General features: G+C 36.5%; 5 protein-coding genes and 2 long non-coding RNA genes across 10 annotated transcripts; 2 read left to right on the forward strand and 5 right to left on the reverse strand.

The window, feature by feature from the left end:
• The first annotated feature begins 14,743 nt into the window (after positions 1-14,743).
• On the forward strand, positions 14,744-15,682 carry LOC146898719 (uncharacterized). Its single transcript, XM_085736606.1, has 2 exons — positions 14,744-14,806; positions 15,305-15,682. The coding sequence occupies exons 1-2, from the start codon at positions 14,744-14,746 to the stop codon at positions 15,680-15,682; spliced, it is 441 nt and encodes a 146-aa protein (XP_085592732.1).
• Positions 15,683-19,381: 3,699 nt separating this feature from the next.
• Positions 19,382-22,034, reverse strand: LOC146898720 (unknown seed protein USP-like). 4 transcript variants are annotated; one of them, XM_085735753.1, is made up of 3 exons: positions 21,790-22,034; positions 21,115-21,220; positions 19,382-20,605 (listed from the first exon to the last, which is right to left on the reverse strand). In XM_085735753.1, exons 1-3 carry the CDS (start codon positions 21,820-21,822, stop codon positions 19,563-19,565), a joined length of 1,182 nt encoding a protein of 393 aa, XP_085591879.1. In that variant the 5' UTR covers positions 21,823-22,034; the 3' UTR covers positions 19,382-19,562. The 4 variants fall into 4 exon arrangements, with proteins under 4 accessions (XP_085591879.1, XP_085591881.1, XP_085591877.1 ...); XM_085735755.1 differs by having other exon boundaries at positions 19,382-20,930; positions 21,790-21,864; XM_085735751.1 differs by lacking the exon at positions 21,790-22,034 and adding an exon at positions 21,700-21,772.
• A 1,468-nt stretch (positions 22,035-23,502) lies between these two features.
• Positions 23,503-27,900, forward strand: LOC146898721 (uncharacterized). Its single transcript, XM_085736607.1, has 4 exons — positions 23,503-24,864; positions 24,922-25,054; positions 25,655-25,824; positions 25,924-27,900. The coding sequence occupies exons 1-4, from the start codon at positions 23,503-23,505 to the stop codon at positions 27,898-27,900; spliced, it is 3,642 nt and encodes a 1,213-aa protein (XP_085592733.1).
• Positions 27,901-28,106: 206 nt separating this feature from the next.
• LOC146898722 (unknown seed protein USP-like) lies at positions 28,107-30,190 on the reverse strand. Its single transcript, XM_085735756.1, has 3 exons — positions 30,102-30,190; positions 29,275-29,380; positions 28,107-29,010 (listed from the first exon to the last, which is right to left on the reverse strand). Exons 1-3 carry the CDS (start codon positions 30,141-30,143, stop codon positions 28,358-28,360), a joined length of 801 nt encoding a protein of 266 aa, XP_085591882.1. The 5' UTR covers positions 30,144-30,190; the 3' UTR covers positions 28,107-28,357.
• Positions 30,191-33,015: 2,825 nt separating this feature from the next.
• On the reverse strand, positions 33,016-36,747 carry LOC146898723 (unknown seed protein USP-like). Its single transcript, XM_085735757.1, has 3 exons — positions 36,670-36,747; positions 35,362-35,395; positions 33,016-33,958 (listed from the first exon to the last, which is right to left on the reverse strand). Exons 1-3 carry the CDS (start codon positions 36,706-36,708, stop codon positions 33,321-33,323), a joined length of 711 nt encoding a protein of 236 aa, XP_085591883.1. The 5' UTR covers positions 36,709-36,747; the 3' UTR covers positions 33,016-33,320.
• A 9,322-nt stretch (positions 36,748-46,069) lies between these two features.
• On the reverse strand, positions 46,070-46,700 carry LOC146898724 (uncharacterized). The gene is made up of 2 exons (XR_015023946.1): positions 46,584-46,700; positions 46,070-46,348 (listed from the first exon to the last, which is right to left on the reverse strand). It is a non-coding gene; the product is annotated as an uncharacterized LOC146898724 (long non-coding RNA).
• A 7,973-nt stretch (positions 46,701-54,673) lies between these two features.
• On the reverse strand, positions 54,674-55,743 carry LOC146898725 (uncharacterized). Its single transcript, XR_015023390.1, has 2 exons — positions 55,210-55,743; positions 54,674-55,123 (listed from the first exon to the last, which is right to left on the reverse strand). It is a non-coding gene; the product is annotated as an uncharacterized LOC146898725 (long non-coding RNA).
• Positions 55,744-72,089: the final 16,346 nt, after the last annotated feature.

Raw genomic sequence — 72,089 nt, forward strand, 5'->3', positions numbered from 1 at the left:
CTCAGAGCCTTTAAATACTTGTCACATATACTCCCCCTTTTGTCATTATCAAAAAAATAAAATAAATCTAAGCACAAAAGACAAAAAGATATGAGAAAAACTCAAACGTGAGAGAGTATACTAAGCAATGAACTAAATAAATCAGAGCAAAAAACATGTATATTCAATTGTCAGAAGCAGCTAAACAGTCAGAATCAGTAAGCATTCAGAAGCAAAGAGAATTAAAACAGAATGGTTTCAGAAGCAAGGACTAGGAATTCAAAACAAACAACAAACAAAAAGAAAAACACAAGGGTGTGCAACTAAGTGTTGGTTTGATGTTGTTTCTTCATCTCCTCCATTTCTTCAATCTTCTTCTGCAACAGTTCTTCAAGCTGTTGTTGCCTCTGGAGAAGAGCCTGTTCCCTTTCCTTAGCTTCTTGCTGCTGCTGTGCCATCTGTTTCTTCAGAAGCTTACACAACCTTGCTTCTCTGGTCAAGTAATCCGTTTCTAAGAAGAAAGGCTGGTTTGCCAGGAGCAGTGTAGAACTTCTTACTCTGAGACTCTGATTCAGATGCTCCATTAACTTCCTGACAGAAGCTTCCTTGCTTCTGATGCACTTAGCCCTTAAGCTTTCAATTAGCTCAGTTGCCCGGTTCTGAAGTGATGCCCAGGAGTCTTCATATGCACTTGTGAGATCAATTGTCCTTCGTTGATCCACAAGATTAAGCAATTGACTAAGGATTGTCTGAAGCTCAGAATTGATATATCCAGATTCCAGGATGTTTGTGGGTGGATGTTCAAGAATTTCAAGATCAGAATCACTGATTTCTAAGTCTTGAATAGGGTTAGGAACTGGAATGGTAAGGTGTGTTTGTGTGTTAGAAGATGAGGGCTGGTCAGGATCAATGTGTGTGGTGGAGGTTGAGGCTTGAACATTGACTAGAGAGATGTCAACATCCATGGGAGTTGGTTCAGGAGAGTGTTCAGGTAAAGGTTGAAATTCAGTTTTAGATGGTGGTTGTTGTGGTGAAGTTGATGTTTGAGTGTTGAGTTGGGGGTCAATGATGGCTATTGGTGATTGTGGGGGTGTTGTGGGTTTTTGTGGTTTAGGTGTTTGTTGATGGGGGTTTTCTGAAACAACGTTTTCAGAAGCAGCTGCTTCTGGAGTTGCTTCAGAGGCTTTTTCTGAGGTGGACTCAACATTTTCAGGAGGAATCATGTTGAGAGGTTGAATGCAAAGGGGTTGAGGGTTAAGGCGAAAGATAGAATCAATGACTCTTTCTCTTTGCACAGCCAGTTCAGCTAACTTCTCATTAACTATGTGGCCAACTGGTTCATAAGAAGTTGACGAAGAGGGCTTATCGTTGGTTTTGGTTGATGTTGATTGGCTTTTTACTGGTTTTTGAAAAAGTTGAGCTAAGGGTACATCATCATCAGAATCATCAGAATCTGATAATGATGCGGATGCGGAATCTGAAGATATATTAATTACCTTTTCTGGTTCAGGATCAGAATCCTCTTTAGCAGATTCACTGGACACCTGCAACAGTTGCTTGGCTTCTGAAACTACAGACTCTCGTAGCTCAGCAGCAATTTCCAGAACCTTTTCAGCGGCTGCTTTCTTCTCTTGTAACTCTTTTAACTTCAAATCAGAAGCAGCTTGAGCTCTTAAGGTGATATGAGGAAAATCCTTGGTTCTCCTCAAGGCTGGCTTTCTCTTCCTCTTTGGTATAGCAGGTTGATCAAGAGGAATGTCAACACCCATGATCATCCTGGAGTCCATGTCTTCAATGGCTTCTTCAATAGAAGGTGCTGATGAACTACCAATCTTGAGCTTGTCAGCAGCAACTTTTGCCTTTTTAGTAGTTTGTTCAACCTCTAGATATTGCTCTGCAGTCATCTTCCTTTTTGACTTTCTGCCTCTGGCTCGTGGCAGAGCACCACCATACATTTCCTCTGGAATATCTTCCAATCTGATTTTCTCATTGGTTGCCTTAAAATGTTCCTTGATATAGTACAATTGCACTTCAATGGGATCCTTCTTGCAGATGGGTGGAAAGTCCTTCATAAGATCAGACATAACAAGTGATTCACTTAAATCAGTTTGAAGTTTGGTGACTTCACTGATTAGCTTCATATTCAATAGAGTATGAGCATTAATGAATTTTCCAGTTTTTGTGTCAAGTAGCTGATCTGTGAAGCCTTGAGATTGACTGAGACTGTTCAAGATACCTCCTTGATAGAATATCTCTGAGAGGAGTCTTCCATAAGGAACCCAGGGTTTATCCAGTAGCTGACTCTGCTTCAAACACTCTACCAAGTACTTGAACACGTATTTGGGCACATTCACCTTTTCCTTCTTGATGAAGTGCTGGAGAAGGACCTTCTGAGCTAGATTTGGTTTCACACAGTCACCACTTGGAAACAGGGTCTCATTCTGAATCTTCAGAAGCATCTTGGTTTCCATGCTCAATTCAGCATATTTCTTCTCCTTCTCAGAATTGTAAATCACCAAGTTGGCTTGCTTTTTCCAAATGCGTTTTTCAGCAGCATCTGAAAGATCAATTCCAGAGTAGTATCCAGAGACTGCAGCCTTGAGAACATACTCTATGTGCCATTGTGCAATTCTTATTGGAATACCACAGATGCTGGATCTGATTTCATCTTCAACAAATGGCGCAAGACCCATTTCTTCTCTTGTTTTCCCTTCTAATTCAGGATACATTAGCACCATTTGACTTTCCTCAGATAAGGATGCCGCTTTGTTGTAAAATTTTGCTCTTACCCAGAAGTGTCTAACCAGAGCTTCATATGTTGGTCCATTCAACATTCTGAAATAATCCATGAGTCCTTGCTCTTCATAGTAGCTTCTGATAGAACACCTATGAAAATTCAGAGAATCAAAGTCCACTGGATTCTCTATCTGAACTTGCAAATCCCATTCTTCCAATTTCATGCTTCTTCCTCTGTAGTCATATTCAGGGACCATTCTTGAAGTAGATACTGAATCTTTTCGTTGCGAGCTTGATGATGCCATTTGATGATTGACGAAGATTTGAAGAAGATGAAGATTTTAGGGTTCTAAGGTTGAGAGAATGCGCTTACTTCGCAAACGGTTTGAGAGCAAATGTGTTTGTTGTGAGTGAGTAGTGTGTGAATTGACAAAGTGTTAAAAGTAAAACGATTGCAATTCAAAAGAGACAAACAAACATAACATTAATGACAAAATTGGGGGCGCGTGAAAAGTACTTTCAAAGCTTTTAAATCATCATTGCCCTTTTAGTTATACACCAACACATACAGGCCACGTAAGAAGTTCACAGAGTAACTACCAGGTTAGTGGGCCAGAAGTTACTTTAAAAAGTAACTCCCAACGTTTCCACTTATTCAACTATTCAGAAGCAACAAATCCAGCTTCTGGACTTCAGATGCTGATGTCATCATCAGAAGCGAGTTTTCCTCAGAACCTCAATAAAGAGCTTCTGATGGACTACTGCTTCTGAACTAACTTCAGAACCTAAAATCCTATTCAGGAGCAAGCAAACATTTAATCAGACACGAAGTGCATGTTCAAAATTTTTTTTTATAAAATCAAATCTTTGAACAGTTAAAGGCTTAGTAAATATATCAGCCCATTGATTTTCAGTATCAATGAATTGTATATCTAAAATTCCTTTTTGAACATAATCTCTGATAAAATGGTGTTTGATTTCAATGTGCTTAGCTCTTGAATGCAAAATTGGATTTTTAGACAAACAAATAGCAGCAGTATTATCACAATAAATGGGAATACTGTTAGCAGTTATCTGATAATCTTCCAACTGATGTTTCATCCAAAGTAGTTGTGTACAACAACTTGCAGCTGAAATGTATTCTGCTTCTGCTGTAGACATAGCAATAGTTGTTTGTCTTTTGCTAGCCCAGGATATAAGATTATCACCCAGAAATTGACAATTGCCACTGGTTGATTTTCTTTCAATCCTATCACCAGCATAATCAGCATCACAGAATCCAATTAGCTTATAATCTAAGGATTTCCTATAAAGGAGTCCAAGATTAGTTGTTCCCTTCAAATACCTGAAGATTCTCTTGACAGCAGTCATATGAGATTCTCTAGGATCTGATTGGAATCTTGCACACAAGCATACACTGAATAAAATATCTGGCCTAGATGCAGTGAGGTATAACAAAGAACCAATCATACCTCTATACAGCTTCTGATCTACTTTAGCTCCTTCATCTTCTTTGCTCAGGTTGCACGTAGGATGCATTGGAGTGTTCATCACTTTACAATCTTCAAGTTTGAACTTCTTCAGAAGCTCCTTTGTGTACTTTGATTGATGAACATAGACTCCATCTTTGCATTGATTGATTTGAATGCCAAGGAAGAACTTCAGCTCTCCCATCATGCTCATTTCAAATTCATCCTGCATTAACTCAGAAAATTCCTTGCAAAGAGATGCATTAGTAGAACCAAATATTATATCATCAACATATATTTGCACAACAAGAATATCTTTCCCAAGGGTCCTTCTGAAGAGTGTAGTGTCAACCTGTCCTCTCTTAAAATCATTTTTGATTAAGAAATTACTTAGTCTATCATACCAAGCTCTGGGAGCTTGTTTCAAGCCATATAGTGATTTCTTCAGTTTAAAAACATGGTCAGGATATTTAATATCCTCAAATCCAGGAGGTTGCTTAACATACACTTCTTCTTCTATGACACCATTGAGAAATGCACTCTTGACATCCATCTGATATAATATTATGCCATGATTAACTGCATAGGAAAGAAGTAACCTGATTGCTTCCAATCTTGCAACTGGAGCAAACGTTTCAGTGTAATCAATGCCTTCTTGTTGACTATACCCTTGTGCAACAAGTCTGGCTTTGTTTCTTGTTACTTCACCTTGCTCATTCAGCTTGTTTCTGAATACCCATTTTGTTCCAATAATGTTCTTGTGCTGAGGTTTGGGTACCAGATCCCACACATCATTTCTTTGAAATTGATTCAACTCTTCTTGCATAGCTAGGATCCATCCATCATCTGAAAGTGCTTCATCAACTGTTGTAGGTTCAATCATTGAGATTAGTCCAATCATTGACTCTTCTTGTCTGAAATGTGATCTTGTTCTTCTTGGACTATCTTTGTTTCCAATGATTAGCTCCTCAGGATGTGAAGACTTGTGTTTGAATGTGTTTCTGGGAGGATCTTCTTGATGTGAGCCATCTTGTGCTTCATCAGAAGCAGTTTCATCTTGCGCTTCTGATGTGGGTTCAGCTTCTGGACTATCTTCAGACTCAGCTATCTGATCAGGTTCTGGAGTAGCTTCAGGAACCTGTATCTCTGCAAAACTTTCACCCTGCTTTGAAGTTTTATCTTCAAGCTCCTTGTCATCAAATTTAACGTGCATAGATTCTTCAACACAGAGTGTTTCTGAATTATACACTCTGTATGCCTTTGACCTTTCAGAGTAACCTAAAAAGATTCCTCTTTGGGCCTTGGCATCAAATTTCTTTAGGTAGAGCTTGTTGTTCAGAATGTAACAAGTACATCCAAATTGATGAAAGTAAGAGATACTGGGTTTTCTTCCTTTAAAGAGTTCATATGCCGTTTTCTCCAAAATAGGTCTAATATAGATCCTGTTTTGAACATAGCATGCTGTATTCACTGCTTCTGCCCAAAAATGTTTTGGTAAATTGTTTTCATGAATCATGGTTCTGGCCATTTCTTGTAAAGTTCTATTCTTTCTCTCTACAACTCCATTTTGTTGTGGTGTTCTAGGAGAAGAGAATTCATGGAAAATTCCATGTTTTTCACAAAAAGCTTCAAATGGCTCATTTTCAAATTCTCCACCATGATCACTTCTGACTTTCAAAATTTTTGATTCTTTTTCAGATTGAATTTGAGTGCAGAAGCTACTGAATACATCACACGCAACATCTTTACTCTTTATGAATTTCACCCAAGTCCATCTGCTGTAATCATCAACAATGACTAATCCATATCTACTTCCATATAAGGATGCAGTACTCACTGGTCCAAATAAATCAATATGGAGTAATTCTAAAGGTCTTGAGGTTGAGACAATGTCTTTGGTTTTAAAAGATGATTTCACAATTTTCCCTCTCTGACATGCACCACAAAGTGCATCTGAATGATAGTCAATGTCTGGTAGCCCTTTCACAAGTTGTAACTTACTAAGCTTAGAGATTAACCTCCAGTTAGCATGTCCCAACCTTCTGTGCCACATCCATTTCTTATCATTCACTGATAGTAGGCAGATCACCTTCTGATCAGCCAGTTCAGAAAAATTGATTTTATAGACATTGTCAACTCTCTTTCCCTTGAACACAATGGATTTGTCTTTCTTGTTGATTACTGTACAGTTGGGTTTTTCAAAAAGCACATCATAACCATTATCACAAAATTGACTTATGCTCAAAAGGTTATGTTCAAGACCATCTACCAACCATACATTATTAATTGAGGTAGAGGAATTACCAATAGTTCCTGTACCTATGATCCTGCCTGACTGGTTGCCTCCAAATTTCACATTTCCTCCCTCTTTCATTGTTAGGCTGAGGAACATGGACTTGTCTCCTGTCATGTGTCTTGAGCAACCGCTGTCTAGGTACCATGATCTTTGCTTTGGCACTGCTCTTAGACATACCTGCATTATTGACATTTTTAGATTTAGGTACCCATTGTTCTATGGGTCCTGGAAGGTTAGTACTTAAGGCTTTACTCTTCACTTCTTGTACCTTGTGCTGTGAGTTGGGTTGCTTCTGATTAGCCATCACCTTAGGTTTTGGTACTTCAGAAGCAGTAACTGTCTTCTTCTGAAACTTAGACTTCAGAACCCCAGATTTTGGTTTCACCAGACTCTGAGGAATAGGTTCTGATCTTTTCAGGATCCTAACCTTTGAAGTTTTGGAATCAGATTTGATCATAGCCTTTGACTTAGAGTTCTTTGGCTTTGAAGTAATCTTAGCCTTAGAACTAGAAGCTTCAGGTTCTGATTGAACAACAGTTTCCAACTCAGCCCCTTCTGGTACAAAGAATGTTTTCAGACCTTCCTTGATGCATTCACAACAAGACTTTAGATTGGTTTTCTCCAGTTTCACTTCTGGAAAGCCAATTCCTCTGCCATTGTTCTTGTAAATGCTATAAATCATAGAAGCCACTCTGCTTCTGTCAATGCCAGATATAATGAAGTCTTCAAGAGCAATTTCATGATTACTTAAAGGTTTTTCATTACACTTTTCTTGTAGCTTCTGACATAAGAACCTGAGCTGATCTTCATATGTTTTACACATGAAGTCAAAGCCCCTAAGTCCCAGTTCAGAAGCTTTCAGATCCAATAGAGTTGATTTTTGCTGTTGTACCAAATCAGCATATTTTTCTTTTAAATCCTTCAACTCATTGGTTCTTACTTCAAAATGTGTAAGAAGTTCTTTAAGTGACTCAACAAGTTCATCTCTGGGAATTTTGGAATATACCTCATTTTCATCTTCTGAGTCTGAATCTGATCCAGCTTCTGAAGTTGCTGTTGCTACCAACCCAACAGCTACCTTTGCATCTTCATCAGCTTCCTCTTTATCAGATCCAGATTCACTACCCAAATCATCCCAGGTTGCCATTAAACTCTGCTTAATCTGCTTCTTGAGTTTGCTTGGTTTGAAGGTAGACCTCTTTGACTTGTCCTTTGACTTTTCTCTTTGAAGATCAGGGCATTCAGCAATGAAGTGACCTGGCTTCTTACAGTTGAAGCATCCCTTCTGATCTTCTTTCCTTGAGCTTCTGGAGTTACCCCTTCTGGAGAGAAACTTTCTGTTCTTCTTGGCCAGATATTGAAGTCTGTTTGAGAGCATGGCCATTTCAGCAGCATCTGGTTCAGAGTCTGAACTTGACTGTTCTTCCTCTTCAGATTCAACCACTTTGAGAGCTTTTGACGACTTGCCTTTGGATGGAAGAGCTATTGATTTACTCTTCTTAGTAGACTCATGTTCATTAAGACTTAACTCATGAACTTTGAGAGAACTAACAAGATCTTCGACACTTAAAGTGTTTAAATCTTTAGCTTCCTCAATGGCAGTCACTTTTGGTCTCCATCTGGAAGGTAAGCTTCTGAGTATCTTGCTTACATGATCAGAAGCAACATAGCTCTTCTTTAGAATCTGTAGACCAGAAACTAAGGTTTGAAACCTTGAGTACATCTCCTCAATAGTTTCATCATCCTTCATTTTGAATAACTCATACTGATGTACAAGCAGGAGAGCCTTTGCTTCTTTGACCTTCTTGCTCCCTTCATAATTTGAACAGAGAGAAGCAAACATAGCTTTAGCAGTGGATTTGTCACTCATCTTCATGTATTCTGCTTTGGGTATGGCAGTGACAAGAGCTCCTCTGATAATATGATGCTTCTTGTAAAGTTTCCTCAGTTCTGGAGTATGTTTCTTTCTATCCACAGCAGCTCCTTCTTCATCAAGGACTAAACCACCAACGCCGTCTTCCAGAATATCCCACAATTCTTCATCTAGGCTCATGATGTAACTGTAAAAATTGGTCTTCCACCAAGAGAACTCTTCAGCATCTCCATTGAACTTTGGAACTTTTCCAACACTGGTTTTCTTACTATCACTATAATCATGTGAGACATTTTTATAGCTAGTATCACCATCAGGAGGAGGAGTAGTCATGTTTTTCTCAGATCTTTGACTGTTGCACGGTTAAGTGATACACAACAGACCAAGGCTCTAGATACCAATTGAAGGTAAGAAAAACACAAGAAGGGGGGTTGAATTGTGTTTTGAAAAATTCTTCGTTTCTCTAAATAACTGAATACACTGATCAGAAGCTAAGTGAGACAGCTTCTGAAGTGATGATCAGAATCTAAATGCAGCGGAATAAAACAGAGAGAGAGAAGAAGAACGACACAAAGCAATTATACTGGTTCCTTCCACAATCCGGAAGTAGTCCAGTCCCCCTTGCACTTCCAAGGAGATTTCACTATGAGTAATATCTGATTACAAATGCTCAAGCACACAAGCAAGAGACTTCCAATGCTCAAGCACACAAGCAAGAGACTTCCTTTGCTCAAGAACACAATCAAGAGACTTCCTGCTCAAGCACAACTGCAAGAGACTTCCTAACTAAACAAAATTACACAGAAAATTGTTTAAGGTTGAACACTTGATATACAATCAGAGGTGCTCACAATACAAATCAGATACAGACTCAATGGACTTAAGAATTTCTAAGATATGACTTTGAGACACAGAAATTCTAAGTGAATGCAGAACAATTTCAGCAGAGGTTTGGTACTTGTGAGAATCTTGTGAGTCTTTCGTTCAGCGTTCTTGCATTACCAATTCTCTAGGTCTTCACTCCTTTATATAGAGGTGTGAAAGAGACGTTGTGAAATTGCCAGCACACCAAAGAGTCGTTGTTGAAGCTTGATCTTTCACCAATGATCTTTTGCCTGATTTGGTTGTTGTCCTATGAAGAACAAATTTGAAATCCATTCCTTATCCAAAGGAACATCTATGCAGGCGAGACCGTATTCTGGAGCTGTTTTCTTGTCTTGAAGTGCAGACACAAAACAGAGTAGTGGAGAACGTGGTTGTACAATTCGTACAAAGTACAATGTCAACGCTTTCGTCCAAATTGCAAACACACACCTTCAAACACCTTTGAAATGACCGTTGCAAGCTCCACTAATCCTTTGTTTGTGTTTTCGAATCCAATAGACAGCTTTTGTATTGATGATTCTTCAATTCTTGATTCTTTGCAAATCCAGTTGATATTCAGCTTCTGGTGAAATGGCTTCTGATGAGGCAGCTTCTGATGATGCAGCTTCTGATGATGCAGCTTCTGATGATGTGACTTCTGGACCTCTTGTCTTCAGGAGCACTATTCTTCAGGAGCGCTATTTCTTCAGGAGCAGCTTGACTTCAGGAGCGCTTTTTCTTCAGGAGCAAGTTGCCTTCAGGAGCGTCCAAGCTTCAAATTTTTGTTGTTTCCATAGCTCTTTATTTGCTCATTCAGAACCAATGATGATGTAACTTTATAATTATGGTCCTGTACACTTGAACAAATATTAGCTAATCCAATTTACAATTTTTAATACCTTGTTATCATCAAAACTCTTTAAGGTTTATTGTTAAACACATTTTGTTCCAACAGTTTATGTTGCTCTTGCTTGGCTGGACCATTTTTCCCGCCAAGAACAGCAAAAACATTAATCTTCTTTGGCTGCTTGCGCTGCAAGATATGGGCGAGTTGGATAGCTGGTCATGGGGTGGGATGGGACTTGCTTTCCTATATGAGCTGCTATCTCTTACCTCCGACTCATCTGTGGCCTCCATTGGTGGTTATATGACATTGCTTGTGGTAATATTTGTTTTTCTTTTTTTTTACTTATTGGATCGTAAATGTTTAGTTGTTTGTATAATTCTTGCGGTGATATAAATATTTGTTTCTTTGTGTTTGCAGGGATGGACTTTGGCGCACTTCTCGAACATCATTCCGAGGATTGATGATGATGCCTACGACCCTACTGTTTCCCCGCTTATGAGTAAATGGTAACTGTTGAAACAAAATGTGTTTAACAATGAACCTGAAAGAGTTTTGATGATAACAAGGTATTAAAAATTGACAATTGGACTAGATAATATTTGTTCAAGTGTACAGGACCATAGTTAAAAATTTACATCACTTAAAGGTTCTGAAGGACAAATGAGAGCTAAGGAATCAAGGAAAGGAAGCTTTAAAGCATCTGAAGAAAAGTGCTCCTGAAGACCAAAAGTGCTCCTGAAAAATGATGACGTCATCAGAAGCTGAAAGTCATCAGAAGCTGAAGTTCATCAGAAACAAGTAGTTCAGAAGCAACTTCATCAGTTGAAGCTCATCAGAAGCTGATAATCACCACAAGCTGAAGATTCAAGAATTAACACTTTAAAAGCTGTCTATTGGATTCGAAAGAAATGCAGAAGACTAGTGGAACGTTGCAACGGTCATTTTGGTGAAGATTTGAAGGCATTGGAAGCTTATCTTCAAAGAGCGTTGACATTGTACTTTGTACGAACTGTACAACCACCTTCTCCACTACTCTGTTTTGTGTCCACGCTACAAGACAAGAAAACAGCTCCAGAATAACAACTACGCCTGCAAAGATGTTCCTTCACAATGGGAATGGATTTCAAATTGGTTCTTCATAGGACAACAACCAAATTAGGCAAAAGATCATTGGTGATTGATCAAACTTCAACAACAACTCTTTTGATGTGCTGGCAATTTCACAACGTCTCTTTCACACCTCTATATAAAGGAGTGAAGACTTAGAGATTTGGTAATGCTGAACGAAAGACTCTCAACATTTTTACAAGTGTCAAACCTCTGCTGAAATTGTTCTGCATTCACTTAGAATTTCTGTTTCTCAAAGTCATATCTTAGAAATTCTTAAGTCTTAGAGTCTTATCTGTTTTGTATTGTGAGCACCTCTGATTGTATATCAAGTGTTCAACTTCAAACAAATTTCTGTGTAATTTTGTTTGTTTAGAACTCTCTTGCAGTTGTGCTTGAGCATAGAAGTCTCTTGATTGTGTTCTTGAGCATAGAAAGATTCTTGCAAAGTGTGCTTGAGCAAAGGAAGTCTCTTGTTGTGTGCTTGAGCAATTGTAATCAGATATTACATTCTAGTGAAATCTCCTTGGAAGTGCAAGGGGGACTGGACTACTTCCGGATTATGGATGGAACCAGTATAATTGCTTTGTGTCTTTCTTCTTCTCTCTCTTTGTTTTTTATCCGCTGTGTTCAGACTCTGATTATCACTTCAGAAGCTGTTTCACTTAGCTTCTAACCAGTGTGTTCAGTTTAGGAGAAACGAAGAATTTTTCAAAACACAATTCAACCCCCCTTCTTGTGTTTTTCTTACCTTCAGAAACCTCCCAGGGGCTTTACTGATCCGGGACACTACCGAGCTGCCATCGATTTGATGGACCTTTCTCATGTCACCTGGAGGCCGTACGAGAGACGACGACACATCACGCCCTTTCAGGATATATGCTGGTACTCCGGATGGATCATGGCCGGCAGCGACAGGATGGTCCATCACTTGCCAGAGCGGGTTCTTAGGCAGTACGGGTATGTCCAGAGAATTCCCAGGCCTCCTACAGACATTGAGCTTCTTGCGGCGGATGACGTGGCCCAGGCCTTCACGGAGTTTGCTCTACATGTCCTCAGCCATCAGCAGATGGGTCATCCGGTTCCAGATAACGAGCCGTAGTTTCATACTAGGGGGTACATGAAATGGTTCGTTAGAGTATCATATCCTATTGTGAACCCCTATGCGGCCATTCCTGACTACGCAGCTGATGCCCCTCCTCGTCCTGTCCCTCCTTATGAAGAGGTTCTTGTTGAGCATCAGTGGGCCATACATTCTCCCGAACCATACCAGATCATCAGCAACATCAGAGCTAGAGTGGACAGTGCAATTGGGCATCCAGATGTGTTTGGTAATCCAGAGGTTCTTCGCATCATGCAGGGCATACAGTCTGAGTGGAGCATGTTGGAGCAGGTGCCGATTCCGCGGAGGAGGAGTAGGAGTCCACGGGATGGACCATCATGACTTGTGTAGCTTTTATGACTTGTGTAGTTTTTTTTTGTTTGACATTTTGTTGGATTTGGGTGTAATCCTATCACACTTGCGCTTTTTAGCGTTTTTATGACATTATGCGTTATTTTATTCCGTTGTTTTATTATGTTATTTTTTCGTAATATAATTATGAGTTAATGCTTGATTGAATGAATGCTTGAATGAATGATGAAAAATGTATGCTTGAATGAATGTATGAAAGAAGGATTGAAAAAATAGGGAAAATAGAGGTTTCTGTCTCTTTTGGTTGTATGCACAGAGTGTGCGTGAGTTAACTCACGCACGTGCTACTTGCTGCGTGAGTTAACCCACGCAATATTCACGCATGTGCTACTGGCTGCGCGTGTTAACTCACGCAGTGTTTAACACATGCGTTACTTAAGTTGCGCATTGCTTGTTAACTAACGCATACATTTACACTTGTGTTAGTTAACATGCGCAAGGGTAAATATGGAAGGGCTGCAGGGTGCGAACAAAATGTGCTGGGTGGAGAGCAAAATTCCAATAACTTTGTAGTATTTTAACCATAATAACTTGGATTGCGAAAGTCCGATTGAGGTATTCTTGGTGGAGTTGGAAAATTCAGACAATATATACTACTAAGTTTTAGTAAACTCTTAAACTCAAGCTCTAACATGGTGGAATATCAATTCAGATGTTATAACCTTTGTACTTTCTCATATGTCAACTGAATTTGTACTTAATTGATGCAAACATTTTCACCAAATATTTTTGTACACTTTTTTTTTTTGTCAAGTAGCTTAGTGACTAGAGAAATTCACCTTAACGATGAATAAATAGGGTATCCGGGGTTCGAACCTCGGGTCTTGCATATATCATGCATTATCCCTTACTCTTACTCTGATATGTCATAAAATCTTTTTTTTTACCAAGTATATACGTTAGTTAATAAAAAATTTGTATTATTGGAAAAATATAGATAGCGTGAGCTAACGATTCACATATTTCAAAAAGTCTAAAATCTTATTTTACATGCGAAATCGTTTAACCACTTCAGTGATGATGTAATAACCTTTTTTTTAATGGGAAAGATAACAACAGTTATAAAAAAAATACTAGATTATTTCATATTGTTGCATAAAGAATCCAAAACACAATAGACTTAATTATCAAAATCTGAAACACAAATTGAAGACAATAAGTAACAAGCTACACATTTAAATCTTCTTGAATGGAAAAACATATCCTCTTAAATACAACATTCATGGATATAAGAGACAAGATATCCGTTTAAGATTATTTTTTCAATGTTATTTGAAAAAAAGATTGAGTAAACCATCAAATAGATTCATGTCTCTCAAACCCACTCTAAATATATATTTCAAAGAAGTCACCGTCTTCGTGAAACATTTCCTAGTTAAGTACATCAGTTACTATATGTCGCGTGAGAAAAATGTAGAGACGAAGACCTAATTGAGAAACTTTTGATAAAAACTTTTTGAAATATTAATAGAGTCGGAGACTAATTTGATAGTGGTTTACTGTGACAAAGACCAATTTGATAGTTTACTCGAAAAAATTATTCGATTGCAAGCTATTTCCGTCCTTGGAAAATTTCAAAGCTTCTTGATAACAATTAGGATGAAATATATTTTTTTGAGAGGATTTGGGATAAAATTTTGCGTGCTTTTTTTTTTTTTGACTAGAAAAAAAACACACACACATAAAATTTTATCCCAAAATTTTGTGTGCTTATTTTGTAACTTTTTTTTTATCAGCCTCATTTATATAAGTTATGTTTAATAGAATTTTGAAGTATCTTTAGGACGAAGACTGTTCAGATATAAGTAAGATTTCTGTACCCGAAAAAAGTGTTAAGACTTTTATTTATATCAAGGAAATTGGTTGTAAGTTGTAACAATATTTCTTAGATTTTTTTTGTAAAAATAAAATAAAATTGAGATGAAACATAATTCAATCTTACAAAATTGACTTATAAGATAAGGTCTCCAACTTCTCTAGAGAGGAGTCATTTACTTCCATCTAATGAAGCAAATGTTAGCACACAATGGAATGAGTTAGATGATCAGTATGATATGGTTTATTTATGTCCTTTGACTATAATAATAATTATACGAACATGTGCTCAACTGATGGGTACCACTCAGCTGAAACTACTCAGGGTCATGATATTAACCATTCTGCATTTAATCAGATCCCAGATTACCAATTATAGGTTAGGGATATGTTTTTTATGTGGTTTAGTTTTTTGTGTGTTTAAATTGGCTTGTATGCTTCTATTGTATAATTGCGATGAAGCTGTGTTTTAGTTTTTCTTATTTTGTTTCAGAATAAGAAAAACACTTGAATGTAATTTTCCCTAGTTTGTTTGATGCTTCTGGGAACTGATATAGGCAAGCAGTGAACACAGTATAAGTTTTTAGGACAACATACCGGCTAAAAATTAACAACATTGTTTTTAGATAAGGTTTTAGGCCAACATTTCATATAGTTATCAGGTGACAAAGTTGACAAAGTACTCTGTTTAAGACCAGGGGACAATAGTTATCAAAATATTTTATATACTTACTTGGAATTATTCATGTATTCAATATTTTTTTTTTAAAAAAAAAAAGTTGTTTATGTTGACTGAATGAAGTATGAAATTATTACTTGTTAGTAAAATATTATTATTTTGCAGGATGAGTTTCAAAAAAGGATTATTGAGAGGGATTCACATGAGGAGGCACTAGGGGATGATGTTTCTAGACATGAAAGTGATAACACTATCTTCTTAGATGTTGTTGGAGGAGTAAATAAGAAGGGTCGTATATATGGTTTGGGCCCGGAAGCAGGGAAATATAAGCCGTCTAGATCTTCCAGATCTGACGGCATCTTACAATCTGAATTTGAACAAATGAGGGCTGAAAATGCATCACTTAAAGAGAAATTGAAGGCTCATGAGGAGTTGATTCGTGCATCGCAGGAAGATTCACGTTTTCTTAGGGAGCAAATGACTAAATTGATGGAAATGGTTTCTCAAGGTCATCTACATCCACCTCCACCTCCATCTACTTGATATATAGATATATAATATGTATAATATATGGTTATTTTGATAGCTTGGTTGCAAACTTGGCTAATGTGCTACTTCTAGTACCATTAAAAATGTTTCAAGCGTTTCTTATGAAACTTATTTTGAGAGTTTCCTTATGACTCTATGTATTTTGAGAGTTGAACAATGGTTGTAAACTTATTGACATTTTCCTTATGACTTTTATGGTGATGAATGTCTGTGATGGGTATGAAGACAATTTATCAAGTGTTTTTTTTATTGTATACTTATAATTTCCAACATGTTCAATATGGTTTAATATAGTAAATGCAGTTAAAATATTAATATAATTAATTAATTAAATCTGGTAGGAAATTGATTATTAATATTTTGAGAGGGAAAACCAATCCCTCATTAATTATTGACGGAAATATTGGTAAAAATTGATGGAATAGTCCCTCACTATTAGAGAGGGAACAAGAATCCCTCACTAATTACTGACGGATTTGTCCAAGTTTTAGCACATTTCTGGTTCATATTTAGTGACGGCTTTATATGATTAGGGACGGATTTTATCCGTGTCAATTAGGGACGGATACCAAAATCCCTCACAAATATTTAGCAAGGCCAAAATTCGAAAGGGATTGCCGGTCGTCACAAAATCCGTCACTAAATTCGTTTGTGAGGGAATTATAGTAATTTAGTTACGGAATTCTACCCTCTCTAATTTGCGTTTTTCTAGTAGTGTTCCCTCACTTCTACTAACCCCAAAAGTTCTCTTGAGTTGTCAAAGAACTTTTCTCTCCTCTCCCTCCTTTAGCTTGTGTTGACGAGCTATTCTTTTCCTCTCCCTCTTTTTCTGTCCCGTCGGATTTAAAGAGTGTTCTTAAGACCATAGTCCCTTTGAGAAATAATGTCCCTTCGGAATTAAGAATGGTCTTAAGAGCATAGTCCCTGCGGTAAATTTTGTCCCTTCGAAAACAAGAGTATTCTTAAGATCAAAGTCCCTTTCGAGATAAAGCGTCCCTTCGAAAAATAAGAATGATCTTAAGAATATGATCTCTATTTTATGTTTTATGCCCTGGAGAAGTTAGAGGTTAGAGTGGTGGAAACACCATATTAGAGTGGTCTTAGTACCATATAAGAATGGTCCTAGTACCATAATAGAGTAGTATCAATACCATATTAGATTTGTCTTAGCACCATATTTGAAGGTGTATTTCTAGAACAGATCCTATAGTGCAATAGGACTCTGATACAGTTGTAGTTGGGCTGTTTTATCCTGTGGGCGTCGTGGTTGATAGTCTGCTTGCACAATTTTGGGCAGTGCCACGAAACGTCTTAAAGAGAGCGACCTAGTCCGCGACTCAGCCTAGTAATCTCTTCGGTGACAAAAATATTTTTTGACTAATTTTGACTATTGTACCAACACTCTCTTATTGGATGTAATACATATGGGTCACATTATTCTTACATATTCTTCTTAGGTTACAAAATGGTGTGACTCATTTGGATTCACCTAATCAAAGAATGAGTGTTATAAAGAGATTTTTTTTAAGAAGCTAAATTTACGAACCAAAATTGACACTGAAGATATTTGAACTTGAGACCTTGATATAAGCATACTTCAAAGTTCCAAGTCAACTTAATCAGGCCAATACAAGTGGGTTGTTATAAAAAAATCATTAAATGAGTGTTGCTGACATTATTCTTCTTAAGTATTCGTTTAATTTCAAAAAATTAAATATATAATTGGATACAATTTTGATTATGAATTCAGTTTAGTAATTGGATTTGTTTATTGTATTAAGCACAATTAGTAGAGTTTTTTTTTAATTCTTCTGTTTTGTATCAGGGTCATAATAAAGCCCACTATCAGATTGTGTGTTATTTTCTGATTTTGATGGAATAATGAAATCTAGTTTCTTAATCCAACATCATTCCTCTCATCCTTATTTTTCATCTTTACTGCTGTTTGTGCTCTTGTTTTCTTTACAAAAGGGGAAAAAGAATGTGATAAAAAGGAGCGAAAAAAAGCTTTAAGGAAAAGCAAAGGAGATATTTGTAATTATTGCTTTGGCTGAAGAAAAAAATTAAATGTTATTTTCGATCAACAACGTCTCAATTAAAATTAAATGATTGTTTTTTAGGAGTAAATAATTAGTTAATTATTGATTAAAAAAGAAATGTTACAAATTTTATAAAAAATAATTTTACATCCAAGGCCCCATTATAAAATTCACTTTAGAATTCAATATGCATTGGATCAACTTTTGCTACAAATGTGCAAGCATTCTAGCTTGAAAGTTGCTTTTTTGACATACAAAACTTCGTAAAGACACAAGTAAATGATGTTTTTGCCCCCAGCGGTAGTTAACTACCGCTAGATTTATCCGGCGGTAGTTAACAACCGCTGTATACCAACACAGTATAAAAAAAAAAATTTAAAAAAAAAAGCTCCAACGGTAGTTAACTACCGTGGAGCATGAAAATTAAAGTATATATTACAGATTTATGTTACTGTTATGTCTTCTAAGCTTTAGCATGTTTTAGCGAAAGTTATTTGTTTATAAAAATAGTCTGCACTTGACAGGTTTGTATGTCTGTGCACTTAAAAGGTGGTGAACAACTAACTATGAAAGTAAGTTAAATGAAAAAGACTACTGGCTAGATAGATATAATAAAATGTTTGTATACATCTTTTACTTCTCTATCATGTAAAGGAAACACTACGTACAGGTTGTGAAGTGAGATATGCAAACAGATTGACAAAAATTGACAAGGGGGTAAGAGATAAACTACACCCTGTATATGACCTACAATAAACAAAATCAAATGACAACTGCACAAATTTGAATACCCATACATGATATGTTAGTTGAAAATTGTAATATAGTCAGTACAAGTACTTCTTGGTACACAAAGAGCATACACAGCAACATATATGCCCCCCTAAAACTTTGCTGTCAAATACCTTGGGTGTATATTGATCAAGCATTGCAATGAGGTGATCTCACAAAACTTATATATAATTTTCTGATAAAAAGTGATAATATATACTTTTATATAATATAATTAATAACTATAATAGATGATTATTAAATGATATACTTCATCTGCCTCTAATAACTAATTAATTAGTTCACATACTTCATACTCTTAAAACATTATTAAAATGAAAAATCATAAGTCTTAAATGGTGTGTGCATGTGCTGGTTGTTAGTGGCATTGGATTCAAGGTGAAAATGTGCCAAATGTGCCACTGTGATAATTGCATGCCATGACACATGGAAATTTTGTACCGTAACCAATTTGGTGTTTTAGGAAGGCAAAATTTTAATTTTCATGCTCCACGGAAGTAAACTACCGTTGGAGCTTTTTTTTTTTTTTTTTTATGCTGTGTTGGTATACAGCTGTAGTTAACTACCACCGGATAAATCTAGCGGTAGTTAACTGTCGTTGGAGGCAAAAACGTCATTTACTTGTGTCTTTATGAAGTTTTGTATGTCAGAAAAGCAATTTTCTTCTAGCTTTCCTAGTAAGATACTCTACATGAGAAGTAGTTAATACAAGGTTGCTTGTACACCCCCAATAATTCACCATAGTCTGAGATACCATCATTGAATGATTGAATGCATCCATAGTAAAATTTAGGTTTGAAGTAGTATTTGTTCATTTTGGTCATACACGTCCTATCTAAATTAAAGAACATGTGAACTTGTATTTTGTAGTTTAAAAATACTAAGAGTATAGCGATTCCTCAGCTATTTCCATGATTATGAAATCAAAATATAGAGAAAATATTACATCTAACACAACAATTTTTCTGCACATTATTATCCAATACAAAGAACATCATACATCATACTGGTCATAGATAACAAAACCAGAGATGGTCTAGAATCTAGATGGCACAAGGATGGTCATCGGACTCACTCACAACATCGTTGGGTACCCAAGCAATAGCTTTGTTGCCAATGAAATGGCAAACGGGGACAGTTCCAGGCTTGACTTTGAGAACTTCATAGAGCATATTAGGATCCATACCTCTTGTATCATGGTGGCAAATTGTTAGAGCTTTAGATTTAGTTCCATCAGAGGCCACCAATGGGACCATGTAAGTCGTTGTCACGTTGATCTGGTGGCAATAGAATCCAACTTTTTTTAGATTCATTCTATGACACATCACTGCATTGTCTCCTATTTTCCTCACTTCCTCCACCACATATTGGTCACGGCTTTGAGCAAATGAACTTGACATCACTTTAATATTCTTTCCAAGCTTTGAAATGGCAAAATCCATCATTGATTCTAGTGAATGTGCACAGTGTTTCTCTTCTCCTATAGCTGATGGGTTCCCACAATAGCTGTGAAGAATGTGTGTCTCTTTTTCATCCAATTTATGTGCTACAGAAGTTTGACTTATTTTTTCGGTTTCTTTCTTAGCTGCATTATCAATCGATATTCGAGTTCGAATGGATTGACTTACTTTACCAGTCCATAAAATAATCCCAATATTATCGTTTGGTTTATCCATTTCGTCTTCAGTTGATGTACGAGTTTGAAAAGATCGACTTACTTTACCAGTCCATACGAGAATCCCAAAATTATCATTTGGTTTGGCTATTTCTTCTTCGGTTGGTTTGTCAGCTGATATGTGAGTTCCTAACAGTATTTTTGGTTTTTCACTTTCTTTTTGTTCCCACCATATGTTAATTCCAAAAGGTTGACTTGCTTTTGCACTTGTTTTCTCGAGCCATTTGCGAGTTCCAAAAAATTGATTTGGTTTTTTGACCGGTAAATGTCCCTTTGATTGTGATGGTTGAACATCTGAATGTTTATGGGCACCCAAGCTCATTTTTTTGCCAGGATAGAGGTCATGTTCAAAAAATACAGTCCAGTATTGCTTCTCGTCTTGAACTTTAATAGGCACACTGGTTCCGCTCTCTGCACCATCAAAACCAAACAAAATTCCGAACTTATGATAATCGTATATATTACTAGTAACCAACATATACGGAAGAATCATAAATACAGGCACATGTAGGTGTGAAATATATAATGAATTTGGTTCGTCATTACGGAGTATTATTCACGTGTTTTTTTACAAGATTGCCGTGGTTAAAATATTTTTCTGCTGGTAGAATTAATTCTGAAATCATAAAAAATATCCATATATACAGCCATATATATTGTTACGTGATTGTGTGGTTATTGAGTTTTGCAGAAGATCTGTTTCCTTTGCTAGCAGGTTGTGATCAAGGGTCTGTACCTGTAGGTTGTGTAGCAGGATGTCAAATTTTTCACATTAGTATTGAGTAATGCTGTTGAAACAGATGAAAATCACATGTTTAATAAAGAAGATAAAGAAAATATCAGATTTTGAGCTGGCCTTTTCACTATTCTAACAATTATATCTTTGAACAAATTTTGCTGAAATAATTATATTTACTAACCGGGCAGCAGCAGATCGGAAAGAACATTAGGCATAGGAGTGTTCGGCCAAACAGATTTCCAATATTCTTCTCCTGATTTAGATCCATTGATCCCCACTATAGTCAACTGCAAAATACATTCAAGTTAAGAATAGTTCACCAATTATACCAAAATTAAGTTGTGTGTGTATTATTTACCGATTAATTTTTTTAGTAGTGACTGTAACAATCTCCTTGCAACACTCTTTCTAACCATAACTGATTGAAATAAATATGGATTCTATACTTTAGAAATAGGTGTGACATAAAGTAGTTGAACTCATAACTTTTATCCAATAAAATAGTTGTGGTAAAAGAGCTTTGAAAGAAGATTGTTACAAGAACTTCTCAATTCAATTTCAATATATTAAGTGTTTCATTTCATAATCATTTCAAATAAAAAGAAACCTCAGTTCCTTAACGCTGCAAGTAATTTTTTTTTTTTTTTGACGAAACGCCGCAAGTAATATCATCACCAAACACGAAATTTTCCAAATCACATGAAATATTGATGGAAAGTTGAGACAATTAATTATAAGTAATCAAGCAAAGAAGAAAGTAGCTTACAAAAAATAGAGCTAAAACAAATAGAGGGGTAAACTCCATTTAAGCTGTGAAGTGGTAGAAACTCAGTGAGAGTGAGTATGAAGGACTTACTGCTTCAATATATATAGTTAAATATATGGCCATATCCCCATAATGAAAGGTTTGACGTTTAGCAATCCAATTGATAAGTGTTAACTTATTATTCTGAAACTATAAATATGTACATACATCCACATTACATTAAAAATTAAAAGCAAGATTTATTTTGGGACAACTTGTTTTTACAAAAATGACCACTTACTACTATACGTACTATTCTCTCTTCATCTAAAATATTTTAGATGAAAATAAAAACACTCAGAATATTGTAAGACGAAGGAGATCTGAGATGGAGAGTATATTTTTATAATCTTTATAAAGGAGAGAGTAGATATTTATACATAAAGTCATTTGAATTTTGAACTACTACTTAATAAGAATATTTTAACATGGAGTAGATCCGATATGGTGGCATTTTTTCAAAGCTTATCCTTGCCATAGCAGCCCTTAATAATGTAAGTATAAAAGGAAGTCTTAACTATCATCTAGACACAAGTGTGTCTTTAATATTTGAGTAGATCGGATTCTCTCAAAATATATATATATATATATATATATATATATATATATATATATATATATATATATATATATATATATATATATATATATATATATATATTTGAGTAGTTTGGATTAGGGGTGGCAAAATGGATAGATTGGATGGATATGGATTTGGATCTTAATGGATAGATCAAAAAAGGTCCATTAGTCCATTACAATCCACTATTTTTTTTGGTTAAAAAATTCATCCAATCCATCCATTAAGTATTATGTCCATCAAATCCATCCATTATAAGATTTTATTGGATGGATAATCCATCCGATACATAAATCAAAAGATATTATTTTGTTTGAAGAGTTGTATTATTTATTAAAGTGATTTATTTAATAAATTCAATGCAAATAAATTTTATATAACTAAGCCTAATACTTCTTTATGTTTAGCCCAATAATGTTTTTGTCATTAGCCCAAATAATTTAATAATTCAGAAATATTAAATATTATTAATTAAATAATTTAAAATAGGATTAATTGCAGTTTTAGCCCCCTAACTTTCTCAAAGTTACGATTTTGGCCCCCTAAGAAAAAAAACTACAAAACTGCCCCCTAAGTTTTGCAACTGTAGCAGTTTTGGCCCCCAAGGCAAAAAATAAAAAAAAAAAAAAAAAAGACACGTGGCACCTCACTTAGGAAGACCACGTCATCACCAACAATTCAAAATTACATTATATATTGCCATATGTATTACATGACATTGCAAATGGAGATGACTTGAGCTCCAAGTAACAGGCTTAAAGGTTTTACTTAGACAATAAGCTACTGCCAGTCCATAGTATGTTATGGTGCTCTTGCAGTTTAGCTATATATAGCTTTGTAATCATTGAACAATCATAATAATACAATCATATTTTCAGTTTCATAATATGGTATCAGATTTTCCCTCAAGGGAAAGTTTGTTACGGTCTTTGTAACCGTTTTCCATTGTGCCTTGTGGATGAAGTTTGTTGAATCTTCATCTTCTTCCTTCGTTTTCCGCCATTTTTGTTGCTTCATTTGCAGCGATTCTTGTTGATTTCTTGTTGCTTTTGTGAAGAATCTTCGTGTTCTTCTTCGTTATTGAGTTGATTTCACTCAATTTGTCTTTTCTGTTATCGTTTTGATCTTCGCCATTTCTGCACCTTCTTCCTCCTTCTTTCAATTGCTTATACTCTGTTTTCGTTATGGTGCGCAACAACAATCAACAGCAACATTCTGATTCTGAATCAGCTTACTTCGTTCATCCAAGCGAAGGACCAAACTCTGTAGTTGTTTCTCCAAAGTTCAATGGATCAAACTATCTTTCATGGAGTCGTTCTATGCAACGCGCTTTAGGAGCTAAAAACAAGCTTCCTTTCATCAATGGAACCTTACCTGAACCAGATAATGATGATCTGAACCGTAATGCGTGGGAACGTTGTAATCATCTTGTTCATTCATGGCTTATTAATTCGGTTTCAGATTCAATTGCGCAAACACTTGTCTTTCATGACAATGCTTTTGAGGTTTGGGAAGATTTGAAAGAACGTTTCTCCAAAGTTGATAGAATTCACATTGCTCAATTAAGATCTTCACTTCACACATTGAAGCAAGGTAATAAATCTGTATTGGATTATTTCACAGAGATGAAGGCTTTGTGGGAAGAATTGCACTCACATAGGCCTCTTCCTACTTGTCACTGTCCTTTTTCTTGCAAATGTGATGTTGTGAGGCTACCAACGACCTATAGGGTTGAAGACCAGATTTTTCAGTTTCTCACTGGTCTCAATGAGCAATTTTCAGTGGTTAAGACTCAAGTTCTCTTAATGGATCCTCTTCCTACACTGAACAAAGTCTTTTCATTGGTTATTCAAGAAGAGAGCAATAATGCTTCTGTTCCTGCTATGGCAACTCTTGAAGATAGCAGTGTTTCAATCAATGCTTATGATGCAAGAAAGTCACAGGGGCGTGGTAAAGGTGGTAATAATAATAAACCTCCTAGGCACTGTACTTTCTGCAACAAAACTAATCACACAGTTGATTATTGTTATCAGAAGCATGGGTTTCCCAATGTGAATAAGTTCAATTCACAAGCTAATGCCTCTTCTAGTGATGTATCTGAGGTTAATACTTCTTCTGGTGTATCTGGTTTGTCTCAAGAAAAGATGGATCAACTTGTGGCTTTATTGCAGCAGGCAAATTTGATTCCCTCACCTTCAAATTCTTCTGCTCCTGTCACCAATCATGTTGTTGTTCCTCAGGTTTCTTCCAGCTACACCAATCCTTCCTCATTGTCTCCTACTTCTGCAGGTATAATCAATTCCACTACCTGTTCTTCTTTATCAAACACATATTGGTTAGTTGATTCTGGTGCCAATGAGCACATATGTTGTGATTTAAGTTTGTTTACTTCATATCATGCTATTTCACCTACCACAGTTACTTTACCTAATGGCTCAACTGTCACTGTCACTTATGCTGGCAATATCAGTTTCAGTCCCCAGTTTTATCTTACCAAAGTCCTTTATTCTTCATCTTTCAAATTGAATCTTATGTCTGTTCACAAGGTTTGTGAGTCATTATCTTGTATCTTTAAATTTTTGCCTAACCAATACATCATACAGGACTCAACATCCATGAAGATGATTGGTTTGGCTAGTCAGCAAGATGGATTGTACAAGTTCAATGCTACTTCTGTTTTACCAAATAAAGTGTCATCTAGTTTGAATTCTAGTCTTTGTAACATTTCTGCTTCTTGTAATTCCAGTATTATACCAAATAAAGCCATTTGGAACTTTAGGTTTGGGCATCTTTCTCATCAGAGAATGAATATGATGTCTTCATTGTACTCAAATATTGTATCTGATAATAAAAACTCTGTTTGTGATATCTGTCACTTTGCCAAACAAAAGCATTTACCATTTTCTCTTAGTACTTCAAATGCTACTTCTAATTTTGAACTCTTGCATCTTGACATTTAGGGACCCCTATCTATTTCTTCTATTCATGGTCATAAATATTTTCTTACCATTGTTGATGACCATAGTAGATTCTTGTGGATCATTTTGCTTAAAAGTAAATCTGAAGTTTCTAATCATGTTAAATCATTCATTCATATGGTTTAAAATCAGTTTCATGTCACCCCTAAATGTATTAGATCAGATAATGGTCCAGAGTTCCTCATTCCATCCTTTTATGAATCCCTTGGCATTTTACATCAAAAATCTTGTGTTGAGACACCTCAACAAAATGGTAGGGTTGAAAGAAAACACCAACACATTTTGAATGTAGGGAGGGCCCTTTTGTATCAATCTAAATTCCCTGCATTCTATTGGTCATATGCTCTTTTGCATGCAGTTTTCCTTATAAATAGAATACCTACTCCCTTACTTCAAGGTCAGTCTCCATACTATGTTCTTTATAACAAACTTCCTGACCTTGATACCTTCAAAGTGTTTGGTTGTCTTTGTCATGCTTCTTCCCTTCAATCTCACAGAACCAAACTTCAGCCTAGAGCTAGAAAAACTGTTTTCTTGGGCTATAAGTCAGGTTACAAAGGTTTCATTCTCTTGGACATTCATTCTAGAGAAATATTTGTCTCTAGACATGTGGTTTTTCATGAATAGTTTTTACCTTATCCAAGCAACAATGAATCTGTCACTTCTCAATGGGAGTATTTCTCACCTGTTGAACATGTTGCTTCTGAGTCTGTTAATACTCCCCCACCTGTTCATATCATTGATGATGAGGTTTATCCTCCATCATCCTCTTCACCTGACATTGAAAATTCACTCCCTCCTTCACCTATCAACCATTCTCCTGATATTCCTGTCATTCCTGACATTCCTTCTTCACCAAGAAAGTCCACTAGAACTAAAAATGCACCAGTTTACTTACAAGATTATGTTTGTAACCATTTGCATACTGCTACTTACCCTATTTCGAATTATGTTTCTCATAATAATTTGTCTAACACTCATTCTCATTTTGTTATGTCTTTACACTCCCAAATTGAGCCCAAAACATATGCTGAGGCAAGCAAATTTGACTGTTGGAATAAAGCTATGCAAGTTGAATTGTCAGCTCTTGAGGCAACTGGTACTTGGAAGATTGTTGATCTACCAGATAACATTAAGCCTATAGGTTGCAGATGGATATATAAAATAAAATACAATGCTGATGGTTCAGTGGAGAGATACAAAGCCAGATTGGTTGCCAAAGGTTACACTCAAATTGAGGGCCTTGATTACTTTGATACATACTCTCCTGTTGCCAAGATGACCACTATCAGGCTTGTTATTGCATTGGCATCTATTCATAATTGGCATCTTCACCAATTAGATGTTAACAATGCCTTTCTTCATGGTGAATTACAAGAGGATGTTTATATGATGCTACCTCCTGGTATCACTTCCACCAAACCAAATCAAGTCTGCAAATTGCTCAAATCTTTATATGGTTTAAAGAAGGCCAGTAGGAAATGGTATGAGAAATTAACTTCCATACTCATTCAACAAAACTACACTCAGGCCTCTGCAGATCATTCTCTATTCACTAAACACACTGATACGTCCTTTACCATCCTTCTGATTTATGTGGATGACATTATCTTGGCAGGAAATTCATTATCTGAGTCCCATCACATCAAATCCATACTGCATTCTTCTTTTAAGATCAAGGATTTGGGAAAATTGAAGTATTTTCTTGGTCTTGAAGTGGCACACTCTAAGCAAGGAATTTCTTTATGTCAAAGAAAATATTGCTTAGACCTATTATCTGATTCAGGTACCATCAACTCCAAACCTGTTTCTACTCCCTCAGATGCCTCTCTTAAACTTCATAATGATACATCTCCATTATATGAGGACATTCCTTCTTATAGAAGATTGGTTGGTAGGCTTCTTTACCTCAACTCTACTAGACCAGATATCACATTTATCACACAGCAGTTGAGCCAGTTCCTTTCTAGGCCAACTCAAACACATCATGCTGCTGCTTTAAGAGTCCTCAAGTATCTTAAAGGTTGTCCAGGAAAGGGTATCTTTTTCCCCAGAAACTCCTCTCTTCACTTGCAAGGGTTTTCTGATGCAGACTGGGCAGGTTGTGTGGATAGCAGGCGCTCCATTTCTGGTCAATGCTTCTTCATAGGCAACTCTCTGATATCATGGAGGACAAAGAAACAAACAACTGTTTCTAGGTCTTCTTCTGAAGCTGAGTATAGAGCTTTAGCCTCAGTAACTTGTGAGCTGCGGTGGATTTTATATCTGCTCAAAGATCTCAGCATTCAAAGTTTCAAACTTCCAGTTTTGTTTTGTGATAATCAGAGTGCCCTTCATATAGCTGCCAATCCAGTTTTTCATGAACGTACAAAGCATTTGGAGATTGATTGTCATCTTGTAAGGAAGAAACTCCAAGCTGGCATCATGAAACTTTTGCCTGTTTCTTCACAGGATCAACTTGCAGATTTTTTTACCAAATCATTACTTCCTCAGCCTTTCAACACTCTTATATCCAAGTTAGGGTTGCTTGATTTGTACCAACCTCTAACTTGTGGGGGGCTATTACATGACATTGCAAATGGAGATGACTTGAGCTCCAAGTAACAGGCTTTAGGGTTTTACTTAGACAATAAGCTACTGCCAGTCCATAGTATGTTATGGTGCTCTTGCAGTTTAGCTATATATAGCTTTGTAATCATTGAACAATCATAATAATACAATCATATTTTCAGTTTCATAATAATATGATCGGATTTCAACAATCACAAAGGCCTTCCTTAAAATAATAATAATAATCACAAGCCTACCACTAGTTTTAACTGCTTTAATTAGGAGAAGCTTAATTTTGATAACACATATGATATTATATATAAGATAAGATATGTTATTTTGATATCATATATTATACCCTATTCATTTCTTAAACCGAACCTTATTTGAACATGAGGGGCCCATAAAGGTGCAAATCCTCAATTGGTGTTGCTTGGTTTGGTGCGAAAAACATCAGAAATAGTATACTAGCTACTTGATATATACTAGTATCTAGTATACTAGACACAGATTATATGACACAAGGATTCTCATCAGACTCTCTTACAACATGATTGGGTACCCATGCAATGGCCTTGTTGCTAACAAAATGACATATTGGAATTGTTCCAGGCTTGACTTTGAGAACTTCATAAAGCACGTCAGGATCCATACCTCTCGTGTCATGGTGGCATATTGTTAGTGCCTTCGCTTTAGTTCCATCAGAGGCCACTAAAGGAACTATGTATGTTGATGTTGCATTGACTTGGTGGCAATAAAATACAACTTCTTCGAAATTTAGTTTATGACACATCACGGCTTTGTCTCCAATTTTTTTCACTTCCTCTACTATATATTGGTCTTGGTTTTGGGCAAAGGAACTTGAAATCACCTTAATATTTGTTCCAAGCTTTGAAATGGCGAAATCTATCATTGATTCTAGGGATGATGCGCAATACTTGTGTTCCCCTATAGCTGCTGGGTTCACACAATAGCTATAAAGACTATGTGTTTCACTCCATATCCATGTTCCCAAAGGTTGTCTTATTCTTCCAACAGGTATCCTATCAGAATGCTTGTGGAAGCCTAAGCTCATTTTCTTTCCAGGATAGAGGTCATGTTGGAAAAAGGCTGTCCAATCTTGCTTGTCAAATTGATCACTAATGGGTACATTAGTTTGGATGTCTGCACCATTAAAAATAAAAAGTATTATTTCCTGATTAAGATATTAAGACATATACGATAAAGATTTCGCTAACTCGTATCTTGAGAACACATGTTAAAGATTCTAAAAAAGCAATTTTGCATGATATGAATAGTGCTCGATATTTAAGACAGCAATACTTCGTTAAGTTTCTAAAGTATGTAACCTTGAACATTTAAATCATGGCATAATTAGTAACAATATTTCTAAAATATAGACAATCAAAAAGAACAAAGGGGTCTAACCCGAAATAAACAGGTCGAGGAGAGTCTTCGGCATAGGAGTGTTTGGCCAAACGGATTTCCAATATTCTTCTTCAGATTGTGAAGCATCAATTTCCACAAGAGTTAACTACACCAAAATTTCAAATTAAAAGAAAAAGTAATTCAGAATTTTGGTCCCCTTCGCACGTATGTTGAAAAGAAAGGCAAGTCATAAACCTTTTAACATGGGGTGAAAAAGAAAAATCATATGATAGCATTATTTATGTATAGTCAGTCTCTTAATAAAATACATGAACCCCAACGAAAGCTTACAAAATAATTATGTATAGTCTATCAATAAAATATTAGATTCAAATTGTAACGGAAAAAAAAATACCAGATTCAAATTAAACTAATAGCTAGTGATGGCAGTAGTTGGAAAAAAGTGTCTCTAACTATGAGGTCAGAATCATTGGTTAGTTGAATTTAGTTGTGCTTGATCCCTGTTTCATTTATTTATGAAGTATTTCATGATGTATATATTTTTCAAGGTTGGAAAGAGTCGAGCCGAGTCAAATCAGATTCAACTTGGATCGTCTCGATAAAAATTAAATCGGTTCGAAACTCGACTCGAGTTCATCACATTCTTTTTTTTCAGCTCGAACTCGACGCGATTCAAGCTTACGAACAACTCGGCTCTGCTCGATAGCTCAAAAAATTATTAATTTCTAACGAAAAATCGTTCTGAAAATAAAAATTCTATTGAAAATTACAGACGTGGATTCCTTCCTGAAAAGAGTAAGGTAGTAGGTAATTCGTGATGAAAAATGAAATATCTCAAATCAAATAAACTACAGAAAATAGCTTACACATATTAGAAGAACTAAACAAGATAATTGTTTAAACTCCATTTAAGCTACATGCAGTGGTGGTTATAGAAGCTATATGTAATGTGTGTCTATATATAATGAATCAATGGGTGCCTCCGGACGTGCAGAGAATTCCGCAACCATGTTGAGAGAAATGGTAGCACATGGAAAACCACATGGAGGCTGCTGAACCAATTTTGCATAGTCCAACTATCCTTACCATTATCTCCTATCTTCTATACATACATTTGAGCATAGTTCAAGTAAACAATTCACATGTCATTCTCCTTTCTTCTATCTAAAACAATGACACATGTCATTATATTGTACAAACCATACAAATGATTTTTTTTAGGCCAAATACCATTTTTGGTCCTTTTAGTTTGACAGATTTCCCAAGTTAGTCATTTAAGTTTCAAAAGTTTCAATTTGGTCCTTTTAGTTTGACAGAATTCCTAAGTTAGTCCTTTAAGTTTCAAAAGTTTCAAATAGATCTTTTTAGTTGATAAACTATTTCACCCGTTACCCGACCATAGTAGTAAGTACTTAGGAGGCGACATTACTAATATTGAGTAAAATCTTCTAAACCTAGGATGTAACTAGTTATTGATTAGGGAAACGAGTACCAATGGGAGTGAACCTAGTAATACCATTGTCCTCGACCTCTGGGTAATGTAGACGTTGATAAGGCTGCCCGTTTGTAGAACTACCAAGGAGAGAAGGAGAGTGTGTTATGAGTGTCCTAAGATTCATAGATGGGAAGACCTTCGGGAACATTTGCCTTCATTGCCTTTTGAAACCTAGGAACGCCAATTAAGTTTATGTTTCAATTACCTTTGAATTAGCAAGACCCTGCACATAAGGATCACCGTGTGATCAACAGGTGAAGTTCGCTATCAGAGGAATAAACCTATATCAATCGAGATAGTATAGACCCCGCACGTAAGGATCACCGTGCGATCAGCAGGTGCAGCTTGACAACCGACTAGGTTAGAACGTCCCAACGACCTCATCACTTGTATAGTCTACTTAAGATAACTAAACGCGACATGAATGTTATTTAATATCCAACGAAATAAATAGGGGGATTCACAGAGTCATAACCGCTGCTTACTTTTCTGCAACCAAAACAGGTAACTTGCTCTGTTGCAAACAGATAAAAATTACAATCTCTAACCCTTATCTCTTTTATTTTATATCTTCAACTTAAAATAAGTAACACGGGTTGTTTGGACGAAACGACAATACCTGTGGATACGATAATCAACTTATCACTTTATTACTATTTGGTACACTTGCCTAATCCGACCATCAGGACCCCTGAGGTGGTCTCCGGTGTAGACGAGCTTCATCGAACTCCTGATAGAACCGAGGTCGATTTACATAGAGTTGTTCTAAAGTCTCCTGCATCTATTTATCAAAGGCAAACATATAATCTAGCAGCATGGGGTGAAGTGGTTGGTGGCCTCCCTCCTGGCTACCTTCAACCTGCAACATATGATGTTGAAGTGGGGGTTGTTGATATTCCTGCTGACCCTGTTATTCTCTCCCCTCTCTTTCCCTCATGTGACCTTCTTATTTCTGCACAAAATCATCCACTGTCATGTCGATTATGGGTTTGATGGTTGGTGTATCCAAGTCACTTATGTACTCATCAATTATTTCTTCCTCACACAACTAGTTGATCACACTACTATGTGCCAAAAAATTTAGCTTCCTAGCGACTATCTCGTAGATGTTGTTGACAATCAACTCACCAGCATTGATCAGATTACTAGACAAGATTGCAGTAATGGTTAGGGCCCTCTTGATGGGGATCTCAGATGTGCAGGATGAACTCTTATATGTTTGGAGCACAAAAGAACCCATGCTTTTGGGATAGGTTTGAAATCTTCTTTGTTCAACATCCATGCCTTTCTCCACTACGTACCCTCCATGCACAAAGTATTCAACAATTCCTCCCAATCTTCTTCAGACATATCCTTCATCTCTCCTTATCCTCTGAACCTCACATTCCTTCGGTGTGTTAAACCCAAAAATTGATTTATAGCAGCAGGGCTATAATCAATGGTTTTTCTCCAACAGTATGACTGATACTTGATAGTTGAGTAGCAGGAATTTGCATAAAACTCCATTGTTAATTTTTTTTTTTCATGCACCATGTTATTGAGCAGTTATGAGCCTTTTGCCCTTATCATGCTATCAAATTTAGGGTACCTAACTAGGTTCACAAGATCCAACCTTCATTCCCCCACCACATCAATTGTTTTGCTCCGAGTAAATCTTGCTTGTGTTGCACCAGAGATGAATCAGAAAGATGATTGAGACGGTGATTCGGGTTCGATTCTAGGCTGTTTCTGTCTGCTAGATGAAGCTTGTGTGTTTTTGGCTTTCTTTGCGCTATGTTTGGTTCTAAGTACGAGAGGCATTGTTGAGGTTTTTGGTGGTTAATTTTGTAAAGGATGGCTTTGTGGTTGTATATGGAAAAATGGTTTCCTTTTTTGTTGAGAGAATGGTTAGGTGTTGAGATGTGGAAGAATTTTTTGGTGTAAGGATGAGTTGTTTTTAGGACAAGGGTAGTTATGGGTGTGGAAGAAGGTGAAAATTTGTTGGTTAATGTTTTGGGTAAATTTTGGTAGATTTACGATATGTTTAGAGGTGTGTGAGGCCAGTTTTGGGGTTAAGATATAAATAGGCCAAGAAAATCATGTCACGATTGGGTAAAATCGTAACACGATTCACAAGCATCGTGTCACGATTTTGAATTTAACTGCTTGGAAATTTTTTGAAGAAGGCAAAATCGTGTCACGATTATGGTGTCGTCTCACAATTTTGGTGTCATTTATAAAATAGTTTATATTTATTGCAAAAAATTAACAGTTGTCAGCTTTGAAATATATATATCAAATAGATATTATCTCAAGTACAAGACATTTATTTTTAGCATTATCAAATTCAAACATACATCATTTTACTTGTTATAGGAAAATAACCACCATGAACAAAGATACACACATAGTTCTAACTAAGAACTAGTTTTATTTAAAATACATGAATGACACTGTAAATAAGATATGATATTTCCACATCACATTTCTCCCTATACATCACTTTAAAACAAGTCCTCATGAAGATGCATTTTTTCAACTGTGGTGTGCTTGGTTTTAACGTGAAAAGGTAGTAGAGACAAAGCAATGTGCATATATATCCAAATATCATCTAGATGGCACAAGGACGATCATCAGATTCACTTGCAACAGGAATAGGTAACCAAGCAACAGCCTTGTTACCAACAAAATGGCAGACAGGGATAGTTCCAGGCTTGACTTTGAGAACTTCATCAAGCAAATTTGGATTCATACCTCTTGTGTCATGGTGACAAGCAGCCAATGCATTAACTTTAGTTCCATCAGAGGCCAACAATGGAACCATGTAAGTTGTTGATGCATTCACTTGGTGGCAATAAAATACAACTTTCTCGAAATTCATTCGATGACACATTACTCCTTTGTCTGCAATTTTCTTTACTTCTTCCACTACATATTGGTCTTGATTTTTAGCAAAGTAACCTGAATATGACTTAATTTTCGTCCCGAGTTTTGAAATGGCAAATTCCTTCATTGATTCGGAGGATGTTGCGCAGAACTTGTCTTCTCCGATTGCTGATGGACCTCCACAAATCTCGTCAAGACTATAACTCTCTTTCTCCGCTACATTTCCAGATTGTTGAGTTGCTTTTTCGATCGGCAACCAACCGATTGTTCGAAAAGGTTGAATATTGGAAAGCTTTTGGAGGCCGCTCATTTTCTTGCCAGGGTATAGGTCATTTTCCAAAAAGAGTAGTTTGCCTTCAATGTCTGCATCATTAAAAATCATAAATGCACCATTAGGTATAAAAAGTTGATTTTTAATGTTTTAATGTGTTTTTTTTTTTGAGAGAATGTTTTAATGTGTTGAATACACAATTTTTATGATAAAATTTTAACTTTTAATTTTTTTAACAACCCGAAGAAAATGTTATCCAAGTTAGTTATAGTGTTTGTGTATATAAGATATAAACATTTATATTTCTCATCAACTTTTTATAAGAGCATTTTGAATCCCATGTGCATCCTCCTCCTCTTGTTAGTGAGAAAGAAAAGACATTGCTTTTATTATAGGTTTATAACAGAAAACATAACATTTTCAACTCAATGTTTCTTTTATATAATTTGTTAAACACGGTTTCAACTTTTTCTTACACGGTCACAATTTTTAATGTATTTATCGCATTATAAAAGCTTGTGTGTAATATAAACAAATGAGACAAACATATATGTATAACAAATGATAATTACATTGGTTTGGAAAAAAATAATTTTCTGATCATTGATGAAAAAAATAAAAAATAACTTAATGATTTTTATCGGCCAACCCATTTTTGATTTGGGTCTTGTGGTCAAATTTATCTTATTTTCTCGAAAAATAAAATACAAATGATAATAACATGGGTTTGACAATATAAATATCAGATTCTTTCAAAAAAAATATATAAATATCAGATATTTTATTAGTTATTTAAAGTAAACATAAATAAAATATGATTAATTAATGAGATACATATTGCTTATTTTATTTCAAAAAAACGTTTTTTATATATTTCTTTAATATTTTTTATTTATCTCTTTTCGATATATTTTCTACAACTTTGTCAAAAAAATAATTGACAAAAAAAACGTTTTATATATTGAAATTGTCAAAAAAATAATTGACAAAAAAAACGTTTTATATATTGAAAATAAGTTTAGAAAGAAATACGATCTAAAACTTGTAAAAAAAAAAACGTATTGAAAATAAGTTTAGAAAGAAATAAGATCTAAAAATAGCTTATAAAAAGTTGCAATCCTTATCTCACGAGTTTTTAAGTTAGTTAGGTTCAATATTTTTTTTTTATAAGTCAAAATTTTATTATATACCAAGTGAAAGGCTCTTCCTAACATAAGAAGTGCACAACAAAATTCAAAGAACAAAATGTATGTTACAAAAGCTTGATCTAACAAGATGGTTGTATTAAAAAAATTCAATTCCATATCAAAAATATATATGGAGCGACCTCCATCGCCTTTTATTTTAGTTGAAACACAATAATAAAAGGTGAAATAAAAGTTAATGGAGGTCGTTCCATATATATTTTTGATGTGGAAATGAAACACAATAATAAATACACATATATAAATTGTGTAAATAATAATGGGGATTAGAAATTATTCATAATACTAACTTGAATGGGATGCAACGATTCCCGCAAGAGCCAACTGCCAATAAACAAAAATCATATTAGATCTTGCTAACAATATTTTCTAATAAATAAATAGACACATAAATAGTGTGATACTCTTCACTTCCGTGGTCGAACACCAAAATCTTTCTCGCAACTCCATCAAGTCAAACTAGAGCTCTTATATCATTATTGGGCGATGGGGGGATCAACACATTGGGTTAAGTGCAACTACACAAGTGAGTTGGACATTCTATCTTCACGCAAAACTTATATGTGTTCTTCTGACTTATATGTTGCTCAACTTTTCTTCCACTTAATTTCGGACTTTAACTCAACTTGACATATCACAACACCTTAAAAAAAATCTTTATGATTCAGCTCGTTTATCCCATGGCATCGGCTGTATGGATCAAACGATATCATAATGTTCGATCATATATCATAAATTTTGCAAACTCATTAATATTTAGATCTTTTTAATAGTTTATTTTCTAGTTTGTCTTCATCTACCTCTATGGATTTGATTGTGGTGCATCTTATTTTACACTCTCTTTATTACATATTCTACATGTCTTCTCCCTACATGTGAATACCACATAAGTAGGATTTTCACCATCTTTTTCTCCGATACGAGTTATCCCTCATCTTTTATGTCATTATTTTTAATTTCAAAAGTATCTCCTATTTTCCAATATTGAGGCAAGAATATGTGGAACAATAATTTCAATATAAAACATAATGATATCAGAAAATATTTTATTAAACTAAACACATTTATTTTTCTAACATAACTTAATTAATATCTTTAATTCTAATAGACACTCCGTTGTATCCTTACTGATTAGGTCATTTGGGCCAACTATGGGATCAATCATGAAGTTAGTATCGAAACATCTTTTTTCTTTTACCAGACCCTTACACGAGTGATTCCAGAAATCGAACTTAACTTTTGTTTTAGGACAATCATGTTATAAACTTTCCCAACCCCATGTTATAAACTCTATCATCAACACCAGAATAAGTTAGGTCCATAAATGTTTATATAAATATATCAATTTTTGTTGACTCGACTTTATCGTACATTTAATATTTAATTGATATATATACATCCCACGCTATATGTATATACATCCGTATCAACCAAAAAATATGTGTATACATCTCACGGTATTATACACAATTTATTAATAAAAACAGACATTAACTTCTGAACAAAACATTTAGGCAAGTATATGAAGAAAAATAAAATCTTACAACATGACAAATAATTATGAAATAAATTGAGACAGAAAGAAGAAAATAGCTTACAGAGAATAGAGTCAAAACGGATAAATATATAGACCCCATTTAGGCTATTGGAGATTGTAGACACTTATTGAATACTATGAAGGATTGTTACAAGGTTAACGGTATATATAGTGGATGAGCAGGCCCCTCAAATGATGTATATTATCGTTTTATTAAAACCAATTGATAATTCAATATATTATGAAACCTTCTGCAATAATTCTCTTAAACAACTACCGTCAATTACTGAAAAAAAGTACAATTTTCTTCCCAAAAAAGTACAATAATTACAATTTAAAAATAATTTTACTTTAAATTCAAGGTCACAAATTTTGAGCATTGTGAATAAAAAAAATGTAGTTGTCATTAGCTGGGGAGTGATAAGTTCATCAGGAGATATTAGTCATTGATATGATATGTAAATATTTTGTATCACTAATGTGATTACGGTGAATTTTTCATTAACCTGAAGTTTTGTATGATATCAGTAGTACTTTCTAGATAAAAAAAATTCTAAACCTAAATTTATTTATTTTTTGGTCAAGAAACCTAAATTTATTTAGGTTTTTTTTTAAAATAATCAAATATTAAAAGATGACATTACAAGATTATATAAAATTTTAAAATAATAAAATATTAAAAAATGACATTAAATGATTATATAAATATATGTGTAGAAGTGTTTAAAAAAATTAAATTATGCTTGGGCATGTAGGACAAAACCCCTATACTTTTTTTTATTAACGTTAATGGATATATTTTTTGACAATAATAATGTTAAGGATAGTTGACTTTGCAAAATTGGTTCAGCAGCCTCCATGTGGTACCATTTCTCTCGACACCGTTGCGGAATTCTCTCCGCGGCCTAAACTATTTTTTAGTGAAGTAGACAAAAAATGCAATTGTTTTAGGAAAAAAATATCATTTTAACTTATATCTATCATTCATCGAGAATTGTTCAATAATTACAAGAGAATTATAAACAAAAACGATGGAGACAAGCTTAAGAAATGATGTTTGTCGCAAAGTAATGAGTCACTATACTCGCTTGTCTTATGGTGTTTATATAAAATTTGCTTGTAAAGAAAAATGATTATTACAACTATAGAGGTTCGTGAGGTTCTAGCCATACTAAGTTACCATTGTAATCGCAAACTATTGAAGCACAAGATAAATCGAGACATGTTATTTTATTTTGTCAAATATTTTACCCAATTGATTTTCTTTTTGGTGATTTTGAACAAAGGCATGTCTATGTGGCGCCTCGCATGTCATGTAACAATCTATGGGGTTTTACCGGTATGTAACAAACTTATTTAGATTAATTGTTTGTTGCATGCTAACTTAATAAAATTAACTGGTTAAGAAAGCTATGACAAAATATGCAACTTGGATAGTTTGTAGACAGCTGGTGATCGTAGTTTCCCCCATATATAGCACTTGCAACAGATTATACACCATAGATTGAATATACAGACTGCCAACGATCATAGGTTTCCACGAGGACATTATGTCTCATCCCAATTTATTTATTTTTCTTCAGATAAGCAGGATGCTCGTGACGAGGATAAGTAGAAGAAGATGGATGAGTTACGAAGTTATATCTCGTTTATTGTTGTCATTGCGTATTTGTGTACTAATTAGATGGAATAAATGTTTAGACAAGAACTCGTGTATTTTGCACATTGACCGAATTGCACGTGTTTTATGGATATATGAGATTAATAAATTGATGTAATTCATTCGGACAAAATTGTTTATTATTGTAATTTTAATGTATCCATTACTAAGTTAATGCTTAGGCTAAATATTCTATATAAATTTAGTGTGGGCGTTACATTTGGTATCTGAGCAAGTCAATTCAGATTGTGTCTTGGGTCATTGGAATTCATTAAATGTAGTAGGACCATTTGGATTCTTGATGTTTATTCTAAATGTCACATCTAGTTGAGTCTGATCAACTCAACCTAGTATATTGCAGTTATGACGAATATATGAAAACCGAATAGGACCTGGAAGGTATAGAAGGAAATCGGTGGTGGTGATTCTTCAAGAGTATAACGAGAATATTTCAAGACCAATATGGATTGCCTCAACATCGGTTGACGTGTAACTGAATGGTACTTCGCCTATAGAAGCTAGAAAAGTAATAATTCTGGAATGTCTCAAGTGAAAATCATGAACCTTGACTGGAGTCGTGGTTTGAAAAGCGAAATTAAGTTGCAGAGTAATGGAACAGATGTGGGTGTATTTTTTAGATTACATAGTTAGAAAGAGAAACTCGAAATGAGGAATTATCAGCTAATTATCGGAGCCCATAAACTTTTGGTGCTGGCCGAGGAAGTAGGAACCGAAGGATAAATTTTTTAATGCCTAACTGATGAGTCAATAATTAGTCAGTTTTATTATAATATTTGGTTTCGTTTTAAATAGATTTAAGTTTATTTTATTTCAATATTATTTCCTTTTTGAACTATTTTACTTCAATTGCATATTTTTATATTTCAGGAAAGAATATTTGATGGATTGAGTCTTGGAGCAAAAGAAAGGACCCTGGAGCTGATTCGGAGCAAAAATACGAAGATTCGGAGACAAAAATAAGTCTCCCCCAAGTCAGAAGCTTGGCACGGCCCATGCCAACATGTGGCACCGCCGTGCCACCTCCCAGAAGCCCTTTTGCTGCTTTTGCTTAGGACTTAAGCTACTCTGTTTTAGTTTTACCAAAAAGCTCATGTAGTTGCTTAGATTTTAAGTCGAATGTAAACTATAAATAGAGTAACTTCCCATCACAAACATTCATCTTTATTTCTTGGAATTCAATAAGTGACAATTGTCTTTCTTAATAAAGTTCTCCTTTTTATTTCTTTACTTTCTTGTTATTTATTTTATGCTTTCTCTCTTCTTCTTTATGTCTACGATGAGCATGAGTGAGTAGACTTCTTTGTCTTGGGATTGTTGGATAAGTCTAATGACGTAATCCGAATCAAACCAAGCCTTAAACCTTAATTCTATGTAATCCTAATTTCTAATCTAAATTCACCGTTTTAGCATGAATTAACCATTATCAAACTGTGGAAGCGAACGCGGAGGGTTTGATAATTGTTAATTCATCATCTCAAATATCAATTCATAAAGCGAACGCGGAGCTTTCATATTCGAACAAGTGAATTTAGACAAGGATTGTGAAACATGAGAATAGTCTAGCAAACCTTGAGACATATAAAGTTTTGAGCTTCATGGATTCCAAAGGCAATCACCCATGAGAATAGGTGTGGTTGTTGGAGGAACACACTCATTGACTTCGAGAGAAGCTATGATATGCTAAAGAGAAACTTGTCTTTAGAAATTAGGACTAACGTAAAATTATAAGTTTAAGGGTTTGTTTGTGAAGGATTCGTCATTACGATGAACCAATAATCCCAAGGCTCTCTTTTTATTATTGTATTTCTTTTCAACCAACTGAAACCCTCTACTTTATAATCTTTCTTCTCTTCTAATCATCCTCTAAAAGTTAATTAAATTGAACAACTCCCTATCGAAACGATACTCTCTTTTATTACTACTTCGATAGACCGTGCACTTGCGGTTTGTCCTATCACTAACAAAGTTAACCCCCCCCCCCCCCCCCCCTCGGATGTGGTCATTGAGCGGGCAACATAATCTAGTTAAGCTGTGTCAGATCAGTCACACCTCTCAAACCTTAAGTGGCAGATTTATGGACTAGAAGGTGAAGATGTCATGTAGAATTGAAGGCTGAAAGAATGAGTATGTAACAGTGATAAGACCAGGCATATGTCGGTATATAATTCGAATAAGTTCTTGGCGATAAAGAAGTTAATAAGGAACTAATTCTGATTTAGAATTGTACACGTTGAAAGTGGGTCAGATACCAGCCTTCAGAACAAGTTAGTAAGTCTCGATGGACTAAGAAGTGCAAGATTGATGTAACAGCCCGATTTTCAAAATAAGAGTGCATTTTTTTTTCTTTTTAAAACAACTCAAGACCTTGCGTTAAATGATTCAACGATCGTTCTTAATTTAAAATCAGAGTAAATCATTTAATTTGAAAGTGTTTGTCACAATAAGATATGAATCAAATGACATATTTTTATAAAACAGTTATAGACAATAAGTTTTCAATTTCAAACCATACACTGAACAAAACATAAAATATTCCACGTGTATTCATTTCTCATGGTAGTATCATTTACAGCGATGCCCAAACAAAGGAAGAGAAAATTCATACATACAAGACACTACAAGAAAACATCTATGCAGATCCTTAACTCTGAACTAGATGACAGGGTACAAGAACCCACCAATGACATCCAGCCTGACTGCCAAACTGCAACACCTCCAAAGCCTTTGCTATTCTTGCAAGACATACTCCCTATTTGGATGTGGGGCAAATCCCGATCCACGGATTAAAGTAAAGGGTCACGATCTAAAAACAACATAATTACAAAAATACAGCAGGCATAACATATTAGCATGGTAAATGGCCTCAGCATAAACATTTCTCACTCAAAATATAATGATGAACAATTAGCCTATCAAATGCAGACTTTATATGTGTGATACAACCTCCACTGGCCTATCACATGCAAATGATTCCGGAATAATCCACTTCGTAGAGGGTCGTAGGCAAAACCTACTAAGAAAATTATGATTCTCATACTGACACATCTGAGGTAACCACCACCCCCTCCCCCCCGCACCCACACAATGGTCGAGCAATCATGTTGTCCCCATTCTGACACATATGAGGTGAACCTCCACAATGGTCGAGTAACCAAGACTCAATAAATCTCATATATTTAAGGTGGGTTCCTTCACGGCAGTCAACACCCCGCGCGTCTCAACTGACTAACGCGTACTATAAAATCTGTGCGTATCAACTAACTAACACGTACTATGAAATGCATGAGCATATATTGTCCGTTCAATATGTGCAAATGCAACTCTTACACATCATTCAACATATGTAGTAATAAAAACATGTCTCAGCTGACAGTTCACATATTTTTAACATGCCTCAACTGGCAGTTTACATATTTTCTTTCAATTCATATCAAACAACATTTCATAAATCAACATGCATTTTATATATTTATTCACAGATCATATGAAAGCAACGCACATCGACATATCATAATTACATTGATGGCAAACAAATCGCACATTGAGCAAACACATTCACTCAACATATCATATTCACAATACACACAATAGCACATAAACCATTCATGCATTTAAGTAACTATGGTGTTTCGAGAGAGAGCCCTTACCTGAGCAACGCATTCCTTAAAACATACAGCTTTACAACTCGTAAGCATCTACAACATGAACGTCTCTAAACCCTCGAGCTAAGTATCCTAGTAAATAAAGTAACTTAGGTAAACATTGGCTGTAAATATCTATACCCATCCTATGTGAAATTCAACTCACTCGGAAATATGAACAACTTAAATATTTTCATAAACTTAAACAAAATGTTTTCCAACACGACATACGTCTCAAAAACCCTTGAAAATACTTTAAGTCCTCTCATGACCTTAAAGTTAACAAAAATATCTAAGGAAAATCATTTTATGGAAAGACTTTTCTTTCCCAGATTTATCTTCTCAAAACATTCTTAATACAATCATGAAGTAGTGTTTCTAAAATATTTTAAAATATTTCCACGACACTGAATAATATATCACTTTTCCTTAAAATCACCCAAGGGAAATATTTTCTGAAATAATTTAAGTTTTCAAGAGATCATAAAAAAGATCAAAACAATTGATAAAATATTTATCAATCCCATATGAAACTTCAAAATATTTCATGTTTTGAAACATCTTTTCCAAACCACCCAAAAATTACAAAGATAATTCTGACGAAATTTCGACAAAATCTCCTTTGTGTTTACATCACATACTAGAGCCTCCGGCTCAGTCAACCTAACACAAATTCACAGAAAAACTATTTTCAGTACTCAGACGTTCTAAAATTTAAAATTTGAACTATGATAGTATTAGCATTCACTTACAGCGAAAGCTCGAACACATTATTTTCAGAAAATTACAATAAATTCAACCGTCGTCGCAACACCGCAAACTATAGGTCAATTTCGACCGTCTCAACGACGCAGATCCATTGGTCAACTCATTTTCACATTTAAAAAGTTTAAAATGATGAAAATACCCTTGCACGTTTTAGCCCTTTCATCCGGACAACATTTTTCAAAAACTAATCGGTTGAATCAACTCATTTCCTCGTCTAAAGCATATATATCAAATAAAATTTACATTTCAAAACTTTTTCAAGAACACCAAAATTTTAAAATGAACGGATAGTAAATTTTCTTGTGGATTTATACTCATACGAACTCACCCAACAATATTAATACGTAACATCAATCAAGAAAATCGAAACTCAACACCAACACCACCAAACTCTAAATCACGCAACTTTAAAGGGGTAAAAGAGTGGGAATACCTCTCTGAATGATGAGGAATCACACGTAAATAGATAGGATTCGTCGCTAGCTTCGTTTTGATATCTCGTTTGCGCGATTCGGACAAGGAACGAAGAAGTTACGGATGAGAGAAGCTGAAGATGGAGGAGGGTGTGTGGCTTGCGGATTTGGATAGAGAAGAGAGAGAAAATGTGTTGATTAATGAGTATTGGACCACAAACTTACTACACATAGTGTTTTGGTTTTGGAAATAAACCAGACTCGGTTCTTGCGGTTCAAGGTACACGTAACTGACAAAGTTTTTTCCTAACTCTGATGAACGTCTAACCAGTCTCAAACATCTTAAAATTACTTCCTTACTCTAAAACTACTATTCATTCAAGTATTTCCTTCGAAAATTTTCTCAATTAACCACTCTTCAATCGCTAAATTCCCAAAACCTCGTCTCAACAAAAAATAAATTCCTTAAATGAACATAATAACTCCCAAGGTCCATTAATATTTCATTTGCAAGCTAATTCATAATTGATTCTACCCGAATCTCCAAATTCACAAATATGTTCAACAAGATTAAAAAAGCACAGAATCATGCATTTCATATAATGCAAGCCCCAAAAATATGTTCCTCTCTATTTTTATGCTTAACAAACATTCTGAAAATCATACCCAATCACACAGAGTAGAAAACAACATATGTGAATCAATTATAGATCTCACTCAGTTAAATTGCTCAACCAGTTTCTCTTTCCAAATAATGGTTTTGAAATCAAAATAACTTTCCGATAAAAATCTCATTTCAAAAATTTGGAGAAATAAATGGGATCGTCTTCCCATTATAGCAATCTATAAAACTTTTGTTTAAATTTTCATGATGGTTTTGATCCGTTGAAATTTAAACAGCAAGTATTTCCAACATGTTTTCTCAAAATCAATAGAAAACAAATTTTGAAATTCCGACAACGTCAAAACATTTCATAAAGTCATTTATTAACAAAGAAAACATCAAAACAAATACAAGCCCTAAATTTAGTCGCAGCTAAATTACGAGTCTTACAATTGATAGTAGGTGAATGGGATCCCATTAATGGCATGAGAAGAGACGTAACTTTCATAAAAATCTCGAATTTAGAGATTGGATGATAATTTGTCGGAACTTAGTAAGAGGGTGAATGGACAATGTCGAACTTCTTTAATAGAATTTAGAGGAAAAGTTTAAATTAACGCAGAGTTATAGTAGATCGGTACTTCGGAAGATCAATCGAAAATTTTAGGTCAAGAATTGCCTTGAGTTATAGTAGACCGGTATGCTTCAACTATTGCCACTACTATCAATAATAACAATGGATGTTATCTGGAAGGTGTATTCTGACGAAACTAGTGTATTCTCCACTATCATCAGTGCAAAGTGAAATATACTGAATTGTGAGTGATGAAACTAGTATTAATTATGGTTATAATTGGAAAAAAGTAATTAATATTGTATTGAAACGAACAATGGGTCAGTTACTTTAAGACAACATTTTTTTTACAAAAGGCTCATTTATTGTGGGACGGAGGGATTATCAGTTATCTTTACATTCCAACTTCGAGGGAATGTTTGTTAAGAGACAAACAAACATGGTTGCTCATACTTTAGATAGGGCAGCTTGTTCTTGGGCTAGTCACCATATTTTTTATTATTATTATTATTATTATTATTATTATTATTATTATTATTATTATTATTTTTGTATTGAACATTGGTTGATTAATGATAATAGTTTATAGCTTTGCTTTGGTAAAAAACACATTGGTGTATTAAAATTAATAACCTTCTTGTCAGTTAAAAAACACATTGGTGTATTAAAATTAATAACCTTCTTGGTAGTGGCAGTGGCAGTGGCAGTGGCAGTGGCAGTGGCAGTGGCAGTGGCAGTAGTAGCAGTAGCAGTAGCAGTAGTAGCAGTAGCAGTAGTAGTGGTAGTCGTGGTAGTGGTAGTGGTAGTGGTAGTGGTAGTGGTAGTGGTAGTGGTAGTGGTAGTGGTAGTGGTAGTCGTAGTCGTAGTCGTAGTAGTAGTAGTAGTAGTAGTAGTAGTAGTAGTAGTAGTAGTAGTAGCAGTAGTTGTTGTTGTTGTTGTTGTTGTTGTTATTATTATTATTTTATTTTTTGACAAAAATAAACAATATTCATTCATTCAAATTGATAGAGTACATCGATACAATACAAATCCAAATTCGCTAAAAACAAAAAGGATGAATCTTTTTTTGTAGGTGGCCAGGGTTTGAACCCTGGACCTTGCATATATTATGCATTGTCCATAGCAACTGAGCTAAGCTCATGATGAATCTATGAACAAACTCACTGCATCCATGTTAATAGCATAAAACGACAAAGTACATATGCCTACAAATATGACTAATTTGACTACATTCATATCTCTGGAATACTCATGTCTCCGGATCTGCAACGTTGGCGACACCAAAGTCATTGTCATTGATCGGATTTGCACTTGCTCAAAGCTAATCTTTCAACCTGAATCAAATAAACATCGCACTAAGACGGGAAATCAAACACACACCGCACAAAGACGTGAAATCAAAACAAACAGAGTCGTTCAGAGACGACGAAATCACAAAAACAAACGAAAAAAACAAAAAATATGTGAAATCACTTATTCAATTATGATAAAAGGAAAAACAATTCGGAGGTGTATTTTTGTGTCAAAATAGACCCTAAATCACCCCTCTGAAAAGAAGAAGAAAAAAAAGAAGAAGAAAGGGGGTGACTGCTAGGGTTTGAGAAGGAGAGAAGAGAGAGAGGAATGTGATCTTCTATTCATCATCATTATTATTATTATTATTATTATTATTATTATTATTATTATTATTATTATTATTATTATTATTATTATTATTATTATTATATACTTCACAACAATTATAATAAAATATAAATTTTCATTAATAAATAATAAGAAATCAAGGCAATGATATTTTAAATATAAACTATTTTATTGTGTAAAATGTTTAAAGTTTTATTTCTAAATATACTTGTACAAATATATTGAGATTGTACAAATATCAGCCACAGATCTCTCTAGTTTCCAATGCAACAACATTTGGCTACGTTTGGTTGACACACTCCACCTTTAGGGAAGCCATATTCAATACAAATTTTTTTACAAGGTCCATCATTTTTTGGACATGGAAACGAAAGGAAGCAATCTGGTTTGTCAAGATGTGACGAATCTTGAAATCCTGCTAAAATCGATTAAATGGCATTACAAATGTTATCAAATATTCTAGATAAATATTTTGCATTTCTCCTTCAAAAAAAAAAAAATATTTTGCATTTCTGAATGATTTTATAAATTTTCATTAAAATATGGTTCCTAATTATTCAATTAATAACATGGCTCCTAATTTTTTCGACTACAAAAGAATCCTGATTGGTAAAATATAATAAAGTTGGGTTATCACTCTAGTTTATTACCTGTAACCATGACAAAAACAATGCACATAATTGAAACTGTAAAAGAAAGATGATTGAACCGCATTGCCATTCTACTTTCAAAGGTAGTTTTTTTTAAGGCTACTTTGAAAGGTTTACAAAGACTACACATCAATCGACTATTTAAGCTGATCAAATAAGTTTCTTTCAAGAAAAGAAAAAAAAAAGCTGGTCAAAAAAGTTAGTGCAATAAGTTTTCTTTTGACTAAATTAATGCGCTAAATTAAATAAAAGTAATGAGTTTAAAAAAAATCCATTGAAAAATATATAATATATATAATAATTTATTAGAATATAATTATTTTTTTGGAGGAATTTAGAATATAATTATTGATAATTCAAATTTATTGCTTTATAATAATTTTGAATTTCCTTCAAAAAAAAAATTGAATTGATAATAATTTTAAACCAATATTTCAAAACAGTTATTGTGAACCGACCAATATACAGTAGAAACTCTTTGAATTAATACTCGGTAAATTAATAAACTCTCTAAAATAATAAATTTGTCCGGTCCCGACTTAGGCCAATGTAAAAAAATTGAAAAACTCGATAAAATAATAAGATAATAATTTTTCCGGAGATCCCTTTATAATTTTCGGTACCAAGAAAATCATAAATTAATAATTCATAGAAACTGAACAAAATATATTAAGAATACATTGAACACATTTGTTCCTCTTGTTTACATTTACTGTACTTCAAAAGTCATTATTGATTTCCAATGCATATGAACACAGTAGTTACTAATTTACGTTGAGTCTCAAGGTTCACTGCAACGTGATTGTAAGAGGCATAGACTAATTTGCCTTTTTGTTTGGTATGTACAGTATAATTACTTAAAAACTCTTTAAATTAATAATTATTAATTTATCGATAAATTAATAACTCTCTAAATTAATAAATTTCTCCGGTCCTGACATTATTAATTTATAGAGTTTTAACTGTATTTAAATGATAATAGATTTGAAAAAATAAATTTATGGATATGAAGTAATACAAAAATAGAAATGAAAAAACGCTCTGCTAACTTTCTTCCATTGTAGCTCCATACATTCCAACTGTTAATTGCCTTCCATTCATTGGGTAATCAAATTACTTGAAACCGTCATTCATTTTCACTTTATAGCGTTTTGGTTTTTCTGTTTCCAACATCAATTACTCCATTCACTCAACAATTTTTCACCGATTGGTTGTTTCTTAATTGTCGTCATCGTAATTATTACTGTGAGATCAACCAGTCCTTGATTTAATCGCATTTGTTTCTTAGTTTCGACCAGCCATGGCTTTTGATTGGCAAACTGAACTTGTCGTACCGCTGTTTCCTTCTAGGTCTCTCTTTCATCCTCCGTCGTGGTAGCTCCTCCAAAACCTCTCTCTTTTGCGGAGGCTGTTAAAGTATCTCAGGTATAATTCACTTCACTGAACTTCTTCCAACACCTTCAACTTGTGGAGACACTCTTACGATTAAGATTACGCATGAGGCATATGCGTGACGGTTAGAAGCTTGTAAGTTTAACCACTTAACCTTCGGGGAACAAGGGGGATAAGCCATATTCCTCCGACGATATTGTTGCAAAGTTGCAGAAACCGTGGAAGACAGCAACAGGGGCGTATGCTTTCATTGGGGCGTGGGTATTATGAGTTCTCTCTTGCCACCTACGAAGACTTATAATAGTTTATAATTTTAATGTTATAAATTTATTTATTTTTTTATAAGGCAAGAAATAGGTTGGGCATCAAGCAAATGCATAACCTTCCTGTTCCACCATAACTTCATAAAAAAGTTTAAACTTTCAATTTATGAACATAATTCAAAAATAATTTAAGATTTATGGAGGTGAATGAAGGAGCCATGAGAGTTTTACAGAGAAGCTCTGGAGAATACCTAGTGAACTGTTCACCTACCCTAATCACCATCAACATTGCTTCACCCACACAAACCGGGATAATATCCTTGAAACGACGGTAAGTAGGAGAAATCAAGAAGCTATCAAACACAGAGATATCTGTAGAATTCGGTAAACAGTTACATGTTGATTTGTTTCCACTCAAAACCACAAAAGGAAGAATTTTAGCCTTTGCTGCATGAAGAGACAATTTATCAGCATCATACCGCAAAGCATTACGGGCCATCCATATGGTGTGGATCGTGTGGATAATGGCAGCCACAAAAACATCTCTCAACTGGGAGTTACAATGCGCAAGGATGCTCTCAAAAATAGAAGAAACAGACGATAATTAAATAGCACAGTTCAACTTCAACCACAACCAATTCCACAAATTGACCGCAAAACCTTGCTCCTTCATAGGGAAAAAGCCCACTATATATCAATAGTCATAACAGCTTTCATAATTCAGTTGCAGTAACAACTCAACACTCAAACAACATAATTTCACTAATTTTTCACACTAAACAAAAAAAAACTAATTTTTCACTAATTTCGCACTTGCAAGAACTAATTCTTCAGTTTTTAGAAACATAACTATTAATCTTTCACAATATCTCTTTGATTATAAAAAAGAAAAAGAAAAAAAAAAGTTTATCACTATCAAAAACAATATCAAAGAAGACGCAAAGTAACTATTGATTAATCACAAGACTACCAATGAAAAACTGTTTACGTGAATTTAGTTATGTTTCTTTACTTCAATTTTTGCAAACTACTACCTCTGTCCCTAATTATAGGACCCTTTTGAAAAAATAACGGGAATTAAGAAAATTAAAAGTGGTAATAAATTTGTTTGTAATTACTATTGTTTTTACAAATTTGTCCTTTAAAAGAGAAGGTTAGTGTATGTTTTCAATGTAGTATTTAATGTTGATTGAAGAATAAGATATAAAATAAATAGGGGTATGTTGGTAAAGAATTAATTAATGTACTTGGAAATAGCAAAGGAGTCTTATAAAAAGAGACAAAAAAAAATTCTCAAAAGGGTCCTATAATTAAGGACGGAGGTAGTAATAATTATACTTAATCGGATTTATCAAGTTTCTTCACACACATATGAACAAAATCAAACAAAAATTAATGGAACAAAATTGAAAGGGAAGAAGAAGTAGGTTTATACCTGAACAATCTGAAGAAGTGTGTTACAGCAACAACTTATGAAACGATAACAACAATTTGAACGTATCGGAGTCAACAAGGAGGCAGATGGGTTGAATGGGTTTGTAGGATTCATAGAGATAGAGAGAAGTGAGATTGATGTTGGGTTTGATTGAACAAAATTGATGTTGGGTTCAATTGAGGCTGAGATTATGTGATTGATGTTGGGTTCAACAAAGGGGATTGTGCAATTGATGTTAGGTTCCATATATAAGGTTTAGGCAAAGGGGATTATGCTGAGTTTTTTGTTTTATCTTCTTTATTATAAAAGTTTATTAGGTTAAGCAAAACTTAACCCTAATTACAAGCTTAATTTCCCTCCTTTTCAAGCTTACACAACAAGCCACCCTCCAGCATTAACTAGACCTTTGCACCTGTGCTGCCGCACGGGTCATAATTATTGAAAACAAAACATTCAAATAATATAGACAATAATGTTCTTATGGTGCAGATACAATGTAAATAATAAAATTACAATAAAAAAGTAGTTCACATTGGTACATTGCTATACGACTTGTTAAAACAAATTTTCCAGGAGCAACTGGGGAAATCCGAGTTAGGTGAGATTTTTGTGCCCCGTTTTTTGACTGATTTGTGCTATCAATTGCATAATTACCACCAAACTTTAGTTATCTACACATTTTAGCAATAGTTTCGCATATAGTGTATAAACAAATTTAAAATATACTCATTGTTGCTTATAGCAGACAATGGACGACTACCTCGACTCGTCTTACGCTTCTTGTTGGGCAACATCACCTAAACCTTATCAGCCTTGTAGGAATTAACACGTGTGTTACTGTATCTTAGAGAAAGGATATCAGGAACTATGGTTAAAACAAAGTTGTATGCTAATAGGACAATCAAATAACTTCTGTTAAGTACATTTCTATTCCCAATGTTATAGTATCAATAAATTGCCTTGAGCACCGAGATGCATTATTATGGTTTGGATATATACAACAATAATGACCAACACTATAATTGATTATAGACTAATGCTTGGACAACCTGCATTGAATGTCGCGAGCAAGAATAGTACAACGCAAATAACAATCAAGTCTATTGTTAACCAATGTGAAAAAGCTATACAACGTGCCTTTTGTATAAAATTGCATAGGGATGAACAAACCGTTCTTCTAGAAAATGCAACGGAAGTAGAAGTATGTATTCTCGTTGGATATATTCATTCACGTGTATGAAGTTTATGCAGACACAACGTTAAAATATGTGTGTCCTGTTTGTCTGTTTTTGAAATCAAAACACGCCTTCTCTGTATATTCGCCGCATTTTAGCATATTAGATGCAGTTTTAAGCATAATAAAAAGATTGTAGTTATTTTATTAATCAACTAAAATGATTTATAAGTTATTGGAATTTCCAAAATGCGAATAATTTATTCAAAATGGATTCGAAACGAAACACTGCATTCATTGTGTACAGTCACCGCTGTTTACAAATATTTGTTGTTTGCTATCAAAACTTACCTGAATATTGTACTGAATTTACTATACTAAAATTCAAGGTTATATGGATATTTTATGTGCACTGAACGCATACTTTAACTTCCAGGATATGAAATGCAAAGTTAGACAATTATGCTTTGTAATCAAAATTATGCGTTAAGTTGTACAAAAAATTGGATCAATTTTGCAGTTGCTGATATTTGGGAATAAAGAAAATGCTTTTATCTAAAACATAAGAGACAATTGCATAATCACCGTGATTTAGGAGATTAGCTGTAACTAACAAATATGAAGTGACCACATAAAAAATTGTTGTTAACTACAATGTGATCTTCTACGACAGTGCACCTATAACATCCGCATATAAGTTAATAATATGTTGATAACAAAGTCACTGTTGTGAAAGTGACTCAAAATTGGAGAAATTGAAGTCTGGAAGCTGTCAACATCGTAGCACGATTTGGAAAATTGTAGTACGATTTTTGGACCAGGTTTGGCAATTTCATTCTGGAAAAATCGTAGTACGATGTGGAAAATCGTACTACGATGGTACGCTGATGCATAAAATAAAAACGTATTTTTCAGCGTGAGATTTGGTTCCAATTTATGAGGGATTGCTTTTACTATAAATATAGACATTGTATCGGTGTAAACCTTGAGATAGAGGGGGCTGAAACAAGGGTTTAGAAAGACAACAACAAAACTAGGGTTTGTGTAGAGTTTGTCTCTTTGGAACAAACACTAGGGTTTGAAGGTTGATTCACCTTGGGAAACACTATTAGGATTGAGTCTCTTGGTTACGGGAAGAGGCTGGGATTTGGGTAGAATTAGGCGGGAGACTTATTCTTGTAACCCATTGATATCTCTTTTGTAACGTTACTCATCATATAATGGAACGGAGGGTTGCTCTCTCCCACAGACTAGGTCAATTTGGACCGAACTGGGTCAACAAATTCTATGTGTTCTCTCTTCCTTTTCTCTAGCTGTTGTTTTCTACTTTTGGCTTGTGATTATAACTGTTCCATACACTTTGATTTTGGTTGCTTAATTATCCCTTGCTCCACAGATCAAGTTGTTATTGGTGTGAGTTTTTCATCGAATTCGCAACAATTGGCGCCCACCGTGGGGCAAGGGTCAAAGGATAATCAAGTATCATGGGTTCAAAGTGGGATATTGAGAAGTTTACCGGCGATAACGATTTTGGGTTATGGAAGGTAAAGATGGAAGCGGTGTTAATACAAAAGAAGTGTGAGAAAGCTTTGAAGGGTGAATGTTCGTTACTGGTCACCATGTCACGAGCGGAGAAGACCGAGATGGTGGACAAGGCCAGGAGTGCCATTGTCTTGGGCCTCGGAGATAAAGTTTTGAGAGAAATAGCAAAGGAACTAACCGCGGCATCAATGTGGGAAAAGTTGGAATCTTTGTATATGACAAAGTCTTTGGCTCATCGGCAATTCCTAAAGCAACAACTCTACTCATTCAAGATGGTGGAGTCAAAGGCCATCATGGAGCAACTTACGGAGTTCAACAAAATCCTTGATGACTTGGAGAATATTGAGGTGCAACTTGAGGATGAAGATAAAGTTATACTCTTGTTGTGTGCTCTACCGAAATCTTATGAATCGTTCAAAGATACCATGCTCTATGGCAAAGAAGGCACTGTTACCTTGGAAGAAGTTCAAGCGGCTTTGAGAACCAAGGAGTTGACCAAGTCCAAGGACTTGAGAGTTCATGAAAACGATGATGGCCTAAGTGTCTCAAGAGGGAATGGTAGAGGTAGAGGTAACCGGAGAAAGAGTAGTAAGAAGTCAAAGTCTGAATGCTTTAACTGTCACAAGATGGGTCACTTCATGAAGGATTGTCCGAAGATTAATGGTAACTCCACACAAATTGTCACTGAGGGTTATGAGGATGCAGGTGCTCTGATGGTGTGGTGTTGTTTGGAGGATGAAGGTGATGTTGGTCACCTTGAGAATGATGCCAAGTGGAGCGGTGGTCGTCTGGAGAGACGTTAAACACTCAACATCATCCTGGAGAGGCGGTGGTAAGAATACTCATGATCAGTCTGGAGAGGCGGAGGCAACAATACTCATGATCTACCTGTTAGGTGGAGTTTCAAGGTTGAAGACATAGTGGGATGTACGCATTTGCTAGTTGAGGTAGAGTACGCTCAGCTTGAGGTGGAGTTGAACACACCGGTAATGGTACGACTATGGAGGACCTTGGGTGCTATGTTCTATGGTGAGCAAGGGATTTCTTCATGAAGACGGAAGGCGTTCCGGAGGTTGAAGAATGTATAACACAGCTTGCGGGATTACCCTAAAAAAAGGCCAAGGGTGATTGGATGCAAGGAGACCTTCAAGGAAGCGGGAGATGTCCTGTGTTGAAGATGTCATGGTGAATGCTTATGGAACTACCTAAAACTCCTAGCGTAGTTGGACTGCAAGGACTCTTCGAGAAGACGGAAGACGTTCCGATGGCTGAAGAGGTTGAGGTAAAGGCTTGTGGAACTACCTAAAATTCCTAGCGTAGTTGGACTGCAAGTACCTTCGAGAAGGCGGAAGACATTCCGATGGCTGAAGGGATTAGGGTGTAAACTTATGGAGCTACTTGGTGTAGTGGGAAGCAAGGGAAAGAGCAACAAGGTGGTTGATGGTTTGGCATCATCACTAATTTAGAGTCAAGGTGGAGATTGTTGTGAAAGTGACTCAAAATTGGATAAATTGAAGTCTGGAAGCTGTCAACATCGTAGCACGATTTGGAAAATTGTAGTACGATTTTTGGACCAGGTTTGGCAATTTCATTCTGGAAAAATCGTAGTACGATGTGGAAAATCGTACTACGATGGTACGCTAATGCATAAAATAAAAACGTATTTTTCAGCGTGAGATTTTGTTCCAATTTATGAGGGATTGCTTTTACTATAAATATAGACATTGTATCAGTGTAAACCTTGAGATAGAGGGGGCTGAAACAAGGGTTTAGAAAGACAACAACAAAACTAGGGTTTGTGTAAAGTTTGTCTCTTTGGAACAAACACTAGGGTTTGAAGGTTGATTCACCTTGAGAAACACTATTAGGATTGAGTCTCTTGGTTATGGGAAGAGGCTGGGATTTGGGTAGAATTAGGCGGGAGACTTATTCTTGTAACCCATTGATATCTCTTTTGTAACGTTACTCATCATATAGTGGAACGGAGGGCTGCTCTCTCCCCCAGACTAGGTCAATTTGGACCGAACTGGGTCAACAAATTATTTGTGTTCTCTCTTCCTTTTCTCTCGCTGTTGTTTTCTACTTTTGGCTTGTGATTATAATTGTTCCATACACTTTGATTTTGGTTGCTTAATTATCCCTTGCTCCACACATCAAGTTGTTATTGGTGTGAGTTTTTCATCGAATTCGCAACAGTCACTGTTATATACTGAATAGTTGCTGCAATTTAAGATAGTCCGCTACCGGATACAGTTAAATAACATACACAAAGGTAATCCGATAATAAGGTAATAAATGGTAGAAATTATAAATTGATGGACACTAACATTCAATCTAAACAGTTTACGGAAATGATTGCCAAACACCATAAACGGCGATCCACAAAACAGGAACAAAATGTACTTCAAGCAATAAAAACAATAAGGAAAAACATAGAAATCATAACATCCACAAAATATTAATAATATAAGTAAAAACGATCTAAAACAGCCCCACTTTTTTCCTAATCTATTGGCTCAATCTTCACACATTTCAGCTTGACGGTTTTTCTGGCAGATTCGCCGCCATCCAGCTCGTAGACCATCAATTCAGAAACAGATTTCTCAGTTGATCGTTTCCCCACCACTTTGCTGCAATGCGTCTGTTCATCCTTATACTCACGACCAATCACTTGGTTAACATCACTTGCTTTTTGATTAACTGCAGACTTTGATGAATCGCCACACTCATTCATCTGGATTTGTAAACAAAATGAGTTTAGAATGAGCATTTTAAATATACGGGTTCATCATAGGTATTTTCATTTGAGGATTGTTATACACCAACGAAGAAGCTCAAGCCAAAAGAGTTTGGAATCAAGTGCTTCTTGGCAGATAGCTGAATCTTCCCATTCTGTCATAAGAAAACAACAATGAAAGATAGATTATTATACACCATTAAATAAAATGCATCATATATATGTTACTTCTTATGAAAAAAATATGGAAACTGAAAAAGAACTCAACATCAGACAAACTATAATCATTGCCTATCAACATTTGGTACGACAAAAAGGTATGTATGTTGTTGTGAGCCATGGCCGAATGGAAGCGATGTGAAGTGAGGGGAAGCTTGAAAGTGCGGTTGTATTTATATAAGTAGTATCTGCATTCAATTGGTAACTGATACATAGGGAAATTGGAAACATTCAATGCTAATCCAGAATGAATCTGAGGAGTCTGTACTTAGTACCTAGTAAACTGTTACATTGGAAACGTGGGAACATTCATTGCTAGTGGTATATGAAGATGAAGAGTCTGTAGTTAATGGTCACGAAACCCTAAAGTTGAAGCATGATTTAGCGCGCTAGCTTACAGTAAGTGTTATACCCTAATTTTGGACCTAAAAATACTTGTCCAATTCTTCTTTTCTTGCATTATAAGTCATCTGATATGTCTCCGATCAATTGCATCTTTCTCTGCATTTTATTTCAATGTTATTTGCAAAATTCACATAAAAGGGTATTTTAGTCATTTCCTGCATTCAATTCATTTTAATCTTTGAAAATTGTTTGAGTCTTTTAAATTGGTTTGTATAAGCCTTTGTTTCAATCTCATGTCAAAATTCATTTCAAAAATATCAGTTAAGTCATTTTTTTAGTCAGTATAGCCCCTAGGGGCATTTTAGTCATTTCCTATGTCAAAAGTTCTTTCAGTCTTTTAAAGATTTGTTTGAGTCCTTTCAAGTAGTTTGAATAAGTCTCTGTTTCATTCTATGTCAAAATCCATTTTAAAATTGCATTTGAAGTCATTTTGAGTCAGTTTTGCCCCTAGGGGCATTTTAGTCTTTTCATGTGTTAAAACCCTGTTTAAATTCTAAAAATTTGTCTCTGAGTCTTTTAATTTGTTTGAATAAACTCTTGCTTTAATCCCTTGTTAAAAAATCATTTTAAAATTGCATTTGAGTCGTTTTAGTCCCTAGGGGCGTTTTGGTCATTTCACATAATATTTCTGATTCGTTTTAATCTGCTTTGTTGTTTTTAATCGTCTCGCTTTACGTTAATTTTCAATTTACTTTTTCAATTCAATTTTAGTTTCAATTTTCATTTTAGTCCGCGCACTTTTGTTATTTACGTTTTAATCCCTTTTAAGTTGTTAGAGTCCAAGTGACATGTGTCCAAATGTTATTGGTTCTTAAGAGTTTGTTACAAGTCTAGTGCCACATGTCTCATTCTAATTGGTCCAAGCTTTCCCACATCACCTATATAAGTCAAACTATGGTCAAAATTTCACAACACCAATCATTTTTCACAAAATTCCACAAAAATCACAAAGTTTTTTTTCTTCTTCTCATTTGTTTTTTTTCTTTCTTTTTCTTTCCCACTTTCTCTCTCTTCTAACTAACTTTTCCACCATAGCCAAAAAGCTTCAAAACCTCCATAACCAAACCTTCAACCACCACATTTCCACCATAACCACCACATTTTAACCACAGCCACCGCACCTCCACCACAATCCACCGTTATCGATTCGTTTCGCCGCCATATTCAACAACAAGCAATTTCCAAACCGCAATCACGTCATCAACGAACAACTCTTGCTCAAATCCGTTCCAATCTTTCACAACAAGCTTGGATTCGAATTTGAAGAATGAAGGAAGTTTAAACCGAAATCAAAACTGTCACGGCTCAAAGGTGAAGTCGAATTCGTCCAAGAAGTTCAAACCGAATCCACTTTCCTCTGGTTCTGTAGAACACGCTCGGCCTCTGCACCATCCAAATCCGTACGAAATTGAATCAGCTTGAAGAAGAATTGAAGGAGGAATCGGAACCGCACAAAGGACCAGAATTCGCATCAGTTTCTCCGATTTAAACAAGGTACCTGGATTTCTTTCCCTTCTCTGCTGCGCACGTTTATTGTTCGTTCATGGTTTGCAACATTCTTTTGAAGATAGAAGTGTAGATCTAGAATAATCAGTGGCTTTTTTACGAATTTTGACTTCGAAAATGAATAGAGGGGAAAGAGAGCTTCATGTTGATATAATAATCTATTAAATTGGATGTGTCTGGAGATTTTCCGGCGGCGGCGCCGCCACCTTAGGGTGGCCGGCCACCGCGCCGGAGTAATGGAGAAGATGAAGCTTCATCTTCTTTTATTGCCTTGTCCAGATCGGTTAGAATGAGAGAGGAGAGAGGTTTTGATGTTTGAAAGAGTTTGTTTGGAAAAAATGAGTAAAAAAAAAACGGTCCAATCCTTTTATATCATAGGCAAACCGAACCGGTTCTTTCCATTACCCATGGATCGACCCGGTTTGCTCTCTTAAGCCCAATGTTTCTTGTTTCTTTCTTCCAGAATGCTATGTGCACCCCCCTTCCCTGCGTGTTGTACTGATTTTGTTTGCTAATTGCACCCCCGTATGTTTCAAAAAAAAATAATAAAATTCTGCAAAAATTTCTATAATCTTCTTCGTATTTTTCGATCAATCTTGACATATTGCATGTCAAGATTGATCAAGAAATACTGGAGAATTATTTTTACTTTGGTTTATTTGTTCCTTTTTTTTTTCAATTTTTGTCGAAAATCTTGTTAAAAACCCTCCAAAAATTGTGAACTCTCTTGTGATTATTTTTGATGCTTGAAATTGGTCTCTCATGATATTTTGGCATGTCAAAAAAAATGATAAGAGTTTATGTAGAATTCCCTTGTGATTTTGTGTCACTTCTTGTCAATTTTTTTGTGAAATCTTTGTATGCTTTTTGTTCTAATATTTTGCCACATTGAATTGAACACTTAATATGCAAATGTGTGATGTGTTTACTTCTGAAAATTGTGTTTGTTTGGCTGTTTTGAAACTGCAAATTGTGATTTTCTTGTTTCATAAGTAATGTGTATTGTTGCCATGAGAAATAATGTGTAAGGTGGACTTGAAAATGCACTATAAGTCTTGGCTCATACTTGTCCTTATGATTCTCATAATGTGGCTGAAATGAACCATTTGAAAATTACCATTGATATGAGAATTTTAAGCCTTAAATTTGCTTTGGTGTTAGTGCAATTTCTTCAAGTCCATTTTCCCATTTTTTGGCTAAGGTTTTTGTTACTTTTTGGTTAAGTCATGTTCATTTTGTTATGCAATTTCTACTTGCTTCATTTTCCATATTACATCTTGTACTACTAATCCCTTTGTTTCATGTCTCATTTCCATAGCATCTCACATCCTATTTTCATTTCATCTCTTTCTCCACTTTTATTTCTTGCATTTTAAGTTTCAATTCCATACAAAAGTTAGAATGTAAAGATTTAGGAATTCTTGTAAAATTTTACTTTCATGCTTTTAATTTCTTGGCAAAGGGGCCATAGAATGTATCTAGGGTATGATGTAAAGGACAATGGACTCTAATGATGTACACCGACACAAGCACCGACACATGCACACACATCACTATATAGCTAGAATATGCATGTTTAGATGTATGTTTAGGAATGTATGTTTAGATGAATGCCTAGGACTTATGCTTAGAAAAAACCCAATTTTCCAAACAAATGTGAACAACTTCACTCAAAGCTTTTCCAAATAAACCTTGGGATCCAACATCCCATTGTATTTTCTTTTCCATTTTCTTAATCAAATTTCAATGAAAATAATCAAACTTTGACCATATTTTGCAATTCACTAATTCAACCTCACTATTTCCTAATCTCATGCCCTTGAGGCCTCTTTCTATTCTTCAAAATCCATTTTCAAACTTAAAATCAACCAACAAAAACAAAAACATTTTTGAAAGAGAACTACGGTGGATTTGATCCCTTAATCGGGTACGTAGGCAAGGAACAAAATTCCTTCAATTCAACTAAAATAAAAATCCAAAAACATTCTTCTCCCTCCAATTCTTCATTTAGTAACTCTTAGGTTCAATAACATCTTTCAAAATAGCATTTAAAAATAAAGCGCGCGCGTAGAAATTAAAGACGGTTCCTATAGGTTACTATAGTCGTTATGGGTGCCTAACACCTTCCCGTAGCGAAAACAACTCCCGGACCTCGATTCTCAAGGGTTTTGCTTACATTTTCCCTTCCCAAGAAAAAATAAGATATCACCGGTTTAAAAGGTTCAAACGTAATCAATGTTTGACACCCGAAAACCAAGATAAAACAGCTGGCGACTTCACTGGGGAGATTCGAGAGTTACGCCTAGTCTTTATTTCCACGCTTGCGCTTGTATTTTTACTTGCTTCCTTTACTTGCTTTCCTATGTGAATAAATGTTTAAATTCTTGCAAACGTGTGGGGTGAGAATATCAAAAGTCCTGCACCCGGGCTGAGTGAACTTAGGATTTAGGGGGGATATAATCGACAATTCATTCCGGGGGTTGCCTCGTGTTTTGGATTATGCGATCAATCCCACATAGCTGAGGCATTTTGGAGGTGATGTTGTCGGCGCGAGTTGTCGCGTTTAGGCACTTTACTTCTAATTGTTCTATGACGCTATGAACCGTAGATAACCAAACCCATCCATGGCCATTTTCTAGGACGTAGTGCGGAGGCTAAACCGAGTGTCGTCTCGAGTTTTAGTCGTCACGCGATACTACACTCAAGTTAGACCTTCCACGTATAATCATGGAGCGAGAGTTGTCTCGTGACACCATGAGATACGTCGGAGAGGTTGCAACTTGGGAACCTTCTTAGAACCCGGTTACTATTATCCTAAAGCCCTAGTTTCACCGGACACCGTGTCCACCCATGACTCCTCGACTTTGAACTTCAAACCCACCATGTTTTCTCCGAACTTGAACATAATCATGCATTCATGCATACATGCATACATGCATAAACTTTTTTGTCATGCATTGTCATCGAAGGGCTTAGACAAGTTGAAATTGTAAACATTGTAGGGATGAAGATGACTAAGTCCTACAAGTTCAAGGAAGTGGATTTGGCTAGTTTGAGGGATTTGGCACTCAAGATTGAGGATCCGACTGGTTTCCGACGTCGTTACGGGGCTTTACTTCCTATTCTCCATACTAATGTGGATGAGAAGCTTGTGCACACTCTAGTGCAATTCTATGATCCGGGGTATCGGTGCTTCACTTTTCCAGACTTTCAGTTGGTGCCTACTCTAGAGGCTTATTCTTCCTTGATGGGTTTACCTATTGCTAAGGGGATACCTTTCTCAGGACCTGAAGATCCTCTTCCTCCATTGGTTATTGCTAAAGATCTCTATCTCAAGACCACCGATGTCTCCAAGAATCTTGTTACTAAGGCACATATCCGAGGGTTCACTTCAGAGTATCTTCTTGGGAAAGCCAATCTCAATACCACTTGTCAGGACACTCTTGAGGCTATTCTTGCACTTCTCATCTATGGGCTTATTCTCTTTCCGAATCTTGATGGCTTCGTGGACATGAATGCTATTATGATCTTCCACTCCAAGAATCCGGTTCCCACTTTGCTAGCTGACACATACCATGCTATTCACGATCGTTCCAGCAAAGGTCGTGGATACATTCTTTGTTGTGTGCCTCTCCTCTATAGGTGGTTTATTTCGCACCTCCCGCAGTCTTTCCACGACAATCCGAGGAATTGGTCTATTTCACAGAGGATTATGGCTCTCACTCCTAATGAAGTGGTTTGGCTCACTCCCGCTTCTAGGGTCAAGGAAATCATCTTTGGTGGTGGAAAGTTTCTTAATGTACCTCTTCTCGGTACCCGGGGTGGAATCAACTACAACCCGGAGCTAGCTTTGCGACAATTTGGTTTTCCGATGAAAGATAAGCCCATCAATCTTGCTACGGCTCCTTATTTCTTTCACTACTCCAATGCTCCCGCCGGAATTAGAGAAGACTTCATGCAAGCTTGGACCAAGCTTCGGAAGAAAGAGGTGAAGCATATGGGTGTGAGGTCCGGTATCGCTCATGAGGCCTATACACAGTGGGTGATAAACCGAGCTGAGGAGGCTGGTACGCCTTACCCCTCTATGAGATATGTGTCTGCAACTATTCCTACCATGCCTTTGCCTCTACTCCCACCTACCCAGGAGATGTATCAGGAGCATCTAGCTATGGAGAGTCGGGAGAAGCATCAGTGGAGAGCTAGATATTATGAGGCTGAGAACTTGATCATGACTTTGGATGGAAAGGGTGAGCAGCAGACTCGTGAGGTCTTGACACTGAAGAAAGAGTTAGCTAAGGCTAAGAGAGAGATTGAAGAGAAAGATAGGATGCTTATGAGGGACTCCAAGAGAGCTAGGGGTGCCCGTGACTTCTATGCACGATACTGCGACTATGAGTCCGACTCTGAGGACGATGCTTCCACTTCCTATACTTGAGGACTTCCATTTCCTGTTGTTATTTCCATTTGCTTATGTTGAAATTGTCTTGTAAAACCATATGTTGGTTGTTTCCCGTTTATGTTAACTGTTGTTTAGTAATGTTTACAAGTTTATAATTTGTCTAAAACCCTTCGATAACACAAAAAGAGTCTTTTTTTTTGCATATGCATTAACACATTTCATGCATCATATGCATTCATTGGCTACAAAAAACTTCTCTCGTGCTCATTGCCTCCTGGTTTTGTCCGCCGCAGTCTGAAAAGTGGCTCGTGTTCGCAAAGTCTACCAACCAGACAGAATTCATCAAACAAGATTTCACAAGAGAAGGATGATGGCTAATTTTGAAGAAGAGAATGCCCAGCTCCGTGCCGAACTGGCTGCTATGAAAGAAGACTTGGCTAAGGCTCATGACGCTATGTCCGCTATGATGGCTTCACAGGAACAGCCAGCCACTTCTATTCCAGTTACTGCTGAGGTGATTCCCTCTATCCCACTATCTACTGTGGCTACTGATGCTCGTTTTGTTATGCCCAACGGCCGTCCTTATGGCCTCTCAGCTTACTACTCTCCTAATACTGCTGCTGGTGTCTCTGGTTTTGCTGGTCAAGGACAGATTCCTGTGTCTACTGCTATGCCTCAAGTAACTACTGTTGTTACCGACCCTATTGTACACACTGTGCAACAGGTGATTGATGTTGATACTCCGCGTGGACAAGATCCCGCAATGGAAGCTATGAAGAGACAGTTAAGGGAGTTGGCTGGAGAACTCCGTGAGGTCAAGGCTAGCCGAGGAAACAATGGTGCTCCTGCTAAAGCTCGTGATCTGTGCTTGGTATCCCGATTTGAAGTTCCTAAGAAATTCAAAGAGCCCGAGTTTGACAAGTATAACGGGACTTCTTGCCCACACAACCATGTTATCCGGTATGTCCGCAATATGGCTAACTATGCCGACAATGATGCACTGATGATCCACTGCTTTCAGAGTAGCTTGACAGATGATGCAGCAGATTGGTACACTAGTCTGAGCAAAGATAACATCCATACTTTTGAGGAACTCGCTGCTGCTTTCGAAGGTCAATATGAATTCAATACCCGTCTGAGGCCAAACAGGGACTCTCTCAAAGCCCTATCTCAGAAATCAGATGAAACCTTCCGTGAATATGCTCAAAGGTGGAGAGGGGCAGCTGCCCGTGTTTCCCCCCGACTTGATGAGGAAGAGTTGACACAGACATTCCTGAAGACTCTGAAGAAGGAATACAAGGAGAGAATGATAGTCTCTGCCCCAAACAACTTCTCTGATATGGTTACAATGGGCACTCGACTAGAGGAGGCCGTCCGAGATGGTATTATTGTCCTTGAGAAAGGTGAATCATCAAACAGTGCACCAAAGAAGTACGGTAACGGTCATCACAAGAGAAAAGAATCTGATGTAGGGATGGTGTCTGGTAACCCGTCTGCAGCAGCCATGCAACTACCTCTGCCCTACCACTACATGCAGTACTCTCAGCATCCTTTCTTCCCACCATTCTACCAGCAATATCCTCTACCACCGGGTCAACCACCAATGCCCGTCAATGCCATCCCCCAGCAAGTACAACCACAGCCTCCTGCTCAACAGCAACGGCAACAACAACAGGGTCCCCGACCCAAGCCTTCTTTTCCACCAATACCAATGTCGTATGGTGAACTGCTCCCAACTCTACTGGCCAAGGGACACTGTGTCACTAGACCAGGCAAGCCTCCGCCTAATCCATTGCCTCCCAGGTTCCGTCAGGACCTAACATGTGAATTCCATCAGGGCGCTCAAGGCCATGATGTTGAAGGTTGTTTTGCTCTGAAATACGTTGTGAAGGATCTGATAGAAAAAGGACGTTTGACTTTTGAGAACAGTGTTCCTCATGTCCTTGACAATCCGCTTCCAAACCATGCTGCAGTTAACATGATCGAGGCCTTTGAAAGGGTTCCCGTTCCTCAAGAGGAGCCCATGTTGGACGTCCGCAATGTCGTTACTCCCTTGGTGCCATTACATGTCAAACTTTGCCAGGCGTCTCTATTCAAACATGATCATGATTCTTGTTCAGAATGCCTGCAGAATCCCATGGGCTGTTGTGTGGTGCAAAATGATATTCAGAGTCTGATGGATGACAAACACTTGATCGTCAGTGATGTATGTGTGATTGTGCCAGTGTTCCATGATTCTCCTATTGAAAGTGCAAAGAATGTTGAGCCTTTGGTAATCAGGTTACCTGGTCCGGTATCTTATACCTCTACCAAAGCAATTCCCTACAAATACAATGCAACCATGGTTGAAAATGGGGTGGAAGTGCCTCTGGTATCCCCAGCTACAGTTGATAATGTTGCTAGTGAAGTTACAGCTCTGAGAAGTGGAAAAGTCCGTCCACCCTTGTTTCAAAGACAGGTGGTCACGCCCATTGCTACGGTAACTCCACCAGTTGCCCCTCCTGTTGACAAGAACACCGGCCCAGCAGGACAATCCATTGAAGAGTCCAATCTGGACGAAATCCTGAGGCTTATCAAGAAAAGTGACTATAAGATTGTTGACCAGCTGCTACAAACTCCTTCAAAGATATCCATCCTGTCTCTGCTCATGAGCTCTGAGGCTCATAGGAAAGTGTTAATGAAGATACTGGAGCAAGCTTATGTTGACCACGAAGTCTCTGTGGATCAATTTGATGGAATAGTGAGTAATATTACTGCCTGCAACAACCTAGGGTTTGGAGATGATGAGCTCCCCGAAGCAGGGAAACGCCACAACTTGGCTCTACATATCTCAGTACATTGTGGATCTGACCTGATATCCAACGTATTGGTAGACACTGGATCGTCTCTGAATGTAATGCCTGAATCCACACTAAGGCAATTGAGCCATCATGGAATTTCTCTGAGGGGTAGCAGTTACCTGGTTAAAGCTTTTGATGGATCCCGCAAGGATGTTCTCGGGGAAGTGGACTTGCCAATTACCGTTGGTCCCGAAACATTTCAAATAACTTTCCAAGTCATGGATATCAATGCCTCTTACAGCTGTCTCCTCGGAAGACCATGGATCCACGACGCTGGAGCAGTCACATCCACTTTGCATCAGAAGCTCAAGTTCATGAGAAACGGTAAGGTTGTCACCGTATATGGTGAGGAGGCATTTCTGGTTAGCCAAATATCATCGTTCTCTTGTGTTGAAGCAGGGTCCGCAGAAGGGACGTCATTCCAAGGCTTGACTGTTGAGGGTGCAGAGCCCCGGAGGGCTGGTGCTAGCATGGCTTCACTGAAAGATGCCCAGAAGGCTGTTCAAGCAGGGCAAGCTGCTGGCTGGGGCAAAGTAATTCAGATCTTGGAAAACAAGCGTAAAGAGGGCCTTGGATTCTCCCCGACATCTGCTGTTTCAAAGGGAACCTTTTACAGTGCTGGGTTCATCAATGCTATTACTGAAGATGCTGCTGAAGGTGGTTATGTGCCTGCCTTTGTTATACCAGGAGGCACTGTGAGGAATTGGGAAGCCATTGATGTTCCTTTAGTCATGCATGCTTCCATGTAATGTGTTTTGTTGCTCGTGTCTTTTGTTTTCAAAATAACAATCCTTTCGCTCTGCCCAAGGCGAAAGTGGTATCTTTGTAAGGGCGTGTTTGTTTCGGCATTGCCGTTATCAATAAAAGTTGTCGTTTTTCTCACGACTCTTTGTTTTTTTACTTTTTAGTGCCTTTTTCTTGGAAATAATGGTAATACCAGAAAAAACCAAAACATCTGTATTTTTCTTATTAATTTCAAAAATCTGCATGAAAAACTTTTTCTAAAAATCATCCCAATCATATTATGCAGATTGAACCATAATAAACCCGTTGAACACAGTGACCCTATGGTTCCTCCAAATTTTGAATTCCCTGTATATGAAGCTGAAGATGAGGATGATGAAGAGATACCGTATGAGATCACTTGACTGCTTGAGCAAGAAAGAAGAGCCATTCAGCCTCACCAGGAAGAGATTGAGCTTATCAACCTGGGTACGGAAGAGAACAAGCGAGAGATCAAGATTGGTGCTGCACTTGAGCCAGAAGTGAAAAGGAAGATCATTCAGCTTCTCCATGACTATCCAGATGTCTTTGCATGGTCCTATGAAGATATGCCGGGTCTAGATCCCAAGATTGTGGAACATCGGATACCGACAAGGCCTGAATGTCCTCCTGTCAAACAGAAATTGAGAAGATCTCGTCCAGACATGGCTCTTAAGATCAAGGCTGAAGTACAGAAGCAAATTGATGCGGGTTTCCTCATGACAGCTGAATACCCTGAGTGGATTGCCAACATCGTACCAGTGCCAAAGAAAGATGGGAAAGTTCGAATGTGTGTTGATTACAGAGATCTGAATAAAGCCAGTCCAAAGGATAACTTCCCATTGCCTCATATTGATGTGCTTGTTGACAGTACTGCTCAATCCAAAGTATTCTCCTTCATGGATGGTTTCTCCGGCTATAATCAGATACGAATGTCTCCTGAAGATAGAGAAAAGACGTCCTTCATCACTCCGTGGGGAACGTTCTGTTATAAAGTTATGCCATTTGGCCTGATAAATGCTGGTGCTACCTATCAAAGGGGTATGACAACTCTGTTTCACGATATGATTCACAAAGAGATTGAAGTATATGTTGATGATATGATTGTGAAGTCAAGTGATGAAGAGCAGCATGTTGTGTACTTGGAAAAGATGTTTGAAAGACTGAGAAAGTACAAGCTGCGGTTGAATCCTAACAAGTGTACATTCGGCGTACGATCTGGAAAGCTGCTAGGCTTCATTGTCAGCCAAAGAGGCATTGAAGTTGATCCCGACAAAGTCCGAGCCATCAGAGAAATGCCGGCCCCTCAAACTGAAAAGCAAGTCAGAGGTTTCCTCGGACGTCTGAATTACATTTCAAGATTCATATCTCATATGACTACTACTTGTGGTCCAATCTTCAAACTGCTCAGAAAGAACCAGCCTGTTGTATGGAATGATGAATGTCAAGAAGCTTTTGATAGCATCAAAGAATACCTGTTGGAACCACCTATCCTTGTCCCGCCAGTGGAAGGAAGGCCTTTGATTATGTATCTGTCAGTGTTGGATGATTCAGTGGGATGTGTTCTCGGTCAACAAGATGAGACTGGTAAGAAAGAGCATGCTATCTACTATCTGAGCAAGAAGTTCACCGACTGCGAGACTCGGTATACAATGCTCGAAAAGACTTGTTGTGCTTTAGCTTGGGCTGCCAAACGCCTGCGTCATTATATGGTGAATCATACAACTTGGTTGATATCCCGAATGGATCCAATCAAGTACATCTTTGAAAAGCCTGCTGTTACTGGAAAGATCGCACGTTGGCAAATGTTGTTGTCTGAATATGATATTGTGTACAAAGCTCAGAAAGCAATCAAAGGAAGTGTCCTTGCTGAGCATCTTGCTTGTCAGCCTCTTGATGATTACCAGCCAATTAAGTTTGATTTCCCTGATGAAGAGATTATGTATCTGAAAGCAAAAGACTGTGAAGAACCACTGATCAATGAAGGGCCGGATCCCAATAGCAAATGGGGATTGGTGTTTGATGGTGCTGTTAATGCTTATGGTAAAGGAATTGGAGCCATCATTGTAACTCCGCAGGGGCACCACATCCCTTTCACTGCTCGAATAACTTTTGAATGCACAAACAACATAGCTGAATATGAAGCATGCATCTTGGGCATTGAAGAAGCCCTTGATCTGAGAATTAAACACCTTGACATCTATGGAGATTCTGCACTTGTTATCAATCAGATAAAGGGCGAATGGGAGACTCATCATGAGAAGCTAATCCCATACCGTGACTATGCAAGACGTCTATTGACATACTTTACCAAGGTTGAGCTGCACCACATCCCTCGGGATGAAAATCAAATGGCTGACGCTCTTGCTACTCTGTCCTCCATGTTTCGTGTCAATCACTGGAATGATGTGCCCGTAATCAAAGTGCAGCGCCTTGATAGACCCGCTCATGTGTTTACTATTGAAAATATGCCAGATCAAGCTGATAGAGATGTGAATGATAAAAAGCCTTGGTATTACAACATCAAACAATTCTTGCAGAATCGTGAATATCCATCCGGTGCTTCCAACAGGGATAAAAAGACTCTGAGACGATGGGCTAGTAGATTCCTTCTGGACGGAGAAATCCTATACAAGAGGAACTATGACATGGTCTTGTTAAGATGTGTTGACAAACAAGAAGCTGAGAAATTGATGCATGATGTACATGACGGTACCTTTGGGACCCATGCTTCGGGTCATACCATGTCAAGAAAACTGTTAAGAGCCGGCTATTACTGGATAACCATGGAGCGTGATTGCCACAAACATGCCAAGAGATGCCACAAATGTCAAATTTATGCTGACAAGATTCATGTGCCTCCACACGCTCTCAATGTTATCTCTTCCCCATGGCCTTTCTCTATGTGGGGCATTGACATGATCGGAAGAATTGAACCAAAAGCTTCCAATGGACATCGTTTCATTCTAGTAGCAATTGATTACTTCACCAAGTGGGTTGAAGCTGCTTCCTATGCAAATGTGACCAAGCAAGTGGTTGTCAAGTTTATCAAGAATAACATCATCTGTCGATATGGTGTTCCCAACAAAATTATCACTGACAATGGTTCCAATCTGAACAATAGCATGATGCAGGCTTTATGTGAAGAATTCAAAATTGAACATCACAACTCTTCTCCTTACAGACCTCAGATGAATGGTGCAGTTGAGGCCGCTAACAAGAACATCAAGAAGATTGTTCAGAAGATGGTCATTACTTACAAAGACTGGCATGAAATGCTACCTTTTGCCTTGCATGGTTACCGTACTACAGTGCGCAGTTCAACCGGGGCAACTCCCTTCTCTCTGGTATAGGGTATGGAAGCAGTTCTCCCTCTGGAAGTGGAGATTCCATCTCTTCGGGTGATTATGGAAGCAAAGTTAACTGAGGCTGAATGGTGCCGAAGTCGGTATGATCAATTGAATCTGATTGAAGAGAAACGTATGGATGCTATGGCTCATGGACAGTTGTATCAAGTGCGAATGAAGAATGCTTTTGACAAGAAAGTCCAACCTCGAGAATTCAAGGAAGGCGAACTTGTATTGAAACGAAGGATAAGTCAGCAACCCGACCCAAGGGGCAAGTGGACACCTAACTATGAAGGTCCTTATGTCGTCAAGAAGGCTTTCTCTGGTGGTGCTTTGATTCTTACACACATGGATGGTGTTGAGCTTCCAAATCCTGTTAATGCCGATATAGTCAAGAAATACTTTGTCTAAAAAGAAAAGAACAGCGTGGTAGGTCGAAAACCCGAAAGGGCGGCCTAGGCAAAAATGCGCTTCCCGGTGGATCGAAAACCCGAAAGGGCGATCCAGGCAAAAGTTAGGGACAAAAAAAAATGAATATGAAAAAAGCTCGCTGAGATTGTACGCAACTCAGGCAAGAATGAGCGCCTCGATGAGCCGAAAACCCGAAAGGGCGGTTCATGCAAAAATGAGGTCAATAAAAGACAAGTAACTATATCTGGCAAATCACCATCACCCCTTGGGACATCTGCAACTGTCAATGATCATCTTCATCAGAGGCTTCTGTACTTGTGGATTCAAAATTTCTATGAAATGTAGCGGTCATCGTGTTCAATGTATCACCAACCAATAAAATTACCATTTTCCAAGCTTTGTAAATCCGTGGAGTCATGCCTTTGGCTGACTTTCACTCTTCTACATCAATTTGAGCCTGTGCTATTGTTTGAAACTCTACTTTTCTTTCTACTTTCAATGCTATATACAAAATATTCTCTTTCTATTTGATAATGTCAATGTCTGAAACAAACATCTTTTGAAAATTGAAAAATCTTTTTCTGTCTATTTTGAAAGCAAACCTGAGCAACAGGGTACATTTCAATGAAACATGCATGAATGAATGAATGTCAATGTCTATTTCAATACGCGTTACAAGCAGGTTACTCCCGAGGTTGATCTGTGGTCAATGGCAAGAATGAAAAAACAGAATGAAAATGAAAAGAAAAATGAAAATGAAAATAAAAAGCTCGCTAAGTCGAAAACCCGAAAGGGCGACTTAGGCAAAAATGAGCACCCCGCTGATTGACAACCTATGAAGGCAATTCAGGCAAAAATGGGGCAATGAAGAGAATATTACTCCCCGGTGAATTGAAAACCCGAAAGGGCGGTTCAGGCAAAAATGGGGTTTGAAAATGAAAAATGAAAGAATGAAATATTGAAAAAGCATTGACCACAGATGCGAACATCCAATGTTTACCCAGCACTGACACGCCTAGCAACGGCGACCTCTATCCAAGGACTTTCCAAGGGTCCCTCCTCTACAAGTTTTATTGCCCTCAGCCATGGTTTTGATGCGTCTCCCAAACGACGGTCTTTCCAAAGAGGTTTTCCCCTGTGAATATGTTGCAGCACGAGCCACTACGTGCCCAATCTTCCAATGTTTCGTCTGCTTTTGTGAAACTTTCTCTGCCAAACCGATCATGCATTTCAAGTATTCATACATGCATAATCATGCATCTTATGTGCTCATACATCCAATAATCTTGCTATACCATACATACATGTTGCATATCCAACTTTCAACTGCCAAATTCAATGCAATTTTCCACTCTCCAACTTCAATTCCAATCATGTCGACTGTCAAATTCGAAGCAATTTCCAATCTCAATTTCAATTTCAACTGTCAAATTCGAAGCAATCTCATTTCCAATTCCAATGTCAGTATCCAATGACAATGCCAAATTTCCAATCCCCAATTCCAATTCCAATTTCAATGACAATCTCCAATGTCACTGTCAATGTCAATCTCCAATTCCAATTCCAATTTCAATGTCAATCTCCAATGTCAAATTCCAATTTCAATCCAATTCCAATGTCAAATTCCAATATCAATGTCAAATGTCAATGTCAAATGTCAATGTCAAATGTCAATATCCAATGCCAATGTCAATGTCAATGTCAATGTCAATTTCAATTTCCAAGCCAATGCCAATGTCAATGTCAATGTCAATGTCAATTTCAATTTCCAAGCCAATGTCAAATGTCAAATTCAACTTTCAATTCAATCCAAATCAATGTCAATTTACCCTTGGGCCAACAAAAATGGTCATGTCTATTCTCAGGTCAAGTCAATGACAATTTACCCTCAATTGGTATCTTGTTAAGCCAGACTTTCAATTTGTATCTTTTTACTGGTCAAGTGCCAGGTTCGATCCAAACAAGAACCACTTGTGCCTACTTGTATACCTATGCTTCCGGACAAACGGCAAGTTCGATTTGCAGAACAGTTTGTACCCAGCTTATACTCTGTTATCGGTCAAACGGCAAGTTCGATAGAACAGTTTGTACCCAGATTATGCTCTGTTATCAGTCAGACGGCAAGTTCAATCTGAAGAACAGTTTGTACCCCAGCTTATGCTTTGTTATCGGTCAAACGACAAGTTCGTTCTAAGAGAACAGTCTGCACTCTCCCACATGATGTGGTGATAATCCAACAAGCAAGTTCGATCCAAAGAAACAGCTTGTATCAACCCATATGTCTATGTCTCCAGCCAAACAGCCAGTTCAATCCAAAAAGAACAGTTTGTGTCTGTCTATCTGTTTGTGTTTTCAACCGAGTGTCAAGTTCGATCCAAAGAACCGCTTGTATCTGCCTATATGTCTAAGTTTCCGGTCAAGTGCCAAGTTCAATCCCAAGAACAGCTTGCACCTATCTCTTGTTTTGTCTTTCTTGGTCAAGTGACTAGTTCGACCCAAAGAACAACTTGCACCTTATTTTCTACTCCCTGGTTTGTCTACCCTGTCAATGTCCACCTGAATCCCCAGTGACATGATAGGTTCCATAGACTCCAGTTGTTTGTCTTGCATTCATAATCAAACATTACATAATATTCATGTTTTTGAAACTCTGAAAGCGTATTTTTATGTCCAAAAGCAGTGCAAATGCTAATATTTAAGTATCTTCGTCCCGTCAACTCAAAGACTTCGTCTCTTGACTCTCCGGACAAAGAAACTTAAATAGGGGCAGCTGTTATACCCTAATTTTGGACCTAAAAATACTTGTCCAATTCTTCTTTTCTTGCATTATAAGTCATCTGATATGTCTCCGATCAATTGCATCTTTCTCTGCATTTTATTTCAATGTTATTTGCAAAATTCACATAAAAGGGTATTTTAGTCATTTCCTGCATTCAATTCATTTTAATCTTTGAAAATTGTTTGAGTCTTTTAAATTGGTTTGTATAAGCCTTTGTTTCAATCTCATGTCAAAATTCATTTCAAAAATATCAGTTAAGTCATTTTTTTAGTCAGTATAGCCCCTAGGGGCATTT

Source organism: Medicago sativa, chromosome 8 (genome assembly GCF_051527215.1).
Source record: "Medicago sativa cultivar Bolivia chromosome 8, Bolivia_mono, whole genome shotgun sequence".
NCBI lineage: Eukaryota > Viridiplantae > Streptophyta > Magnoliopsida > Fabales > Fabaceae > Medicago > Medicago sativa.

Coding starts and splice junctions, on each gene's coding strand:
- LOC146898719 (XM_085736606.1), top strand. CDS start 14,744: ATGTGCTCAACTGATGGGTACCACTCAGCTGAAACTACTCAGGGTCAT. Junction 14,807..15,304: donor GTCATGATATTAACCATTCT/GCATTTAATCAG, acceptor ATTATTTTGCAG/GATGAGTTTCAAAAAAGGAT.
- LOC146898720 (XM_085735751.1), bottom strand. CDS start 21,738: ATGGAGTTTACCCCTCTATTTGTTTTAGCTCTATTTTTT. Junction 21,221..21,699: donor TTGTTTTAGCTCTATTTTTT/GTAAGCTACTTT, acceptor TGTATTTTGCAG/TTGACTATAGTGGGGATCAA. Junction 20,606..21,114: donor TTCCGATCTGCTGCTGCCCG/GTTAGTAAATAT, acceptor TTGATGGTGCAG/AGAGCGGAACCAGTGTGCCT.
- LOC146898721 (XM_085736607.1), top strand. CDS start 23,503: ATGGTGCGCAACAACAATCAACAGCAACATTCTGATTCTGAATCAGCT. Junction 24,865..24,921: donor ATCTTATGTCTGTTCACAAG/GTTTGTGAGTCA, acceptor TACATCATACAG/GACTCAACATCCATGAAGAT. Junction 25,825..25,923: donor AGCCTAGAGCTAGAAAAACT/GTTTTCTTGGGC, acceptor TTTCATGAATAG/TTTTTACCTTATCCAAGCAA.
- LOC146898722 (XM_085735756.1), bottom strand. CDS start 30,143: ATGGAGTTTAAACAATTATCTTGTTTAGTTCTTCTAATATGT. Junction 29,381..30,101: donor GTTTAGTTCTTCTAATATGT/GTAAGCTATTTT, acceptor ATTTTGGTGTAG/TTAACTCTTGTGGAAATTGA. Junction 29,011..29,274: donor CCTCGACCTGTTTATTTCGG/GTTAGACCCCTT, acceptor TTAATGGTGCAG/ACATCCAAACTAATGTACCC.
- LOC146898723 (XM_085735757.1), bottom strand. CDS start 36,708: ATGGGGTCTATATATTTATCCGTTTTGACTCTATTCTCT. Junction 35,396..36,669: donor CCGTTTTGACTCTATTCTCT/GTAAGCTATTTT, acceptor GTTTATTGGCAG/TTGGCTCTTGCGGGAATCGT. Junction 33,959..35,361: donor AATCGTTGCATCCCATTCAA/GTTAGTATTATG, acceptor TTAATGATGCAG/ACATTGAAGGCAAACTACTC.